Source organism: Diuraphis noxia, unplaced genomic scaffold (genome assembly GCF_037042655.1).
Source record: "Diuraphis noxia isolate RWA-SAM2 unplaced genomic scaffold, SU_Dnox_SAM2 contig0001, whole genome shotgun sequence".
Taxonomy (NCBI): domain Eukaryota; kingdom Metazoa; phylum Arthropoda; class Insecta; order Hemiptera; family Aphididae; genus Diuraphis; species Diuraphis noxia.
In genome coordinates, this window is record NW_028301711.1 from 67,024,333 (window position 1) to 67,096,421 (window position 72,089).

The 72,089-nt window shown below is 30.2% G+C and overlaps 5 protein-coding genes and 2 pseudogenes across 5 annotated transcripts; 4 read left to right on the plus strand and 3 right to left on the minus strand.

Annotated features, from left to right (window-relative positions):
• Positions 1–1,099: 1,099 nt before the first annotated feature.
• LOC149061391 (uncharacterized) lies at positions 1,100–6,277 on the minus strand. The gene has a single exon (XM_089214970.1). The coding sequence runs from the start codon at positions 6,275–6,277 to the stop codon at positions 1,100–1,102; it is 5,178 nt and encodes a 1,725-aa protein (XP_089071096.1).
• A 7,058-nt stretch (positions 6,278–13,335) lies between these two features.
• Positions 13,336–13,909, minus strand: LOC149061392 (uncharacterized). The gene is made up of 2 exons (XM_089214971.1): positions 13,444–13,909; positions 13,336–13,367 (listed from the first exon to the last, which is right to left on the minus strand). Exons 1-2 carry the CDS (start codon positions 13,907–13,909, stop codon positions 13,336–13,338), a joined length of 498 nt encoding a protein of 165 aa, XP_089071097.1.
• Positions 13,910–16,051: 2,142 nt separating this feature from the next.
• LOC149061393 (uncharacterized) lies at positions 16,052–16,721 on the minus strand (annotated as a pseudogene).
• A 25,860-nt stretch (positions 16,722–42,581) lies between these two features.
• On the plus strand, positions 42,582–57,988 carry mav (TGF-beta domain-containing family member maverick). Its single transcript, XM_015519557.2, has 3 exons — positions 42,582–43,491; positions 52,364–52,589; positions 56,101–57,988. The coding sequence occupies exons 1-3, from the start codon at positions 43,246–43,248 to the stop codon at positions 57,138–57,140; spliced, it is 1,512 nt and encodes a 503-aa protein (XP_015375043.2). The 5' UTR covers positions 42,582–43,245; the 3' UTR covers positions 57,141–57,988.
• Positions 57,989–63,965: 5,977 nt separating this feature from the next.
• LOC149061394 (uncharacterized) lies at positions 63,966–65,416 on the plus strand (annotated as a pseudogene).
• Positions 65,417–67,356: 1,940 nt separating this feature from the next.
• Positions 67,357–68,537, plus strand: LOC149061395 (general transcription factor II-I repeat domain-containing protein 2-like). The gene is made up of 2 exons (XM_089214972.1): positions 67,357–67,456; positions 67,735–68,537. Exons 1-2 carry the CDS (start codon positions 67,357–67,359, stop codon positions 68,535–68,537), a joined length of 903 nt encoding a protein of 300 aa, XP_089071098.1.
• Positions 68,538–68,654: 117 nt separating this feature from the next.
• Positions 68,655–69,248, plus strand: LOC149061396 (EPM2A-interacting protein 1-like). The gene has a single exon (XM_089214973.1). The coding sequence runs from the start codon at positions 68,655–68,657 to the stop codon at positions 69,246–69,248; it is 594 nt and encodes a 197-aa protein (XP_089071099.1).
• The last annotated feature ends 2,841 nt before the right edge of the window (positions 69,249–72,089 follow it).

The window sequence follows — 72,089 nt, forward strand, 5'->3', positions numbered from 1 at the left end:
GTCGGTCATACACATAAACATTTGGCCGACCAATACTCACATAACAGTTGAGACACACACCTGGTTTTACACCCACGCTACCGCACCAGGGCCTGTAAGTATGTCAAATAAGTTACAATAAAAACAAAAATTTGACCCTGCGTACGTGCGAATGTGTGCCGACAACTGTTCACGAAGAACTCACACCAATGAAACACTGAATGCAGCCGGGACAGGATCTTTAGCACACGCTACTGTCCCCACGAGCAACGAGGTACACCAAAACACGTTGAATCACGACACAAATCGCTGGTAATTTTGACCACCCTAAACTGGGGATAAACAAATGAATGAACGCAATAAAAATGCTGAGAACGATAATTACCAGACGACGAATTCACAAAATCACAACAACGTGGTTTGGGACGACTGCAAACAGAACATGAAGAACGAAAAACAATGCTGACTGGACAGCGACAAAATGCGAAGTAAATGGACTTCTACATGTAACGGATGAAAAACACACGAAGAAACTCAAAAGAACGGCCTTTCAGTGTCACCACACTAAACACTGAACAATGGAAAAATTAGAAACTTTGTGACACTGAAAGCATGACAAACCGAAACAACTTAAAAGTTTTGAACATAACCGAATAAACTAGAACACTGATAATGGTTCCACAGCTGGCCGGTCGCACACGAACGCCTGATAAGCGTCCGCCGACAAGGCTGCAACTGTGGAACGCACCGATACATGCACATGAATATGATAACATAAATGACACAATATAAATTTGTTTTGCGGCGCAAACATATTCCCCCCTTTGAAAGATTATAAAACTTTCAACCTTACATAGATACAACATTACCCCTACATAGATACCATGTGAGTTTTGCAACACCCACAATACATAAAATTTATAACTATAGACCCATACAATCTGTATAGTAACATAAATGTAGTGAATGACAAGATACTTCACTTAACACAAAAACAAAAAAAAAAAAAACACCTAAATAATAACAAGATGTTACTATATAAGAATACAATTTGAATAATAACAGAATACAATTTGAATAATAACAGAATACAATTTGAATAATAACAGAAGTACGATGACTAGATTGTTGACTCTTGAGATGTTGGTAATACAGCAATTTTAACCATTGGTCTTTTTAGTAAAGTTCCATTAGGATTTCTTACAGTTACCACACGAACTGTTCCATCTGGACCCGGATGAATCGCTTCCACTCTGACTAGCTTCCACTTCATTACAGCCATATTGTCCTCCTTCAACAATGCCAAGTCTCCTACAGCTACCTTTTTACCAGGATTGAACCACTTGTTCCGACGTTGCAATTGAGGTAAATACTCCAGAAGCCATCGTTTCCAAAAATTTTGATACATTCCCTTGACCAAAGACCAACGTTTGATATGATTGACATGGCTTGTCAATATTTCAGGTTCAGGTGGGAATACTAAAGATTCACCAACTAGAAAATGAGCAGGAGTTAAGGCGTTGAAATCCGATGGATCATTAGACAATGGCGTCAGTGGTCGAGAGTTAAGAATTGCCTCAATGCGGCATAAGAGTGTAACAGTCTCTTCAAACGTGAGCAATGCACTATGACATATTTTTGATAGATGCTTTTTCGCAGACTTTACTGCTGCCTCCCATAGTCCACCTAAATGTGGCGAGGACGGGGGGTTGAAATGCCATTCAATACCTTTGGTTGCTGCTCTTTCTTGAATGGTTAATTTATCTGTACTAGTCTTGAACCACATTTGCAATACTTTGTGTGCTCCCACAAAATTTGTTCCTTGATCGCTATAAATGTGACCACATATCCCTCTGCGAGCAATGAATCGCTCCAGTGCAGCTAAAAAGGCTTCGGTGCTGAGATTGCTAACCACTTCCAAGTGTATTGCTCTCGTTACAAAGCATACAAACACTGCTATATAGCCTTTTACTGCAGACACACGACGTATTCCCGACCGAATCGATATAGGACCACAAAAATCTACTCCAGTGTGTGTAAATGGTCGCGCTACCGTGACCCGCTCTCGTGGTAACGGAGCCATTATTGGTGCTGAGGTAACTGGTGAAGCTCGAAAACATATTATGCATTTGTGTACTGTGGACCTGGCAAGGATACGTCCTCGTAGAGGCCAGTATTGGATGTGAATATTTGCTAACAGTCCTTGAGGACCTATATGCAAAAGACGTTCGTGTTCAGACTTGAAGATTAACTTAGTAATTAAATGGTCTGACGGAAGTACAATAGGATACTTTCTTGAATTTGAATGAGTCGAATTTGACAACCGTCCACCAACACGAATCAGCCCATCGCTATCTAGGAATGGATGTAGAGATCTTAATTTGCTGCTGCCACTTAGCTGATTTCCCTGTGATAAAATGTCTATATCTCGCTGAAATGATTGACGTTGAGCTTGTCGAACCCAAATCATTCTTGCAGTTTTTAGCTCTAATACGGACAAATGGTGGGTGGATCTCAAGTCCTGTTGATGTTTGCGTATTTTGGCATTATTGCAAAATCTCATAATCCACCCGGTTACGCGAATCAACCGACTCCAATTGGAGTATCTACTCATGAGTTCATTAGCTGCTTGTTGTGTTGATAGGACCAATTTCACTGGTCTAGTTTCAGGGATTTCAGTTGGTAGAATTGGACAGTTGGGCCATGACGTCGGTTCTTGACTAAGCCAAGGTGGTCCATGCCACCATAGCGCAGATTCGGACAATACTTGTACCTCAACACCTCGGGATATCAAATCGGCAGGGTTAGCATTTGTGGGAACGTGATGCCATTGGTTTGTTTTCGTTAAATCTTGAATGCGGGCTATTCGATTTGCAACATAAACATGGAAAATGCATTGACTAGTAATCCATGCTAGCACTATGGTGGAATCACTCCATAAGAAAATATTGTCGGACGGAATTGTAATGCCTAGTTGTGACAATTCCATCTGAACTTCATTAATAAGATCTGCCAACAACACAGCTCCACATAGTTCAAGCCTTGGTATCGTAGTGGCCTTCATAGGCGCTACTCTAGATTTCGATGTGTATAAGTGAACACTAACACTACCATCGCGAGCAACTGTTCTCAAATACACACAAGTGCCGAACGCCAATTGCGAAGCATCACAAAACCCGTGTATTTGAATACCGACACTATCTGACCTGATCACCTTTCTGGGTACTGTTAACTTGTCAAGTTGTTGTAGGTTTAAGTAGAACCTTTTCCATTTTGAACATAGATCTTCTGATAACTTGTCATCCCAATTGACTTTCAGATACCATAACTGCTGAACAAAAATCTTTCCCTTTATCATTACCGGTGTCACAAGACCTAAGGGATCGTAGATACTGTTGATGTCTGACAATAGACTGCGCTTTGTCATCCACTTTGGTGGACTCCATGGCTTCACGGAGTAACAAAAACTATCTGAACTAGGTTGCCACATTAGACCTAGAGTGCTAACTGACTCAGATTCTGACAATGGTAGTAAATAATTTGCATCTGTGGTTGTAGGTAGCCAAGATAAGAGTATCGGTGAATTTGAACACCACTTTCTCAGCGGCAATTGGGCACTGGTTAATATATTGGTGAGTTTTTGATAGATGTTATGACACTCTTCAACAGTGTCTGCACCTGTTAACAAATCATCTACATAAAAGTCCCGCTGAATGATTTGAGATATTTCTGAATCGTTACACGTTTTTCCCAACTGTACTAGACACCTTGTAGCTAAGTACGGAGCGGTTTTTGTTCCGTAGGTCACTGTTTTTAGAATGAACTCTTGGAGTTTATCAGTTGGTTTTGAACGATAGACAATTTTTTGCAATTGACAGTCGTCGCTATGAACTAGTATTTGCCTGTACATTTTTTCTATATCCGCTGTCAGTGCTATTTGATGGATTCGAAAACGTAATAAGGTAGAGTATAACGTTGGTTGAACAACAGGTCCTTTCATAAGTATGTCATTTAAAGACTTGCCCGAAGACCCTGTCGCAGACGCATCAAACACCACTCTTGTCTTTGTAGTAATGCTATTGCTTTTGAATACTGCATGATGAGGTATGTAGTATCCTTTAGCCTGATCATCGTAATACTGTCCACCTTGTTCCATGTGACCCAATTTTAAATACTCCATCAAGAACTCATCATATTCATTTGCCAATGCACTATTTTTTACCAATTTATTCTCTAGGTTCAAAAACCGTTTCTTTGCTATGCCACTTGTATTGCCAATACACGAGGGATGGTCTTTAAGTGGTAGTCTGACAATAAATTGACCTTTATCATTGCGAGTGGTTGTCTGAGTGAAATGTTGTTCAACAATTTCTTCTTCCTCACATTGACGTGATAACACTGTTGACGTGACCAATGATAATGCAGATACTTGGCATGTAGTACCTGGATGCACACCTGAGCACATAGATGTTGGTGTATTGACTTTACCAATCAGAATCCACCCGAATGCAGTATCCTGGAAGGCTGTATGTGTTGATACCCTGTGTTTGTTTTGTTTTAAAATATCAAAAAATATCTCATCCCCTAGGAGTATATCTACAGTTCCAGACTTGTTGAAATTAGGATCGGCTAATGCTGTTTGTACATTATCTGGAATTTTAAATTGATTCGAATTAAACGTCTGTGTTGGAAGATCACCCGTTATTGTAGGTAACACATGAAATTGTAATTGGAATTTTGTCTGATTAATTCGGGAATGCACTGTACCAACACAACATTTGCTGGTTGCTGATTTTGACTGTCCGATGCCAGAAATGGGTACTGTGTTGTTGATGATATGTAACCCTAGGCGTCGTGCCATCTTGTTAGTAATAAAACATAGCTGTGATCCTGAATCAAGGACCGCCCTGCATTGCCTCATATTGCCTGCCGCGTCACACACATGAACCACTGCTGTGGCCAGTATGATCTGAACATTTGATTGAATCTGTAGTGTACGGTCAACAATACCGCAAGCAACTACATTGGGAGGTACACTATCTGAATCCTGAACTGACTGAGATTCATGGTTGCCAAGTGTGTCTCTAACCGATTCCTCATGATCCAAATGCAATAAAGTATTATGCCGTTTATTACATCGAGTACATGAAGATGACTTGCATTGCCGGGCTTGGTGATCAGCTTTCAAACAATTAAAACACAGTCGATTGTTGAATACAGTTTCTCTGCGCTCTTTGATGGACAAGTTTTTAAATTTCATGCATTGAAATAAAAAATGTTCAGTGTTACAGATGATACACTTTGCTTTATTTTCACTATGCTTAGTAAAAAATACTTTCTTTTCATTTACTCTTGGAGGTTTCACAGGAACTGGTTTAGATGCAGACTTACAGTCGTTCATGTCACCAGCTTCATATGCTGCAATCCTGTTGAATAAAAAAGATTCGATTGCAGTAAATGATGCCAATTCTTTACTGTTGTAATGAAGCTGCCATTCGCCGACAGTACTACTGTCCATTCGATTGCAAATTAGAGTTACGAGCCACGCATCCCATGAATGAACTGGTTGTTCTAAAGCCCTAAGAGCGTTGATGTTTGACATTATATGATGGTGTAACCTTTGTAAATCTGTGGCTGATGCGGTGTGTACCTTTGGAGTTTCCAACAGTGACCTTATGTGTGACTGGATAATGGCACCCTTGTTTTCATATCTATTAACAAGTGTGTTATAAGCTTGCAAATAATTTTCTCCAGTCGTGGGTATTGATCTTATGACATCACTCGCTTGACCTTCTAAGCAACTCTTTAGGTAATGCAAACGTTGAACCGGTGCCAAAGTTTTGTTATTATGGAACATGGCATTAAATGAGTCAATGAAAGATGTCCACATCTGCCAATCACCAGTAAATTTTGGAGCATTGATTGGAGGCAACCTCATAGCATTTTCCCCATTGTACTTAGTGACTTCACTATAAGATGGTGACGTTGAACGGTTTTCTTGATTGGCATTCACAAGTTTCATTAATGATGATTTGACACTGAAAAAGAGGTCTTTAAACGCCATCCTCTCAGCAATCCGTAGGTTATCAGGGACCTCATCCTCAAGATCCTCAAGCTCTGTTTGATGCGATTCAAATCTGTCAACTGTATCAAGCAGGCTTTCGAGCCGTACACGAACTTCGTTTATGTCATCAGTGGAAGCGTTAAAGTGAGAACTGAATGTTGACATTGCTGTAAGTTCAGTGGTGATGATCTTCAGTTTCCTTTTTACTAACTTCAACGACCTTTCTTCACCCATTGCTGCTATACAAAATAAATGTAGTGCACTAAGTGCTTATCTCACAATCAAAAAAAAACAAAATAAGAAAACAATGAAATACAATAAAAATCAAATAACACTACTTCTAATACAATAATTGCTACCACCACATATCACGTCGAGGTCACCAAAAATGATGCCGCGTTCAGCGCTTAATAATATAATAATAATAAGTGGTGCCTTCACGACTGTGAGGTAGGCAACATAATATGGCGCACTACCTCAGCGCATTCAAATAAAATAACACTAAATAACATAATAATAATAATGGGTGGTAACAATTGGTTTATTGAAAACAAAATAATATAATATCAATGAAATAACAATGGTAACTAATATAACATACCTAAGACCCGTCGGTCATACACATAAACATTTGGCCGACCAATACTCACATAACAGTTGAGACACACACCTGGTTTTACACCCACGCTACCGCACCAGGGCCTGTAAGTATGTCAAATAAGTTACAATAAAAACAAAAATTTGACCCTGCGTACGTGCGAATGTGTGCCGACAACTGTTCACGAAGAACTCACACCAATGAAACACTGAATGCAGCCGGGACAGGATCTTTAGCACACGCTACTGTCCCCACGAGCAACGAGGTACACCAAAACACGTTGAATCACGACACAAATCGCTGGTAATTTTGACCACCCTAAACTGGGGATAAACAAATGAATGAACGCAATAAAAATGCTGAGAACGATAATTACCAGACGACGAATTCACAAAATCACAACAACGTGGTTTGGGACGACTGCAAACAGAACATGAAGAACGAAAAACAATGCTGACTGGACAGCGACAAAATGCGAAGTAAATGGACTTCTACATGTAACGGATGAAAAACACACGAAGAAACTCAAAAGAACGGCCTTTCAGTGTCACCACACTAAACACTGAACAATGGAAAAATTAGAAACTTTGTGACACTGAAAGCATGACAAACCGAAACAACTTAAAAGTTTTGAACATAACCGAATAAACTAGAACACTGATAATGGTTCCACAGCTGGCCGGTCGCACACGAACGCCTGATAAGCGTCCGCCGACAAGGCTGCAACTGTGGAACGCACCGATACATGCACATGAATATGATAACATAAATGACACAATATAAATTTGTTTTGCGGCGCAAACAGACACAATGAATCTGCAATTGTATAGGTACATAATCAAATGATAGCGTACCGTACCAACCAATGGTTCATGTCTTGTGGGTGAGTTATATTTTTCATTGTTACTGGGTGTTATAGATCCCCAAGTGATAATATTGATGCTTTTTTATTCTCATTAAATAATTATTTGACACAAAATTCTAAACTTAAAAATCATATTATTTGTGGTGATTTTAACATTTATATATTAAAAAGTAATTATCTAAATATTATTAATTATTTAAATATTTCTGCTGATTTTGGTTTTTATTCATGCATTAATAATGTAACGAGACAATCAAATACTTCTGCTTCGTGCATAGATCATTTCTTCGTTGGGAAAATTTTACCAATTAATATTCATTCTTATGTTTTTCTTTCTTCAATAAATTACAGATCATTTTAGTATAATCTTCTCTATTAACTTAATTAATAATCCTTCTTTACAGTATGATAATTATAATATTACTAATACAATTTTACCAATTATTGATTATGATGAACTAAATTTATGTATTAATAATTTAAATTGGGATAGTATGTTAAATAGTAATGACATTAATAATGATGTCACCAATTTTATTAACAAAATTGATTTGTGTATAATTAGTTCTACCAAAAAAAATTCTAAAAGATTTAATTCTAAAAACTATAAATTAAAACCATGGATAACAAAAGGAATCATTGTTTCTATCAGACACGGAGAAAAAATGTATTGTCAAAAAAATAAAATTCCAAATAATATGACACTAATTTCTAAATATAACAAATTTAGGAATTTACTTAACATTTTGATTCAGAAAGCTAAAAGTATTTATTACTAAAATAAATAAATAATAATAAAGGTAATGTTAAAAAACTTTGGGAAACAATTAAATATGTAACTTATAACGCATCAAATAATCCCAAGAATACAGTACACTCATTAATAAACAATGATGGTACTAAGATATTTGATAGTAAAATTATTTCTAATATTTTAAATGATTTCTTTTCTGCAGTAGGTAAGAATATCTATGATAATATTTTACATAAAAATTATACTAAAGAAAATTTTAAGGATCTAAATAAGGGTTGTTATATCTCTGAAAGTATTTATTTTACTCCTATTACTTGTGATGAAATAGCTAAGTTTATACTTAAGATTAAAGACTATTTTATAATTTTAAAAGCTTAAAACTTGTACATTTTATTAAGTTTATTAATTATTGCACACTTACAGGTTTCATGACTTTATTGTTAATTACTATTATATTATATTATATTGTTAACTACATTGCTCGACACTGCATTTGATTCGAGTACTTTTTCTGTAAACACAAATAGGGTGCAAAACGTACAATAAGTTCTCAGCAATAATATCAGTAAACAAGTGGCACCTTGGAAAAAGGCCAGCAATAATTAGTAAAAATACCTCTTAAGGACTGTAAATTGACAACAATATAATTGAGTATTAGCACGAATACGTAGCAATAAACTTATAAAATAATAAGGTGGTAACACTGACTTTATAAGCGTACGATAATTAGTTAGCAATAAAGAGCATCAAGTTAGCAATAATCGTTGAGAACCACTGAAATTCTCTTATCACAAAAAGTCGATTATTACTAATGTAATTTCCATCTCTCGTTGTGTGTATCCTATATAGGTATCTTAATTCCTGCTTAAAGCTATATCTAGGGATGTGTCGTTCGTATTGAACGAATCGTTGTGAAGATCCGATTCGTTCCTGAACCGAGTAACGAAAATATTCTGTCAACTGTATTTTTTTTTCTACCGTCTACAGCAAAAAAGGTAACCGCGGGCCAGTTTACATTTGCCCATTTCAAACTACAAGGTTTACACAGTACGCAACGACTGCCAATAAAAAGTACAGGCACCACAGCGACCGGTCTGCACATTTATCAACCGCCACCACGGGCGACCACGACGCGACACGATTGACTCCTCGACCAAAGTCCAGGGCTAGGTAGGGCGGGAAGAGATGTCACACCGGACGAGTCCCGGCCATCTGCAAAAATGCACTTTTTGCCTGGACCGTCAACCGGACAACACACAATTTTGTTTTCCTTACTTCGTCTGCTCAATCGACGTCTACGCAACACACATCATTCTTATTCACATTGTATTTTTTTGTTAGGTATATATTCACGCTCCAGCGTTTCTTTTGTTTTCGGCGGTGCTTAAAATATTTATGTCGTAGCCACTTCGTAGAATCGATCTTTTCATGAAAAGATGACCATTTCGTGAAATGGAAACAGGTTTTTTACACTTTGTGAAATTCAAAAATATTTCACGAATGGTCATTCAAATTTAACATCGTGTAATTTTTTTCACAAAGTGATCGTTCACTTTGTGTACTGAAATACAATATTTAACAACTTATTCTACCTTTCTAACCTTATAGATTTAACTTAAATAATTATGTATTCTAATAAAGTTTATTTAAATCATATTATTTTATTAACCGTATGTGAACATTTTTTTTTATTAATTGGAGTAGGAAAATGAATTGTGACAATGACTGTTACATTTTAGACTATGCCTTTAAAACAAACACATCTTTTGGTTTGACAAACACTTTTACACGAACAACTTACAAATCCCTGACCTCCAGATAAAATTTGGACAGTTTCACGCAAGGTTAATTCTTTATGATTATCATTAAGATTATGACTTTTATTAAAACCAATAAATATCATTTACACATTTCAGATAGTCTGGTAATTGCAGTATAATAGTTGACACGGCCTTGACGGTATAGACGGCAGTGGTAACCCGCGGAAGGCCGGTCGCTGAGATGAAGTGATGGTGTAAAAAAAAAAAAAAAAACAGAAATATAGTCACGCAATTTTCGGTGGTACCGTCTTACAAGAGGTTTTTATTGACCTAAGTTTATTAAAACAATAACGATTCGCACATACAGTGTCGAGCGATTAGTTTTTGAGAATACTGAAACGCAATTCTTTTGGTATCGTTAGGTACGTGCCGGCATATACCGACACGACGGTCGGTAAACGAGAGAGATGTCGCCGGCGGCCGGTATTCGTCAAACCGACCCGCTCTGTGCCTTTCGGCAAGGTGGGGAGAGTCGGCTGAGTCGCGCTGTTATATCCCGTGGTGGCGAATGGCGATTGACTAAGTAGTGTTCATAGATTACATATAAAATAGATGACCGACTCGGACGAAAAAATCGTTCCGCATACGCAGCGATCCCAACGGCTGACTTCTGAACTAAACCAGAATGTAGATATTACATTAATATATCATTGTCATTGTTTTTAATAAGTATTTAATTTTTGAATCCACTTAACTAAAGTTTAATTATTATTATTAATTTATTGATTAATGAATTGTAATAATAAGAATACAATTAATGTATGTACACACACATGATATTGTAATAATAATTCTGAATTATATAATGGTAGAATAATGGATATACATAATCAGTAATAACATAACATTTACGCATTTACCCTAGTTAAGTAAGATACCTATTATATTTGATTTAAGGAACTAATAATGTTACAAATTAAAACATTACCATTTTTACTGTTATATTATGATTTCAAATCAATATAATAAAGATTTAATCAAAACAATTAATTGGTGCTTAGCAATTTTTCATTTACATTTATTAACAAAAAGAAAATTTAAAATATAAGTATTTATAAATTAAAAAATAATATAAAAAATAATACTTACCTATTAAATAGTTAAACTCATTTTTATTTAAATATATAAACCTTGAGAAATAATAATAATTAATAAGGAACTTATATAGGTAATACCTATTAAATTAACTTTATTGTGTTGATGTCATATTTCGTTTAAAAAAATATTGATTATTAAAGAATTAATTAAATATATTTTAGTTTGGAAGTATTGGGAATTTATGAAAATTACACGTGACTAATTTAGAACATTGTTTACATGAATTTTTTTTAAATTTATATTTTAAATAATACTGGCAAGCTGAAATTTTTAGTAAATTGTTTTAATAAATTCTAGAATCGAAACCATTTAAAATACGATTTAGATATATTTTTTGAAAGAGTAAAGAAATAAAAACTTTTAAACTTTTGAAATAAAATATTTTTCAAATTGTGTTCGGAACAACTATAATTCATAGGTTCTAAATATATTTCAAATATTTTTGTTCATTTATATCCTATTGAATGTTCCATTATCATTGGAATTATATATTTTGAAATGCTACACATTTCTTTTATAGTATTAAAAAAAGAAAAATTAGGATTAATCAATGATTTACCAGTGTAGTCTCTAGCAAGAATAAGGGCATATGTAGTCTTTGAAGTTACTAAGTAATTTTTACAACTTTTGCAATTATCTACAGTTTTTAAAATATTTCTAGCAAGATATCCTGCAACATATTCACAATGTTCATATCGGTCATTGTTGAAACATAATTAAAGACATCATGTATGATTGGGATATTCATTGAACTATATGATACCTGGAATGCTCACCAAGCAGTGTTGCCCGAAACGGAATGTTAGAACGAGATGGGACATACTAATGGTGTTACTATCTTTGTCTTACACATTGCGCTAATATCTTAAATTAATTTACCACGGTCCGCGATATTTTTTTAGACTTTAGTTTGGTTCTTAAAATTTGGTATCTTTATATTTTATTTTTTAACTTCCACAAAATATTTATGATTACATTGATAGAATATAAATAATTATAATTTATAATACCTATAACAAGTATTGAAAGAAGCATGCTTTTCTTGTGGACTTAGTGTCCATTTGTCATACAAATGTAAAGGAAGTTTTAGGGAATTGTATGTTAAATGTTGGGAATAAAATATTAAGTTTTAAATCTAAAGTTAGACGGTTTTAATTCATAACTATAAGCATATAAAATGACGAAAATCTGATTTTTATTAAAATAAAAACATAGTATTTATAATATTATACATAATTGAAAGAAAAGTTACTTACACTACTTATCTGAAGCTGTACCTACAACTTACCTCAATTATTTTTCTTACTATTTCCTAACTTAATTTAAAATTGTACATGTATAATCTAGCTACGATTACTACTGGAAAGATCCAGTAGGTAAACTAGAATCTTCAATAGATTTTTGTTATACATCTTGGCCAAAATTCCCTAAAATAAATAATTATTTAAAGATACTATAAGAAATTGTAGATACTTTAACTATAGTCATAACCTTGAAGTTATATAATGTGTAAGTTATTAACTTGGTAACTTATGTTGAGTTGACTACAGCTAGATATTTTTCCTGTAATGACAATAAAACTATATATTAATAAAAATATTTTACATAAAATAAACTAGCAAAATATTCAATTGTATAAGGAACCATAGCAAAATATTATAATTGATTTATTACATTTAAAAGCATTCATACAACCATTAAAGCATAATAAAAATAAAACCATACACCAAAAATTTACAATATTAGATTATGATAAATAAGTTTAAAAAAAAATAAGAGTATAAATAAGCAGTAATGTTGAAATAAAAGCATACAATAAAAATAATTATTAATTATAAAATAAATCAAGCTCAATTCAAATTTAAATGTATTGAACATGCACAAAAGTTTAAAACAAAGAACAAAACGTTAAACGAACGATATTATTATTATTAGGGTTCGGGACTTCTTGCACTTAAAATTATCGAAATATGCATGCAAATATGCAGTCAAAATCGTCAAAATATGCAGTCAAAATCGTCAAAATATGCAGCTAATTTTTTATAATTTTTTTTTAAAAATGCATAAAATATATTATTAATAAATTATTATTATAAAAAAAAATTTAAAAATTATAAAGGTACTTAATATAATAAAAATAATTTTTACACGGGTTACTCATGCCTCATCTGTATCGTCTTCATGCTCATCTGTAACATAAAAAAAAAAAAAAAAAAACATTAATAGAGGTATTATTATGTTTAATAAGTTTATTCATAATTTTACCGTTAAAATTATTGCACTGTATGGTAAGACATTTTCTTATGTTCTCAAATTTGAATGCACGGCGATTATCGGTCAGCATATTTTTGTACATAGAGAAAGAACGTTCAACGTCCACGGAAGTGATCGGTGCGTACTTAAAATATATTAAATCGTTAATGTTCATATCTTCAGGTAATCCGTCAAAAGTTTCTTCATTTCCCGACAAAATGTTTGAAATTTTTATTAATAATTGATAACCTTTATTTTTATTTAACAAATTTTCTATTTTTGTTTTTATCGACATTCCTTGTTCACCGTTTATTTGGGTTAATCTTAACCTTACATCCTCTACTAATGAAATAGAGCTAGCAAGTGATAGTCCTTGCTTTTTAAGACTCGTTATTGTGTTAGGCAAATATGCAAAATTTGATTTAATAAACACTAATTGATTTTTAATGTTTTTTTGTCCAATATACTTTTGTGCCATTTTAATAGAGACCGCATCATTTTCATCAAAAGAGTTTAAAATTGACTGTATTAATTCAAAATGTTTACAATAATAGAGACAAGCTTCAATCCATGTACCCAATCTCGTTAAAATTGGTTTAGGTGGGAGTATTAATGTTGGAGCCATATTTTTAAAAACTTGAACGCGAGACGGGGCTTTACGAAACACTTTCTTTATTTGCAATAATTTTATGAATTTTAGGGTTATTTATACGTACTGTTTCAGCCACTCTATGAAAGGCATGAGCCAAACATGTTACGTGAATAATTTTTGAGTATAGATTTTTTATTGCATCTCCGGACTTTATACCATATAGGGTGCAGCGTCGGACAAAAACAACAGCACATCATCGTTTCTTACTCCTTCCGGCCACAGAATATTCATCGATTTATCAAATAATTTGAAAATCGTCGTATGGTTAGCTTTTTCCAACTCTTCTACGTGTAACAGAAACTGTTTACCGTAATTATTTTCTTCTAACGTACCTACAATGACATTTGCTATATATCTACCGGTTACATCAGTCGTTTCGTCAATGCTAACCCATATTTTTTTGCCATCAACGTAATTACGAATTTTGTGTTTATTGTATTTTTATAGACTTCATCAACATAACATTTTTTACGCAGAGTGGACTCATGCGGTACTTCTTTTCCTGTATATTTTGTTAGAAAATTTCTGAAACTACAGTTGCTTAATTTATTTAATGGGATATTGGCGGACAACAATGTTTCACACAAGTCATACTTAAACGTGCTTTTTTGAATGCATTGAAGTAAATACTAACTGCTGTGACTGTTGTGAGGTACTATTAATCCGATCTTCTTGGCGCTTCACTGCTAATTTATGTTTTTCAGTTTTTAAATGTTGTACGACAATAAATCGCCTATCAACACCTACCTTCGTTTCACATACTTTACAAAATAAAATAATTCCATCCGTAGAAAAAATATTTTTTACGAATTCGGATATACCTATATTGATTAATTTTACCATTTATTTTGGGCATTTTTAAACAAGTTTTTAAACACAAATTAATAATAAAAAAAAATAGCACAGTTAATAAGAAAAAACGTAAACGTGATGATGTGACTAACGAACGAACACGTATTGATTTTCATTTCATCGTACAATTCATACCCGGCTAATAATTGATTATTTGGTAAAGTTTGAATTTATATTTGTTTCGTGATAATAAGATAAATCTGTAGGAGTATAGGATCCATTAGGTTTTACCACAACTATACTAATTGTCGATGTTGTCGATAAAAAGGTTGATTATTAAGCGATGAAGAGACTATCGTCGTAAACAGACATACGTGTTAGATACGACAGACTATGGCCATCCAATTATGATTTTTCTCGACAATTTTACGTTTATAAAAATATAAAATGTGAAATATGCCGAAATATGCTAAAAATTGCTCAAATATGCGTTTTTCATAAAACATGACGAAATATGCAAAAATATGCAAATTCAAACTTAATATTTAATTTTGTAATTTTATAAAACAAATTTATAACTCACTTAGAAAAGTCTACGACCACTACAAAAAAAACATGCAAATGCAAGAAGTCCCGAACCCTAATTATTATTTATTGGTAAACAGTTTCGTATTGATAGTGTGATAAAAAGAGATAGCAACACCATTCTTATCTGCTGTCTTTTTCTAACAGGCTATCTCGGTTATGTTTACATTGGTCTTATGACGGGTGAGCATTCCAGTTATCATATAGTTCAATGGGGATATTTAACACGTCTGCATTTTCTTCATAACTGGATAATGGTGAGTATGTCAGCAATTGTTTTAAATTATCCAGTAATTCTGAGTTATCTGATTCACAGTTTCTAGCGGACTTGATTGATGTTAAATTGTTTATTAACAGAGTTTTGAATGATAAAACAATCTGGATTTATATTTCTATGACCATGACTCCGAATATTGCCAAAGAAACATTCCAACGAATCTTGGTTGATATTTCTAGCAAGTAAAAACTTGAAAGAATATTGTTTTTTTAACTTGAACCATAGATATTTTAATGATTTCAGTGTAAATACCCAATTAGCTATACATGGTGGCTGTCTTTTCACTGGAATCTTAGTATTTTTATCAATAAATTTCATTGATTCAAATAATTCGATTGCCTTATTCCAGTGATTAATATGGACGGACTCAGATTCAACGTTAACTGATCCTGTTAATGGCTTACCTGGATCACTCATAAGTTTAGATGCATTCAATGAATCAAATGTTTTGTCCATAAAAAGAAGTAATTTAACCGTACCTTCAGAGTTTATCAACTTATAATTTTTGTACATAGGTCTAGACAACAGTTTCATAGTAGCAGCTACCATCTGACTAAAAACCTGTGTGGCATAACAAACTTTAATTTTGTTTTTATGCGGATATACATGGTTTTCTGTCAACTTGGGTCGAGCTCTAAGTTCATAATTGTCATTGTCTTTATCAATATTATACAATTCAATAATATGATCCCAAAAGGCATAATGCTCCTTACCATCCAGAGTAAATACTACATCTTTATCAAGCATATTATTCCGAATACCCTTTTTTAAATGAGGTACATCATAAACCGGAACTATTTCTAGATTTTTAATGTTGAAACCTATTGTTCGATTTTCTTTATTGTTGATTGAAGATTTCTGATTTGTCTTAATCAGTTGGTTTATTGCACTTATGTTTGTGGAACCTTGGTTACAAACTGTTGCCACTACTTTTAACCCAGTTCTCAAAACACTTTCTAAAACTTCGTTAATACATGATATCATCATTGGTGTTGTCCCTTGGCAAAAGAAATAAGCATGTGGCTACTTCCATTTTTTTCATATACCTTTGAGCATGAAAACTAAAACATGGTTGGCAAATTTATCAGTAACATAATTTCCAAAATTTTCAAATCCAAGCATCAAATCATTCTTTTTGTCATACTTCAATCATGGTTCAAGAGACATTTCATCAAACATTAAAATACATGTTCTATCAATAGGTTTTAATTTTGATACCTGGTGCCTAATATTATTCTCTATTAACAACTGGTTTGAACAGGATTTTTGATAATAAAGAATTTAATGTACTTTCGACTGGTAATGCAAACATATTGGATAAGAATGAATAAGCCTTAGAGGAAGTTTTATAAATTGAGAGTGCAAATATTTTATCATCCAATTTATATCTTCGACCATAGGCGATTTCTGCTGATTAATTATTTGACTTTCAATAAAATTTAAAGTTATTATTTCTTAAATGTGAGTAACTACTATTTTTCTGACTTTTAGTTATGAGTTGTAATTTTAACTGCTATAATAATATAATATAGGTACGTACATTTTATTATTTTCATGAGTTTTGCGCACTTTCCTTGAACTATTAATTTTCCTATTTGATCATTAATTTCTTTGATTGTTGTTTGAGAAGAATGAAAGCGTACAATAACTATGAGTTGATAATATTTAAATTAAAAAAAAAAAAAACATTTGAATTTTAAACCATTCATTTACTTACACATTATACCTTTTAAAAAGGATGGCAAAGTGTTTTTAAAACAATATTTTTTGCTGTTTTTCCGAGAAAAGCAGAACTGAACGGCCAAATTGTTATTCATTATTTTATTTAATAAATTGTTAATGATATACAAAAAATTACTCCCTCCAATCGATTTTAATAAAGAAACCTAAAATTAAAAATAAATTTCTATATTTAGTAGGTATATAATTGTACTATAGTAGAACATAGAATATTTATGTAATATACTATGACTTAATCTGAAGCACAATTTAATTAATGTAATTAATGTAAATTTAAATGTAGTTTTGAAATTTATAGATCACGAGTGTTTGAATGCAAGCTCGAATAGTAGAGGTACATTAAGATTATGGTTTAAAAATAAGAATAAAGATTGAGAAGGAAAAAGATAAAAAGAGTATGTTATTATAAATTTTTATCGATATTAATTTAAAAAAAACTAATAATGATCGAAAATTTCAAATACCTATGAAAAGTTCAACTTAAGTCGAAAATTTTTGAAAATTGCATGGTGGATAGAATATACTTATATAAACATTAGGTGAAAATTTCATGTATCTATGGTCATTTGTTTTAAAGTTACATCAAAAACCAAAATCGATTTTGTCGAAAAATGAGTGTGCGTAAAATTTCCCGCTTATCCTTTAATTTTTAGTTTGTTTTTCTCGATTATTTAGAAAAGTATTAAGAATTTTTCACTTTTTACCCCCCAAAGTACCAACTACATTCACTTTCTAATCGAACGAGGTACTGAAGTCAAAAATTGAAGCATTTTTACTGCCCCAAAACGTGATGACAGACACAAAAAAGTCGTCAGATATCAAAAGTTTGAAGTCTATAAGTAGTAAATATGAGTCATCAGTATGTATACTACGATGCAGCAACCATGCATTTACCACACACAAATCCAAAATATGAAAATATTTTTTCATACAATATTTTTTCGAATTCATATTTATTCTATTATATCTCCAAGCATTGAATCTAACAAGTCTACACCACCCATGTATTTGTTGTATGTATCAATTGCTTTAGGACATGGTACCATTTTATATATTTTTCACTTCTGAAAAACCGTTTTTTTTTTCACCAATTCGATGTGCTCCATAAGTTGATTCCATATTTACCACTTTATTGTCATACCATGATACTGCCGATATTTTAACATCACCAATAGTAATGAGTTGCTCGCAGAATGACCCTCTTCCCATTTTTAAAAATAAAATTCTTTTTCACTTGGCATTTGTAGTCCACTCAAGCGATTTAATCTTGCAGTTCCTAGAGGAAGAATGCCTTCCTTCTCTAAGTAAATTAATAAATCTAGACTTGTAAACCAACTATCGAAAAAGATTTTATAATTACAATTTCTCGGTATTGATGCAGTCATCTTAACAACCATGTTAATACTTGCTGAAAGTGAAGGCAAATCATCAGGCATTATGTTTGTTTTAGCCCCAGCAAATACTTCAATGTCGTAGCTAAATCCAGATATAACACTCAATACAAACACTTTAAACCCCCACTTGTGGGGTTTATTTGGGTTATACTGCTTGAGTGATGATCTGGACTTTAATAGGTATAATTTGCTCATCCACAGCAAGGTACTCTTCTATATAGGAATTGTGGCACATGTATTTCTAACTGCATCGAGAAGAGGACGTACTTTAAAAAATTTGTCATAATTTGTACTATTTGTGGGCGGATTTGCATTATTATTAAAATGAAGAAGCCTCTTAATATCTTCAAAACGATTATTAGGCATAGTATTAAATGTTGAAGGAATTCCAAGTTCGCCCCAATAATGCCTTGTATGGGAAAATGTATTATTGACATTTTTAAACAAATTCCTGTGAACTGTTCTATTTCCTTATTACTAACGTTGGCTGGTTTATCAGTTCTGATTTGTGAAGCATATATATTTGTTTGCTCAGTAATATATGAAATAACAGATTTAGGAAATATTTCAGTAAAAAACTCACATGTTGAAACCATATTTTTAATATGAATGGGCAAATTTGTATCTCCTGAAAATTGAATTTGGTTCTCAGGCCTCTCAAGATGGGTTTCCGTCCAAATAGGTTTAGTTTTATTTTTATTTCTATTATTATTTAAAATTGACTGATCTCTAATGTTAGATTTTTCTCTAATGTTTTGGTTATCTAATCCAGCAGCTAGTGGAGTATCATCTGCACATCATATTATTATTATTATACCGGCATAATAAGGGGTAAATCATCATTTTATTTACTTTCCTCAATTTCTTCGTCTGTATTATATGATGATATTTTATTTGGTTGATATTAATCATCATCATCAGATGCCGAATTGAAGTCACTTCCTTCAGGTATAATTGTTTGAATAATTTTCCGATTCCTATTACTTGTACGTAACATTTTTCATTCTGCCAGAATAAAAATGAAAATTAATAACACGATACATTTTGTGCATTGAGTGCCAAATATGGCACAAAGTTAATGTTTGTCAGAACTTACAAACTATTATCACTAAAAACATAAACTTATGTTTTTTGGAATCAAAAAGAAAAATCCTATCTGCTGGTATTTTTGTTTTTAATGATAAGTTATAAAGAAGTCCTGGTATCAAAATATAAACACACGCATAAACTGATAATTAGGCACCAAAAATTTGGTCAGGATTTTAAAAGCTATAGTACGCAATTTTAACGCTAGATAGAAGCACCTTAGATACAGTTTGTTTAGTTTTTCGTGCCGAATAAGGCCATGAATGAAGTAATGGAATCGGTTAATTTTTAAGTGAATTAAACGAGAAAAACTAATTTGTGCCATTTTTGGTACATTATGCAGAAAAGGGTTAACTATGAACATTACTGCATACAATAGTATTTTATAATTTTATAAATTATCATTAAACTTGTGACAATGCACCACATGGATAATATAATAAAATATTAAGGACATGATAATTTTAAAGAGAAAAAAATATTATTAATCATTAACAAATTATGTTATTATGAAAACAAATTAAACATCTACAGCTTACTTTATGTAAAAAAAATATTCATTTTATGATATCTGTGCTGACGATTGCCACTTTTCAAATGTTAAATGTTTAAACAAGTATTAGACAGGAATCTGAATGGTACGCAAAATAGAATGTGAAATTTTTATCAGTAAAATTTTCAAGAAGATCGTCTTTTCTTAATTGTATAATTATATTATATATATTGTATAAAAGTATAATTTCCACTTCAAACTTTAATTAATATAAACGATCAAACATAATCCCTTTATATAACCAACGAACTTCAGTATTGGATAATAAAAAAATGTTCAGCGGATAGCTTGGAACAAAAAATTTAAAAAATTAATTAATTAAAAAACTGTTTTTGATGATCATCACAACTTTAATTCATATTTCTAGTAAATGTTTAAGTTCAGATGGCAGCGTTTTTGGAATATAAAGCCTGGGAAAACATAATCTTTTCTGTAATGGTATTTTCATTTATAAAACGGTAGTAAGCTAATAGCAGACAACAATTGGCCACATCAGTTGATTCATCACACTAAATTGCAGAGAATACGGAGTTTTTTCAAATTTATGAATTTTATCTGTCCAAATCTAATTCATCTGTACATCGTCGTATTGTGTTATCAGAGAGACATTTGAGAAATTTTCCTTTTACTTTTTTCGCCAAGTACTATTTCAACAGCTTTAAGTATGCTATGCTTAATTAATGTTTGGGGGCCTGGAAAAAACCTTCACGTGGTGCCCCTGTTAATGCTATATCCTCATAGCTAACTAATTCTGCCAACACCGGTGCTAAAATGGCCATATAGCTCCTAGAAACGGGTCTTTTCAAGACCGACCTCTGTTAATACATTGACATTTACTGTGCTAACACAAAATATTGAGGGTTTCTCAGCGTGTAAAAACTAACTATTTGCTACCTTATGCAAGGAAACCCAATGTGATGTTTTGTGTTTACAAGAGACGCACCGGGAAGAAACTAGTATCTGTTCCGAGAATGAACTTAATAATCGAAATACCTAACGCACTCTACTGAAGTGCAATATTTGCTAGGCCGGGCCTAGTCATTGACAGCGCTGCATTCAGCCACACAAATAACATTGAAATTCTAACCATTGAATCTAAAAAATGTACAATTACATCGATATACAAACCACCGAACGCTGATTTCAACTTTGAAAAACCATCTAATTTTGAAAATAGCTCCACAAAAATAGTAGCTGGAGATTTCAATAGTCACAGCTCCGCCTGGGGTACTCAGTAACTGATCATAACGGTGAAATGGTGTAAGAATGTGCTGAAACTGAGGTACTTGACTTAATTCATGACCCAAAGCTTCCTTATTCATTTAATAGTGGGCGTTGGAAAAGAGGATACAACCCTGACCTAATCTTTGTAAGTAGTAACATAAGCCAGCAATGTCTCAAGGATAGGATTGGTACTCCTATACCAAAAACGCAACACAGAGAATTAAAACTACAAATAAACAAAGTAATTTAATTTAATTACAAAAAAAGCTAACTGGGAAAAATACAGAGAGGCTTGATAAAGAAATTCAGAACTAAGAACAAACACCAGAAAACTACGAAATATTTGCGAATAAAGAAAGAAAAATATCTAGACAACACATACCACGTGGCTGCAGAAAACAGTATATACCTGGTCTTAGTAAAGAGACTGAATAGATAATAGAAATATACCAAGATAGATCAGGCAAGGTCTGAACAGGTAAAATACTCAACATATGTCAACATATAGAGGACGGTTTTGAAAAGAAAAAGATAACGGGAGTGGTATTCGATGACCTCACAGCAGCGAACGATACGGTTAACCATAAAAAATTGCTACAAAAAGTGTATCACTATACCAGGGACTGGCAATTCGTTCAAATAGTTGCCTCATTACTACAAAACCGTCGATTTACGGTAAAGCTGAACGATAAGGGCAGTAGACGGAGAACCCAAAAATACGTATTACCACAAGGTAGTGTGCTGGCGCCAACACTTTTTAACCTATACACAAATGACCAGCCAACTCCGAGAGACGAAAAACTTTTTAGATGCAGACGATCTAGCAATCATAGCTCAAGATACAACCTTCGATGATGTAGAAAAGAAATTAACAAACGCACTTAAAGGCATGACCAACTACTATGACAATAACCAATTAAAGCCAAACTCAAATAAAACATAGGTATGCTGCTTCCACCTAAGAAACCGTGATGCCAAGAAACGCCTTAATATAGAATGGCTGGGAAAAACACTGCACAACATTGACTACCCCGTGTATCTTGGCGTCACCTTAGACAGGACATTGGCATTTAAGGAGCACTGTTTGAAAACTAAAATTAAAGTGCAAGCAAGGAACAACCTACTTAAAAAAACTCGCTGGAAGTCAATGGAGAGCACGACCTCACACCATCTAAACAACCGGAATAGACCTATGCGTGTCCGGCGTGGAGCAAATCCGTACACGTCAAAAATGTTTCTGTAGCTCTGAACGATACCTGCAGAATCATAACGGGATGTCTTAGACCAACGCTAACATAGCATCAAAGAACAAGAGGAGCGAAAGAGGCAGTCCACACAAGTATAAATAACGAATTTAAGATAATGTATGCAAAACTCTGGGCGGTTAGATGCTCCCTTTCTTTTTCGGTTGTACAAAACTCTAGATTAAGAGTAAATAACTGTGTAAAATTGTGTTTATTTGCCTTACAATAAATGATGGTGCATGGGGATGAAATGTTCGGAAGGTTCAGTACCAACCCATGCACCGATACCATGTAAAACAAAATCTGAATGATGAAGAGAAGATTGTGTGTGCCAGCGACGTCAGTACCTAGTGAACGGATATTTTCTAAAGCTGGTAAAGTGTTGACGCAACGTCAAAGTAGACTAACAACTTCAAAAGTTAAAAAGCTTTTGTGCAAGCTAATTTCTAATAATGTTATTTATTTTAAAATTATTGAATTAAAAAATGTAAACTCTTACAAGTACTAAGACTTAGAAATAGTAAAATAATGTTCTCAAATAATAATAAAGTACCTATAGTATATTATATCAATTTATTATGGCTATTTAGAATAATTACTTAAGTATTCCTTCTAAAACTTACTCATTAGTAATTTATTATTATAAATTATCAAAGTAAAATGAATTAGAGCTATGCACGCGATAACTGTTTGTGTATTGTGTTCAGTGTTGATCATACTTCAGACTTCTTATTTCTTACACTATGTAAATTATTGTTATTTGTTAATATTGTTATACTTTGGTGGCAACTTGCGTCTAGCTGCAGTAATTTCTTGAACGGTTGCTTGGTTGTGCACAGGTGCAGTGACTTATCAACATCGGTGGCCTGTCCGATTGTTATCATTCAATTGTTATCAAATAATAATAATAATAATAATAATAATAATCTATTAATAGATAGTTATTATTAATCAATTATAAATCAAATATTAAAAACGTATTTCTATTTAGTCAAGAAATATAAAAAATTCACATAATATAAAAAAAACTTATGCGCGCAACAATTTAAAAAAATTAATTAAGAGAAATTATGGTCAAAAGTGTTGTGGATATGCGGGATATTCTTCGTGAAATCACTTGATAAAATTTGCTTTATTTCAGCAATTTGATTTCCAGTTGGTTTACTTATTGATGCTTTGCTAGCATCAAATGGTCTCTTCTTTTTTGTTGAATGAAATATGGAGTTAAATTTTGGCTGATGTTCCCTTTTTTATTGTTAGCAATTTTTATTTTCTTGATCGGTTGATCGCTTTGTTCTTTATTGATTATGTTTAGCATTTTATTTGACAGCTCTAACATAGAAGTATATTCTTCATTAGAAAAATTATTTGTCTGGATTTTTTCTTGCAGTTCCTTTAGCTGTGATAGTAATACATTTTTAGAAAAAGAATTTTTGCAGGTCTTATTTAAAAGAGATGGCTGGGAAAGATTAATTATACTACAAGCATCATTTTCAGAATCAAGGTGGTAATTATTTTTATTTTCCAAGGCAAAGATACACACAGCATGTATATGTTTGCAAAACAGGCTAGAAATAGTATAGTCTGTGCAACTGCAAGAGTATTTGTGTAGACAAACATTGCAGCTTGGACAAATCAATTTGCAATTACAAGGATCTTTTTTGTAAATTGTCACTGAATACTTTAATGTTGAGTTAGATTCTGAATTTACAGTAAATGACCCATCAAGTAAAGAGCACACATTCTCTGCATTTGCCAGAGATTTTCCTTTTGAATGTCTTTCCCTGATAGATCTGAGAGTATGAGTGTCTTTTTCCATCATTAGCAGGGTAATTCTTTTGAATAAACTTCTTTGATACATCTTCAGAATTATTGCAATCAGGGTATCTAAGCGTTTACCTTTCAAGCCTTTCATGTAAATGTCTTTTAACACTCGATGCATTGCTTCTAACTTCATGTTAGTGTTGATTCCACAACCAGTTCGAAAAGCATAAGACCACATCGCATGCCTAGAAGCATATTCTTTTATAAAATACTGACCAAATCTTTTTGTATTTTCATTATTTAACAGTAAGTTGTTCTATAGCTTTTGGTAATAATTCGTAGAAAACTTCTTGACTAGTCTCCTGCAATAAAGTTCTTATGCATTTGTAAACTTGACTCTTTAACTCCACCGTTCCATTCACTAAAGTTAGATTTTTTCTAAAGTTTTTGTCCACGTGTCAAGTACATAATAAAGTGTGTTGTACTTCACCCATCACCTATAAAGTATTAACAATTAAATAATTTATACATGTAACTAGATTTCAATTACAAGGATCAAAAACCTATATAACAAAAAACTACCTTAGTCCATTCTTTATTGTAGGCTGGAAAATCATCTGACATGAATACTTTGGCATTAATTTTACCACATTCCTGTTTTATAGCATTAAAAAAAAAATTGAAAACACACCAGCACGCTCCCTGTTGCTTATGCAAAAGGCTACTGGTATGCCCATAGCATAAACGTCAACAACCATTAATGTTGTTAAAGTAAAATCATACCCATTGATACCATGAGTCCCATCAATTGAAATTATATTGGATCCAAATTTTTTTAACATCTGCAGAAAATTTTTCTTGCAATTAGATACATAGGTAATTTTAATAATTAACACCATATTTTTTATAATAAAGCCAAAAAGGTAAACAAATTTATGAGGAATTTTATATTAAATTTTCAAATCTTTATTTATTTATAAAAATAAAAAAGGTGGGCAAGTGGGTGTTACTCTGCTGTACAGTAGGTTACAAGTGGGTCACTGTAACCGATTGTGTTAAATTTGAATTCAATGATATAATATCATTGTATAAGAAAAACGATTCTGAGCGAAGACAGCCAGTCAGCCTATGAATACCTATATGATAATATATTATATTGATATAACTAAGTATATTTAATGATATTATCGTGAATAAATAAAAATGAAAACAATTTTAAATGTACTTATATTTCAAAGGGTATCATGATGATTAAAAACATGTCATCTTTTTCGGTGCCAACTGGTCCTGGAGATTCCTGAGATTTATAAAATTTGAAAGGACTGGTTTTTCCAAACTTATCCTCGTGCTCGTCAATTATGATTTGCACACTTTCTCTGTCATTTTGACTGCGTCTTTCCGTAAATGACAGACTGTATTCTTGCATTAAATTGTGCAAGTCTTTTTTTGTTGTTAGGTGAAATCTTGTAACTTTATCTGGGTTCCATACAGATTCTTGGATACCATCTAATATTGTATCGAAAGGAACCTTAACTTCTAATTGAGCTGAAAAAAAGTTTATTATTCAAGTAAATAATATGAATATGTAGGTAATTAAAAGCGGATAAATCATAATTTAAAAAAAGTTAATAATTACTCAATATAATAGCTTTTTCGTCGTCTTTTAATTGTGAATGCTTCATTTCTACAGCATGATTGATATGCATTGAGTCATATTCAACTTATACTGAACCATCGGCCAATGTTTTTGCCACCATGTGTGCAGTACACTTAGTGCCTATAAAAATTAAGAAATGTAATGAACAATAAAATGTGTCTTAAATATTCATCATATAATTTTTAATAGGTAGGTATTCAACTTCTACTGAACCATCGGCCTATGTTTTTGCCACCATGTGTGCAGTACACTTAGTGCCTATAAAAATTAAAAAATGTAATGAACGATAAAATTTGTCTTAAATATTAATCATATAATTTTTAATAGGTAGGTACTAACCAATTTTACAGGATCCTTTTAATTTTAAAAATAATTTTCTGTCTTCTTCACTCAGTAGCCGAGGATTGCCAGATCTATGACACTCATACTTTGCTTGAGTACCATTTTTGACTTGCCATGAACGAGTATTTTTAATATATTTTGATAAGCTCTCTTTTTCAACTGATTTTTTCCAAATTTCGAACTCTGAAAAATTGAATAGTTATGAAACATCAAAATATATCTGTAAGGTATGTACTAAAGTATAACTTTGAGTATTTAATAACACGGTTTGTGAATTTGTTTTATTTTTATTTCACAGATCTTGGCACTTACTTGTTAATTTTCATAAAGAAACATAATTGGCTTCAGTATTTTAAATTTTAAATTTCAAACAAAAAATAATTTTCAAAACAATCAAGCTTCAATTTCAATAAGTATATTATTTTAGTAATAATTAATTATATATTAGTTAGGTACTAGACTAATTAACTAACTAAATACATACCAGATGCATCTTTAAAAGTTTTTTTAATATTGTGTTCCATTACTTTTTTCTCATGGACCTTTTTTACATGAACCTGAAGATTGCTTTTAGTCGAGAGGATCTATCACATAAACAACACTTGAATTCAATCTTTTTTTTTAATTGAACCTTGCAATTTTCTTTTTTAAGGTGCTTTATAATTGTTTATCTATACTTAAATACTTTATAGCAATTTAGCACAAGTAAAGGTTTTAAAGTTGGAAGATATGATAAATTAGTTAAATATAAATAATATAATTTAAGCAATACAATTATTTTATGACAATAACTATGAAAAATTTAAATAATAACTATCTATTTATAGATTATTATTATTATTATTATTATTTGATAACAATTGAATGATAACAATCGGACAGGCCACCGATGTTGATAAGTCACCGCGCCTGCGCACAACCAAGCAACCGTTCAAGAAATTACTGCAACTAGACGCAAGTTGGTGGGCCACATATTACCACAGATTATGCACTTAGATGTAAACAAAAAATGGCCTGATTAGGTCTCCGCCAGAATCAATGTGACCATTTCAACAGGTTAAAATTATTTGGAATATATCGTATGCTGGTGGCTTACCTACTCGTAATACCCGGGCCGCGAATATCCGGGACCCGGCAAACCAAACTTTTTGTTACCTATCAACACTGATGTGTTGTTTTCACTTTTCAAGTGTTTGGCCTTAGGTGTTTTTTGTTCCGTAAAAAATAGTTTTTTTTTATAGCACTTAATATTTACTGTCAAGTTTTTTAAATACAATTTAAAAAATGACTTGTGCAGTGAAAATTTGCAAAAATAAAATGTCACTAACGAAAAACATGAGCTACTTCAAATTTCCAAGCGACCCATTGAGGCGAATGATTAGGTTTGTTTTATAACTTTCATATGTAAGCATTAAAAATTTTTTAATTTTCTTCTCATTTTTAGAAAAATATTAAGATGTTTAACCTCAACATAACACAATATTACAATGATAGCATTAATGGTGTCGTGAAGAATATTATTGGTGACAACAGATTACAAAAAAAAAATTAATACTATGGAAGAAGCAGTGATCAACATAATTAAAAATAATTTTCAGACAGATTATAAAAATATATATAACTATTATCATTGCATGATGAATGAGTTACAAAAAGAATTAAGTAGGTAATGCATTACGTTTATTGAAAAGCGAAAAAAAAAGATTTCCTATAATGCAAATAGGAAATGAAATTACAAAAGATTCAAAACCACCAAATAAAATCCAGATAGCACTTCGATTGGACACAACATCCTTCCTTTTATGGTCTGTAAGTAAACAATTAATATTACATAATCAGTTATTTTTAATCTTTAAAATATTTCTTAATTATTAATATAGCACTACATTGGATGTTTTTGAGAAACAGCCAGAAGAATTGCATGAAATATTAATTTAACCTAAATATTATCATACTTTTAAAATGTTTCCAATTTTTAATTAATTCGAATTCAAATTTATATTTCATTTTTAATAATTTAACTTAAATATTATAATATATTTTATTTTTATAACTTGATCAATAATGATTTTTTCTATATTAAAATGATTCAATGTATAAGATAATTTTTATTACTGTTTTACATGTCTAGAAATATACAACTTATTTCAGGATTACTGAGGTAATCCTAAGGAAAAGGAAAGGTAAATAAATCATAATCAACTGGAATTTTGAACTATGATGTTGTAAATAAATTTGTATGCATACCTGGATCTGTTACACAATTTATTTCATTTTTATCTTCTAACGTGGTCATGTCAGACGTTGAATCTCAGGATTTGTTTAACTCTATTTGGTGGTCCGTATCAGGTTCATTTACAACTAAAATAAATAATAATTGATTTAATTAATTATACACAGTTAAATATATATGTCATAGATGTAGACCATTTATATATTATCAAAGAAGCTTCATGAAGAAAACGGTTTAATGCTACAGGAAAATGAACCCATGTTGAAGTTTGTAAACGGTGGACAGTGTCAACAATTACAGGCGTGTCACACTAGATTAAGGGGGCTGCAGCACTACAATTTCTAAGGAGTTGTGTATAGGCAATTATCTACATTATTAGACTAGTGGCGTTATGTGTGTGTAAAGTAAATGAACGTTAGTGTGCGTGAGCCGTGAATTTCCACGAAACTTCAAACAATAGAAGTGATAACGACGCCCAATATTTTAATAACTGCATAAAACCGGATTATATGACGCAAGTCCCCGCGGCCGTAACTTACATCTTCAAGTAAATACTAAAATACGTAAACAATTTTCCCATTGTTATTTAATATTTATTAGTATTATACATAGGTTATAAACCAAAAAATGATTTGATTTAAACTGATGAATGATTTGATCACAAGCTAGTTTAAGTAAACTAACATTTTGCATTTATATATATTTTAAACTTTTGATATTAACTTATGAAAAATAACATTTTTAATTCGCAAACAAAAATTGTACTGCACAATGTGTTGCATATTCAGCATTTAGGTATATTATATGATATTACACGTATACTGTTAATACTAACAATAATTATAAGTATTATATTACGGTCGGTGGGGATTGTCCATTGGTTATTAGCGAGTAGAACTATAATGTACGTCATTACGATTTATACTGTTAACAATAAATGTCTATATAATACGTTTATGTTATTATTTATATTAATAATACATAAAAAATTGGCGACGAAAAAAATAGTAATTTAATCGTAATCTCTAGCTAGTGAATAAGAAGTTTCAAGTGTTGTATATTCATACTAATACAAAATGACAACTCCTAAGACAAAATCCATAACAAACTTCAATCGAGTTATTGGGTCACCTGGAAACATTGAAACAGGTATGGATATAACAATATAATAATTAAGAATGGTATTAAATATTATTTAAATTATATTTAAAGTAAACTTTAAGTACCAATTTCTAAAATCATATTTATATATAGTTAGACATTGAAGAAATCTTAAAAACATCTGGAAAAGGAAGCATTGTATTGTCGTTTTATACCAAGAACAATAAGCTAAATGAGTCTTGTCACAAAACTGTTGCTGAAATTGTAATGGAGTACCTATTTAATTCATAATAAGATCCATGCTAGTCCCCGATTTCTTAAACAGGTTACAAATACTATTGTTACATTGTTTAAATCAGAAATTTAAGTTCTTGAACGATTAAAACATTTAATAGCATGTTTTATGTTGACCAGGAAACTTATTTCATGAAAGTACCCTCAAGTAGGCCAAAAGGTGTTCTCTACCAGAAGTACCATATCACCATTGCAAAACTGAGACGTCATGAACTATGGAGTCCTAAAAAATTGGTTGTCAATAAATTTGAAGATACCTCAAATAAACCTCTAGACAATGATGGTATATTTAATTATTAACTGTCATTAATTGTTTGTTTTCAGACAAATACAAATGTACATAATACATATATTATAGTTACCTACAATTTATCATAAGATATAAGTTCAAATACGATTTTGAGCTCTAAAAGATGGGTTCAATTTAATGTGGAACCATTAGATGACATTTTAATTAAGTGGAAAGAAACTTCCAAATATCGTAAGCAATTTGTTAATTTGAACACTATTAATATTGCTGACATCATTGAAAATTGGCCAATGTACAAACAAGCATTTGGAAATCAGTTTGTAAATGAGTTATATTAAATTAAATAATTTTATAATAATTTGTGATATTCCCCAATGACATAAAATATAACATTTTACATTTCAAGAACATGTTACACAAATTGTTTTAATGTTCTTATTTCAGATTGATATTGATTTTGATGTTTTACATTCTGGAAAAGGTGGATTGCTCTTTGATAGATGGGATAGTTTTATTGAAAAAATTGTTTCATTGATGAAGAGTACAATTAAGGCGGCCAACAGCAGAAATTTGTTAATCCAAGTTGAAAATTGTTGTGATACTAATCTAGGTAAATAAATATTTGAGATTAAAAAGTTAATATTATTTTTAATTATTACAATTAATTCTTACAGATAATAGGAATCTATTAATATTAGATTTAATGAATAAATATTAAATAAATAAATATTTAAACATACATCCATAGGCCTATTTTCAGAAGTAATTTATAAAAATAGCTTATCAAATAATGCTGACACATATTTGCCTAAAAATGTAAAAAATCAGATTACTGACGTACCTAATATATTATCTACTAAACCAGCTATTCAAAATGACAATGTAGATTTAAATGCATTAAAAAAGGATGTCTTAAAATGTTCCGTTCAATTTTATGGTAAATTAAATTTATCTAGAAAAGATGCAACACAGAACTTCAACAGAATATAACTAAACTGATAACATCTTCAATTTCTAAAGAAATTAACAAAATAGTAATTCATAATAATACATTAGATGAAAGAACAAAAAATGCATTTAAATCAATAATACATTTCTTTAATGATCCATTGGTAGGACTTGATACAGAATACAATTTTTTAAATACTGTACAACTAGTGATTTCTACAAAAAATCTAATATTATAACCTTAGATAATACTATACAAAATTTCGTTTTACATAATGTAAATACTGTTGATGAAAAAAACTAAGGGTGTAATCCTTCCTCTTAAATTTCAGTTTAGGAAATATTTTGAAGCACCTGATGTGTGTTTGATTCATTTATGGAACACCACAATTCTTTAAATACAGATTCTGAATTGACCAATTTTTATTAATACATGACTTTGGAAAGACAACATTTTATTAATTAATAAAGGAGATTCAATTTTAATACCGTATTTCCTAAACTTTGACGATTTTGAGATCAATAACCCTCTTTCATCACATTCTTCATAATAATGTTGAAAATATTGGTATACATATAAATTTGTCAGGAAAAACCATTAACATTAAATTAGTATTGGGATTAGTTTATGGTGATAATCTTGGTATAAATTCAGTTTTATGGTTTCGAGTTCATTTTCATCCATATATTTTTGTCGATTTTGTGTTAATAGTTAATGATAAAAAAAAACTTAAATATTTTTAACCCTTGTTACTAAATACTATAAACAATTACAGGTTGTTTTAATAATATATTATTAGTATCATAAGAGTGTATAATATTATCGTCTATCGTTATAAATACATTTGCTATGGATAATATAACAAATAAACTTTTAAATTTTATATTTAAAATCAGTTTTTGTTCGGATAATCTCAAAATTCTTTATTTACTTCAACAGTTAACTATGCGTTTATCATTAGCCCAAATATCACTCGTGAAAAGTAGACACATATCATCTGGGTATGAAACAACTGTACCGTCTATAAAGAATAAGAAGGTCCTAGGACTCTATCTTAAGGAACCCCATAAGTTATATCATATTCATAACTGAAAATACCATTGATTGATAGGTACTGTCTGTTTCCTGATTTTTAAATAACTTTTGAACCACTCAAATTTTGACTATTTATTCCTAGCCTTGGTAGGATATTAACTAGTTTTTAATGGTCAACTATATCAAAAACTTTTGCTAAATCCAAAAAAATAGACCTTTTGATTGTTATCTAGATTATTGTATATACAGTTGCGACTCTCGATAATTCAAACCTTTGGTAATTCGAAGTAAATACTCGGTTCCTTGAACATCATGCGGTAATTCCAACAAAAACAATGCATTTAAGTACACTCGGTAATTCGAAATTTTCCGCCCCAGTCAAAAGTCACTGTTGAGGTTTTTGATGCTTTATTTACAATATAAAATACTATTGAAAAAATGAAACTAAATTCAATGAAGCAGAAAACCATTGCAGATTTCTTCAAAAAATAATAATCTTTTATAATAATAATAAATAAATAAAAATGTTAAAATTAATAATAAATAACTCTATCATGTATCCTAATTTACTGAAATAATTAATATGTATGTATGTACAATAAAAAAAAACAAAATTTTTTTCTCAACTCTATAATTCGAACTTTTTTTCCCCTCTCGTTATTTCGAACTACTCGACAATTCTCGGTAATTCGAAATTTTTCAACAGTCCCGTCAATTTCGAATTATCGAGAGTCAACTGTACATTTAGTTGCCTCATAGAATGCTCCTGTAGTACTCATATCGGCTATGGAAACAAATTGATTTTTAGCTATCAAATTATTTATTTATTTAGAAATCTATAGATATCTATAGTTACAAAAAAGCTAGTTTTTAACTATTTTTGAAAAATTACGGAGTAATGAAATTGGCCTATAAGTTGATATATATATATAATATATATATATATATTCTCTTTTTCTCCAGATTTAAACAGTGGTTTTACAATCACTAATTTGAATTTATCGGCAAAAATCTCTTGTTTTAAACATACGTTAAAAATAAAATTAATAGGATCAATAATATGTTTTATAATCACGACTAAAATATTATCAAAGGCTGCAGAGGTTTCATCTATTAAACTACTTATAGTTGATAATATGTCTGAATTTTCTATTTGTTTAGTAAAAAAGTTCATTAAAAATTAATTACAGACCTTATTACTAGACAATTACCGAATTTTTTAGTGTATTAACCATGGTTAATTTTGTATTGCAGGTTTTCAGCCTAACAGAATAGGTATATAAATAAAATAACATCGCCCCAGAATTAGTATTCTTATTGTCCACCAAAGCGAGATGTTTCCCGGCGTCTTTACACAGTACACTGCAGACTACACATCGCATTTGTATTACGAAAGGGATTACCTATGGGTAATATGCGTCCATCAATTAGTTGTTTGGCACATGAGTCACCAGTTTTCGACACTAGATCAGTATAGGAAATAATATGTAAACTTTTTTTTTCCGTTCATAAAACCAGGAACGGGTACCTAGGAAATGTTTAACACAATACTGCCACCCCATAATATGTAAACTATACACAAAAGTAGGTACATATTAACTATTATCATGGGTATTATATCACAAGCACTACGCGTACGTATATATATAATTAAACACATACTGTCATATTCGGTAAACCTACCTATGAAATGTGTGAATGAGATCTTGACATCTTGTCGAAGTTTTTCTAGGCATCATAAAATAGAAACGATGGTTACTAAAACCATTTATATATATTACATACCTAACTATAACACTATTAAAAACGCACGGTATTTACCACACATATATTCCCGTTCATCTAATGACGTAAACCAAAGAAATAAAAATGAAAAATATGGCGGCCGAAAATAAATAGTAATAAAAAAGACTTAAGGAAAAAATAATTTCGAGCGGCGTTGCACAAAAATACATCTACATGCATAATATAATGTACCTATTCGTATTTACATAGGAGCGCCCGCCGCCAATGTTCGGAGAAGTAACTGGGAAATATCGTTATTTAAACGATTTAGGTACCAGGTTTTTATTTTTTTATTTTGTAAAGCGTTCTCGGCTGATGTGTATATCACCATACTATATATCGAAATAAATATTATATAGATCCGACATTGCAGCAATAATAATAATAATAATCTATCAACTTTATTTTTGTACATAAAAACGAGGGGTACCCTCGTAAAAAGTAAAATCCGATACGCGTACGTAATAATAGGTATAATGTTTCTATTTATTATTTTAACATAGAATCGTAACGTCGTCACCATCGTTGATCCGTGAAGTGCGTGCATGTTACCTATTATTACCTATTAGTTTATTACTATTACCTACTTTTACAACCATGCAGGACAACTGAACTCGCGAGAGAAACTTTGCTGAACCGTATTATTATCGTGTGTATGTGTTCCGTGTATCCACACAATTACTGTATCGGTATTATAAATAATTCGAATAAATGTATTCAAGTATGAATATCTTGTTAGTTGTTATATCTAATTAATCTATTTGAATACAATTTAAAATACATTTGAAATGATCATTATTCAAAATACGTATTCTGAGTATATATTTTTTCGTATTTATGAATCATGTGAAAAGCTATAGGTAGTCTGTTTCATTCAAATAAACTGTAGGTAAACCAAAATGTTTGTAATTAATATTTTTCGGCCACATTCAATCAAGTTCAGAATTTATTCGGCATTTAAAAAATATTCAATTGTTTTCAAATTATATAATAAAATACTAAATATATATATTGTGTTCTTAAATTGTTTATGACTTCCAATATAGGTAAATTTAAATAAGTAATAAGTAAGCAGTGCATAGTTGTATATACCTATATACATTTAATTTGCTTAAAATATATTTGATAAATGAGAATGAAAACATGAGACCACGAGAAAGACATGATAGAAATACAAGGCGTAATAAATATAGAATAACTTTTGAAATAACTTTTGTTCAAACTAATATTTTTTATTTTTATTTATTTTTGTTCATTAAGTGACCCTAGCGCTACATGTATAATAATTTTGTTTAAATTCAAAATTTTTATTTAAATTAATTTGTATTGTAATAACTTTTAAAAATACGATTTTTGAGAATTTACTGACATGAATATATTTCTTAAATGATTTACTTATCATCAAATAATATTACCAATTTTTGTCATACGTTTAATTAGTATAATTTTTTTTAAGGTCTTTCTCTTACATCCTGTATATTATACGCGAATAGTCCCGCCGTGATGGTGATGTTCAAGGACAAAGAGGTGTAGCGTTAGTTATATGAAGAAAAATGGGTAGAGAATATTGTTTAAAAAAAAAGTCCAGCCGTAGTTCTATAAATGCACAATATAAGATCATCGGATCTGTGATATCACGCTCATCAAATTTACGGGGAGGGTAGCTGAGAGTACTTGTAACCAGTGTTGTGCTTCAATAGTTAGCATCATGCAGTGACAGTAGGGTATTATTATTAACTTTTATTATATTACAATTGGTAATTGTATAGATATAAACTACTACATATTATATTAATTTTATAATGAAATTGTAAATTTGTGAAATGGTTAGAAACCTGTATCGTCTTGCAAGCGGCTTATAAAGCATGTTTTTTTAAAAGGGCCTAAATGAAATTTCAGCCCCGGGGCCCAAAATGTACTTAATCCGGTCTTGCCGATATTACGAGTTTACATTATATATTTTTGCAAAGCCATTTGTAAGGACTATTATCCCTAATATAACCAATAACTACTTGTATGCATTTTGAATTAGTTAGGTAAGTACATTATCAATTTCAAGAATATTACGATTACCTATTGAATAATAATTTACAGTAATTTATTATTCATCGAAAAAAGGAGGGTGTGCATTCTTTGTGAATCTACTTGTATAATAAAATTTAAAATTTGACATTTTAAGCCTATTGCTTATATGTAGGACTAAGTACCAATAGAAACTTGACATTTTTTTATTATTATAATTTTGTGTTCTATCAATATCAATTAAAAAATTGTCTAATTGTCACAAACTTGAAAAATTAAATGTTAAGTTAATCAAAAATAATATTCATATTGGAATCAAAAAATCTAAAAAAAATACAATTTAAACACATTAAAAAAAAGATATTTAAAAATTGGGTAAAACTAATTATTTAAACACAGAATAATGGTTTTAATTATTTTGTGCTATTGCCTATTCATTCCACGATCCTACTCTCGCCATTTCAGGGTAAGTTTGTATTGACTAAAAAGTTTATAGAATGATAGCAATAATATATAATATATTAGACTCCTGTAATAATTAAATATTATTCAATAAATTATGCTAGGTATATGTTTTCAGAAAAATGAATTAAATCTACCGTTTTACAAATAAATAAAAATTAATTAACAATAGAAATAGGAATATATTATAAATACACTTATTCATACATTGACAGATCTTTGCTTAAGTATAGAATCGTTTTTTCAACGATGGAATAATTTATTGTTGGACTTTAAATCAAATTTTACTCTTATACATTACAGTGACAAGGAATACTCGACACAAATAATTGTACAGAAAAACGGTCCCACTTAGGTACCAACTCTCCTTTTTTTTTATTATGGCTACTCGTATAAATTATAATTATATAATAGAATGAATAAACTTTATAATAATTATATAAGTATATAATATACCAATAATATAGGGACCTAGTGATTTCAACCCGAATACAATTGAAATATGACCTATTTTGAACTCGAGCGTATATTTGACCTATGAATCAATGCAATTTTGCCGGTTTCGATGTGATTTCAGTTCGGTGATCTCATCACTAAGCCGGTCATTGTTTAGATGTGTTAAATTTAAATTTCCCGATAGATCATTGGGTATGAAATACGGTGAATCAGCCTTTAATTGTAATGATATTTAATAATTGAATTGCCTATATAAATAACTATAACATCAATAATTAATTATTCAGTATTCTATGAGTATGGTCTTAATATTCCATAATCTACCAATAGACAATTATGATAATATACATACCTACAGTGTTGGGTATAGATAACTAATAATTCATCTAGATAAAGATAAAAATTATTACATTTTTGTCTAGATAAATATCAGATCATTTTGCAAATATTCAGTGATATAGGAATTAATATTAATCATATTAAGAATTGACATAATAAACGTAGTTTATTTTTTAAGTACATATGAAAAGTCATTTTCTGACTTAATTTAATAATGATACAAAGAGGCTATTAGCTAACATTTGAAAAAAAAAAATAACTGTTTTTAAAATAATAATAATTCAAACCATGTTTGATCTACAACATAAAATCATTTAAAAAGTTCTATCATTTAACCTATTACGCCTAGGTGTTAAAACTTGTATTGCCTTGCTAAATGACCTCTTAACTGGTGCTGAGGATGGAATCGTAGTATTATATTTTAGGAATACCTCTTTAATAATAGGCATACTCGTCATACAGCGGCGGGTAATAGGAATAATAATTATTGTTATCGCTTTTGCTATTATTATAGTTGTTCTTACTAGTTGCCTACTACATAATATTACTATACTAATTAGTTATTTTCATTATTTACGATGTTAAACTCGATACTATAAATGAACATTCAATATTGAAATATACCAACATACATTTTACCAAACTTTTGTTTTCCGTTTCATAGGTTTGCGGTATACCTACAGAAAATGACATAAATATTAATATTTAAAATTTTAAAATTTAATATTTTTTTCAAGTAAATTAAAATAAATTATCTAGATATTTTACTTATAGATAACTAGAATTTTATCTAGATAAGATAAAAGATGAATATTTTTTATCTAGATAAATTTATCTAGATATTTCCCAACACTGATTAACTATAAGTTTTAAGTCACTATAAGAATAATATTTTATTAATACAACATAATCACTAAAATTGTTAGAGAAATAATTGTTATTTTTAGTTTTAATATCCGAAATTAGAACATTAAATTTAAATATCTATCAAAACAATTGTGCTTATATAATATTATTTTAGAAATCTTTAAACAATGGTAAGAATAACACCAAATCCTGTATAACATTTTTAAGCCATACTTCGGTAAATTAAAAAATGCACGTAATAATATCACAAAATAATTTGAAAAATAAAATTACACTCATTAAATAAATTGCAGCTATAACTCATATTAAAATATATTATCACATTAAGAACAATTATTTATAAGGAATCCTTTATTGATTTTTCAAGATTTTTGACTAAGTAAAAACAATTGGATCGAAAAATCTATCGAAAAAAATTTAAGCAAGTAAAAAATATTAAATGTCTACAGATAGCGCAACAAGAGCCTATAAATGTCTTGAAAATTAAATATTTCTAGAAAATGCTATTTAATATTTGACGTTTACTTCAAACGTAGGTCATCTATACGATTATTTATTTTTATATTAATTTGAATTACATAGTACCACAATAAATAAATAGATTTCGTCAAAATTTGGCATTGCGTGATATCAGTTTTCAGTATTTTTTTTTTAGTTTTTCGATAATTATTTTGAATACTACTTGGATTTTTACTTTCAACCTCTTAGTATTCCAATTAAATCCAGAATACTACCAGAAACTACCTTCGTGTTTTTCAAATCTCTTTTTTTTACTGCTATTATTAAAATGACGTCACCATACAAAAAAAAAAAAAACAGGTAATTGTAAAGCCAATACATATCGCTCCGCTCAGAAGAATATTCAATTACTAAGTATTACTTATTCGTTTAATTCTGATTATTTTTTTGCGCTGTCTTTTCAAGTATAAGAATTGCAATATTTACAAGTACAAAAAAAAATATATATATCTTCTTTATAAAACCAAGTTAGATACTAGAGTTGTATGGCGTTTAGCGGCCCAACGATATAATCATATTATATTAAACGCGGTGTGACTCAATCCGGTTTCCGCAGAAATTACAATGAGTTGCACGAGGAGAAGAAAAAGTAAGAAGTAAAAATACGCGTATGATACATCCGTTTTTCGTCACTGCCGCCGCCGCTGTTCGCCAATTAGACGCACGTATGGTCGTTATTATATATTATTTTAATACGTCAAGGTAGACGCGAGCGCGCAACAGGTCGCGAGTGTATGGCTGGGTATAATATAATGTATTGTACAGCCGCCATCTCCTACTTTGTCCACGACACGATAAAATGTTGTTATTATTATTATTACGCTGACCGTCTGCAACCTACAACTTACAAGAAGTGTGTAATAATAATATGAAGGTACGTGTGCACAATATATACGTATAGGTAACAATATAATAACGTGATACAATTTATTAATAATAATAATATATATATTAATTATTTATTACGTAAATAACGTACTTGGATCTACCGTGTGTTATTGCTGTATCCACCTGTACTTACTACCTATTTGTGTTCTCGCAGACGTATATAATATAATTATTGTTCATTATATTATGCATAGACCGGCGCAGACTCCTCAGCACGTATTTCTGAGAACTTATCATTCGTAACAATTTTTAATATAATAATATACAGTCAGATTGGGAATTTTTTCATCATGATACTTCGTAGTGCCTACTTACTATATAAATAATATATGTGTACACATACCCATATTATCCTCCTTACATGTTTATATACCTATAGTTCAATAGTTCGGAGTTCTCTATATAAATTAATAATAATTTTATATATTGTATTACACGAAATTACAACAGTAGGTAGGTATATAGTATATTATACGTATTATAGTGTATTATATAGTATAATATTATAATATTTAGTGCGCGGCACCACGATGATTTATTCTCGTCGCGGCGACATATATGGCAATGATTGAGGCGAAATCGCAGCCTCAGATTTAGGTAGTAGGTATAATAACTACAATATCTATTCGTTCGAACTTTTTTTTCCAAAGTAATTTTCATTAACCCTGTCTAGTTGTCTAAAAAAAAAACATTGACACTCAATAAATTAATCCAGTATGTTTGCACTGCAATACAAGCGATAAACAAAATATTCGTTTTTATATTTCGAGTATTTTACGAGAGACTGACAGAATGTAATATAAGGTGATGGATACAATATAGTAAACATATTATATTTGGTTAAAATCCGTCTTAATACAATGTTATCAAAATGTATATAGATATAACTTGACAATTTGGTATTTTTAAAGTGTACCTTATTTTCTCACTACACAACTCATCAAGAGCTTTTGCGGCCGTTACAAAACCCCTTTAAAATTCTATATCTTGAGTGTTTTCTTATCAATTTATTGCACCTAAAGGCTAGTTATACGACTTAGTTTATATAATAATGCGTAACAGTCGGCAGTCTAATATGTTTCTACTTTTAGATATTTTCAATTGTATATTAATTCGTACTTATAAAAACAAGTACTTACTTAATTAGTTAATTGCTCCATGGTATATATATAATATATATATACCATACAGCTTCTGATATAAAAATCACATATTTTATACTTTTGGGCTAGAAAATATAAATTATAATTAATGAAATTAACAAAATGTATTCATTTTTTAGTTCACATTATCAACGTATTTACGTATAACGTATATCAATATAGTATATAGTACAATTTTTATTAACTTGAATAATCGACTCAGTGCTAATTTGCAGAATTTAAACGAATTTTTTAATCTAAAATTAACTTGACCTAATTTTGAGTTAATTGTAAGTTAAGAATAGTGATGGAAACTTTTATTGTGCCGACATCCTGAAAAAATGTATCACAAGGAAGTTACAAAACTGCAATTCACTATATTGAAGGTACTTCAAAAATGTGATAAACCTTTATTATTGTATTAATTTTCTTTTATAAAATTATTTATTGATTTGACAGGCTTACAAATTTAGGTAGGTACTTGTTTTCATTCTACGTCAGAACCCATTCTCATTTATAAATGTTCATTAACACTATAATATAATATGGTTATGTTTAGATATAACCATGTACCTACGTAAAATAATTTCAGTATAAATGCATATTTGTGGGTGTATGTGTAGACTGTGTAGTACATGGTTAAATATAGGTACGACGGTCACGGCGGTCAATCGTCGATGGTATCAACAGCAGTAATTGATGACCTGTAAACGCATTTACACACGCATTTATAATGTACAGTGAGGGTTGGTGGCGGAGGAGTAGCTCTGTAGTGGGCCGCTCACACAATCTTGCTCCTGTTCTGCAGAAAAACATAAATTTAAATTACCAATATTATAATAATGTCGGTGAAGAAATTCTCGAACAACCCGCAGAAGAGATAAAAATAATATCGTAAATATATTATTGAATATAGTTGGTTAAAGAAGTCACTGAGACACAGAACGGAGCTGCAGTAACGATGCAACAACTGCACTCCCGCTGCAGTGCTTGAAACGTAAGTATTTAACGAATGATATACGTACTCTAAATAATAATAAACCATAGCGAGGTACTCAGAATTTAATTTGTGTAAAAGTGCGATCATTTAGTTTTAACAGTAGCCGTACTTACCCATATAATTACACACTCGTATGATATTATACTATCATGATATAGTAATAAGTAATATCATACTACGGGGAAGCACACGCGTCTGTTTCTTTAGCGATACGATCGGAATAATTACATCGATTGATGGTGGCGATCGATACCTTCACAAATCGACAATGTCGTAATGCGAGCGTTTCGTTGAAACCGAAACGGATAAAAAATTATAAGTACCAATAGGACATACAAGTATAATAAAACAACTTCAAGCAGACGCATCGTTCTTGAATTTAGGCGGTGGGTGGGGGTAATAGAGATTTTCTGGAGTGTCCCACCTGACCACCTGGGAACACCACACACGCACACGCACTCGAGTTGCATTCTCCATTGATAAGTACTGCCGTTAACGAAACGATATAATTAGACGATCCGCGCGCCAGTGACGACGACGATACGTCATCGTCGTCACACCGAATCGTCACGAAACCTCATCGCGGTGGCGGCGGCTGGTGAACGAGCAACGATCGAGTGCGTGCATGTCAGCGCGTGCGGACGCGTGTGCCTCGTGTCTAATAATATTTATAATATATTTTACTTTTCTCCTTTGCGGGCGCCGGTAGTGTAAAACGACTGTGTAAGCCGCCGCCACCGCCGCCACAACAACAACAACAATAGCAATAATAATAATAATAATAATAGTGTAATCCTACTTTGACGACGCGGCGTATAAAACGTGCGGTCCGTCGGTCGCACGCGTTCAGTCCGCATTAACGACCGTGCACGGCGGTCGCGAGCAGCCGACCACGCACACCGGATCCTCTGCGTACGAATAACGCACTCTCGCCACCCGCGCACGCAGCTATAGACGGCGTACAGCCCCGGACCGCGGTCGCGTTCATCATCATCGTTTCCCGAACCGTGGTCGTATACGACACTACGACCTCTTACGCGCGAAACTCAAACACCGTCCGCGTCGATTATTATTGTTGTACATTTTAAGCTGGTCGTATCCGCGGACGGACATCTCGGCGACGTGCTCATACCGCGATCACCTCGTAACATAAAATAATATTATGATAGGCAGTGCCGACGTCTGGTGGTCGCACGTGCCGGTCGTCGGCCGCGCGGTCCGATTCGCAGTGCTTTTGATCGTTCTTCGGCTTGCCGATTTCATGACAGCGGTGACGTGTGACGCGGCCGCCGACGACGACAGACACCAGCAACACCTTCAGCAGCAGCAGCAGCACATCCACCTCACTGAATTGGGACGGAACATAATCAAAGGGTTGAAACTGGAAAAGTTACCGGACATGACCAAGGTATAATATAATATTACCTGTATATAATCGCGCGAACGTTTATCTAGAAATTTCTAGCGTGAAGAGCGGAAACAGCTATAAAACTAAATACTGGTAGCTAATAAATAAAATATGTATAATGCAACCCAATTTACTTTTGATTCGCATAATTATAAGTTATAATTGTACCTATTGCGTATCTAAGGTCAATAGGAAAAGGAGTTTGGATATAAATAATATGTCTAAAAGTATCTACAACAAAGTGAATGAGGGTAGTAAATATACTGCACGAGTTATGTACATAGCCACGTATAAATAAATATAAATTCGGCACTGGGTACACTAGACGTGCATGATCATCACATCATAATAACACATTGTTACAAAACGTATATGCCACACGTGGGTATTACGCGGATGCGTACCTGCATGGGTGAGCATTTACGGCGACAGTACCCTCGGGGTATATAATTAGGTATTTTAAGAATGAAAAAAATAAATGCTTGTGCGTGAGGTTGCACAAGTTCTAGAGTATCATGACTGTATTTGTCATTGTCGTGAATAACAAAATAATAGTAATTGGCGCTTTCAATTTTAATTTATAAATTATAACCCTACGATCGTAATGGGCAGTGGCGCTGAAGTCCTAAAAATCTAGTAGGGCGAAAAATATTTCAAGAGGCCCAACATCTTAATATCGGAAAAAATGGCATACCGTGGAGAGGAAAATGGTCAATATGAAGCGGCCCTATCTTAAATGTTCAAAATATGTCGGGCCATGGCCCGACCTTAACATAGGGTTCGGCGCCACTGGTAATGGGGATGAATATAATTTGTAATGGTTTTTATTTTTTGACACGGATCTGTGTACATTACCTCATACTTATAGATTGTGATCCTTTCAAATGACCACTATGAACATAACGTTTGATGTATCTGTAATCTGCATGTCGATGCCTAACCTTTGATTTTTTTTAGAATACATAAATTTTATATCTGTATTTAAATTCTCGCAAAAAGGTAGAAGATTAAATTTTTGGATTATACGTACTATGATAATATATTATGTATGTATAGATTAATAATTTAATGGTTGTACGGAACCCCAAAGTGCTGTTACCACTGGTAGCTAGAATTATTATATTTTTATAATTATATAATTTATATATCTTATGAATATGATCTAATGATTTCTATGAAGGGATTTTTTCTCTTTGGTGTGATAAAACAATATTTTTAACTACGCTGAATGATTATAAATTATATATTTACAAAGATTTTACTGAATACACTAAGAGGGTCTCTGGACAAGTCGTTTTATTGGATTATCAGACAATTTTCTTTTACGTAAGCTGTGTGGTAAAGAATGATTGATCTAGTTGTCTTAAATGGTCTTGTAAAATTTATGCTATAGAACACGGTAGCAGTTTGGTCTATAATTTAGTTTACTTTTACTTATTAACAATCAACATTTGTATGAATTACATTTCATTTTTTTACATTTGTTAGTTATTATGTCTATTTATTACTTAGTTATTATTAATTGTGCTTAAATTAATATAAATATGTCAATAAATTATAGCGAGGAAAAATGTTCAACTCTGCAATAATTAATAAATATTATATACCTAAATTAGTAAATATAAATTAATTCATGAAAAAACGATCGTTGTGTAAATAATAAAAATTAATATATTAACACTTGCTTGAATTTCTCAACTCGTTAATAAGTATATGGCCAACATTGTACGCTGGTTAGGTTATTATACGTATATATAACATACGATTTGAAATCTAAAACGTAGCAACTCACATCCGTTTTTTGTTTATTAGTATAGCTGTATAGGTATGAGTATTATAATATATATTATATATATTATATAGGTATAGATATTAATGTATTATTACTATATATACACACGCTTCTATTTAATGATTTTCAGTTTCAATAACTTTTAAGCGGCGGCGTCGTTCGGTCATAAATTTTACGGGCCCAAATATACTAATAAACTAATATAGGATTAGGAATTTCAAATCGCCGCAAAGCATAGATGACGCCGCATATACTCTACGATAATCGTTTGGTAGGCAGATTCTAGATATAACATGATATACTATTAAATTAGTACATTATTATTTTATTAAATACCGTTGCCGATATAATATAGTTGATGTTAATCAGTAATCACGTATTTCTCGTTTGACTGTATTATAAAATATTACATTTTAAATACGCGTTCACCTGCATTTATGTTTGACACACGTGAGTGTAGGGGACACCTAATATAATATATATATTTCCTATTTTATAAAATAGGTAATCTCGCAAACGTTCCTCTTTGGCTCTCTGAATATTAGTAGGTATATTATATTATACAGGTGTCTCTTACATTTACATTGTAGGTACAGATTAAAATATGGTGAACAGTAATATGAAACGATAATTGCACACGACGATCGGACGGACGATTGGAAAGTATAAACATACTTAATAATAATATGCTGTTTCGCAATCAATTGTTATATGTGGGTGTTTAAATTGTATAATATTTAACGTTTTAAATGAAACTTGGTACACACAGGGGCCATTATATGATTTTTTTGGCTTAGATTAAGTTATTAAAAAAAAAAATTTTTGTATCGTTTTATCTGTTCCGGTTCTTAAAACTACAAAACAATGGTTTTGGTTCCGGTAAATATTGATATTTAGGGGTATATTTTTCTTACAAAATATAAATAAAGGTTGAATTAATAAGCAAAATTGTAATATCTCAAATGATAAGATTCAATAATAGTTATCAAAATTCAGAAGGGTTGAAGAAACTATAAGGTTTAATATTTTGGTTTTAAAAAAACTGAAAACTATATATTTTTTTTTTATTGAACATTATAGTTTCGAAAACATAGGCTATTAGCTTTTGAGGTTTATACAATATTTTTTTTTACTATATTAGTGGCTTAATTCTATTTAATTATCATATGCTTTTTTCTAATTTTAATACCTTGAGGAATGCTATGATGTTTTCTGGTTAGCAGTTAGGACCGATAATCTCGTACAGGTTTGATGATATGTTATGCTTTTTTCTTTCTTCCTCATTGGATCTGCACTCAGTTATATAAATACTTACATGTTGTACTATTATTATTAAATTTATTTTTACTTGACAAATGATCATTGTTGTCATTGCATAAGTAATTTCTATCATTTCTATCATATTATGTAAAAATGTAAAATATTTAAAAATTGATAATAATTAGGTTAAATGATTCATTGCTCAGTGAATACATTAAACAGTCATAACTCACAACCCTGGCAGAAAAGTTGCCAACAGTTATTTGTATTACAGTATTATTAGTGATAAGTGAAATATACGTATAATATCTATAATTTATCATATAATATTATGTAATATGTGTATTAAAATAAATATAATATGCATAATATTTATATATTATATTTATTAGCATTAATACATATATCAGTTTGATAAAAATGTATACGGGGCACGTAGGTATTTAATATTTATTGAAATTTTAATTATCATTTTACTAGTCATCGACGTCACCATACGTCCAACACTATAATGATGTTATCAATTATCATAATACGACTGGTTATAACTTAAATTATATAGTTTATTACTAAAGGATGGGTAGATAACAATTTTCCAAAAATCATTATTTATTTTTATTTTTTAGGGAGGGGGAGTTAAATACTCATATTTTATTGTTTTCTGAAACTGTAACTTTATTATGTTATAAAATTGAGAATTATAAATCCATGTATACATTTGCAAATTCATTGAACCAATTATTATCACCTACATAAAAAAATGAAATCGACAAAAAACCGGGATTCCCTATCATTAGATATGTATATAGGTTAATACCTATATACATATATTAGTATGCATTTATACCTTATTAACGCATTGAAAAGCGCTAAAATAATTATATATACCTAAGATAATACCTCAATCTTTTTAAATTTTGAGTGGTGGGATTTGAAATACCGACTCTGCTCAAAGCGAATTTCGTAGGTATACAATATTTTATTAAAATTCAATACATCCGTTACAGTGGTTAGGGACTTCGAAAAACTCGACAGTTAACACTCATGTCCTATATTATGTACTTACAGCAGAAAAACCCAGTTTTTTTAATCACTTATTAAGCACAACTATATAGGTACCTGATTGAGAAGAGGTTTCTATAATAAATATATAGGAATGCAAAATAAATATCCAACTGATTTTAAAAAACGAAAATGTTTAGGTACTGTATCTTTTGATCACAAGACCATAACTATCAGCAGCTAGGTGGGTGTGATATTCGCAGTCCCAAGATAAAGTAAGGTGATTTACTGCAATTAGTCAAGCTTATTTCCTAAATAAATTTTTTAAATCCATATAATAATTTACTGTAATTTATGTATTTACTTTAATGTATAGGTACGATTAATAAATACCTAGCTTAAAATTATTTTGTGTGTAATAGACTTTTCTTGTCTTATTGATTGTGTATATTTGACTACTTATATATATATATATATTATAAAAAATAACTGTTTTATAAATCTTTAGTTCAAATTTTAAAATACCACATTACGACAAATACTATGTGTAATGAGTTTTTTAAGTTTTGGTTTTAGTTAGTAGACACCTAGAAAGTGAATTAGTATAATTTATATAATTTTAGTTCCCAGAACTAAGGTTTATAGTACTGTACTTATTTTTTTTATATATATACATACATATTTATAGTGTAAAAGCGAGGATGTATATTTGTTGATTTATACTGTAGACACTAGAGTGTGATCGTTAAAGTGTTAATAGGAAAAAAACAATCATAACATTAATAAATAGTTTCTGAAATATTAAAATATGTAACATAATATAGTATTATAGGTACTCATGTAAATCTGAAAATGTGGGATACGTAAACTGAAAGAATTATGTGATTTTAATTGTTAAAAAAATTAAAAAATTTTGCTTCTTGACAAATACCATAAATACGTTTGGTGCATAATACATAATAATAGTATAATGATCGATACATTAACTTTGTCGTCGGAATTCTCCTATTTCTTTTTCCAGTTATAAAATTACATAATAATGTATTTTACTATACTATATACCTACTCAAATTGTGACTGTGTCCATTAAGAAGGAATTCATGTATACAAATATAATCGAAATGTTTAGGCTTGTATACAAGTTCCTCTTTATCTATTAAACAGTATATAATGTTACATATATAAATACCATATAAGACCAATGCTACGCGTTGTACCTACTTTGTGACTCGCGTCGAAAAAACCAATTAGGTAGGTAATAAATTACGTATTCTGGAATAGTTATGTAAATATAAAATACAACTATAATACATATTTTTTATACTTATAGACATTACTTTTTTTTTGAAAGAAAAATCGTTTCCTGTGTATAAATATGTTGTATTTTTGTGACACGTGTAAATGTGTTATATATATATAATCTTATGTATGAGACAATTTAAAATCTTGCCATCAATAGTCAATACACTATTACATAATATTTATTATCTATTTATAAGTTAAATAAGTGGCGAATGCATCCCTTTTGCATTTTTCAAAACAAATAATAATAATTGGAATTTAGAATTTTAATTTCAACTTTCCCGTCACGTTATCGACATATTCGATATTTTTCGAAAAATCTTTAATCGTTTGTATTCGTTGAGTAATAAATAACGATAAAGTTACACATTATGTCGTAATTCTATTCTAAAGTTTAAAAATCTAGTCTCGATTTATATATTAATTAAATATTTTTTTATTATTATTCTATTTACTAAATCAGTAATAATACATTTAAAACAGATCAACTTGTTTTTATTCACAAGACACTTGATACATGCATTTAATTGATTTAAAAAAAAAAAAATTAATTACCTACTTATTTATGAACTTACTAATTGTTAATATAAAACACGTGTAATTTTAAAACTAAATATGTACAAATAGCATTACAATACTGAAATTTAAAATAAATCATATTATTATTATAAAGTTATAATATGAAATACATAAAATAAGTTCATAAAAAACTCGGTGATAATTTTAGTATTAGGTAACGGAATCTTAATTTGTTTTTTTCTCATAAACAAATTACAAAGTAATGTAATATTTTTGGAGAGATGAGTGCGTCGTACGATAAATTATTATTATGCATATACTAAACTATTTATTACGATGGTGGTTATTTATATGACAGGACAACAGTAAAACAGATAAAGCATATAAAACAATATTATTATGAAATTAAAAAAAAAACATATACATATTAAACGGAGTATAATTTTATTATGTTTCGTAACAACTATAATTAGTGCAACACGTCATGGCATGGCATGCCTAAATCGTTAAAATAGATTAATTCCGTTATTTCATTCATAATCGCAATTCGTCTGGTATATCACCGTATAATATATTATACTATTTAAACGAAGTGTCTATCCAATGGAATCGAAATTGTTTCAAATGAATATAGTATTATTATATATAGTAAACACTCTACGTACTCAACTACTTAAAAAATCCATACCTATATCAGCTATCAGTCTACATGTAAACATAAGAAATCGTTTAACGATTTAACCAATAAATAATAATTCATTAGAATTTGACACAATCGATTTTCAGAAGAATAAAACGTCTTAGACACGATATGACACGACAGTCTTTGTTGACAAAAAACAAATATCATTGTGTCATCATCGATATAATTACAATTTGATGATGATTTTGAAATGTAAATAATTTTCATCTAACTTTTGTTGTCTTATACACATTATATAATTACTTTTAGTAATGTATTATTAAATTAACTTATTTTTGACATTATATTATAATTGAATGAATAACGAGCTATTTTTTAACTAAATGTTGAATAATAATTTAGTAGGTACATTTTCATAGTGGATAAAAATATATTTTATTATCATAGGTATAGCTATAAAAGTGTATTCTATCGAAAATCTTATTTTATTAAATTGTAAATACCTATCATTTTAGATTCTTAGTGGAGCGAGGAATGCATTGGTTTTATTATGATGTTTATTTCTATTTCTTTTTTATTCTGTTAACACTTTTTCTCCCTCTAAACTTGCTCAAAAGTATCAAGTATAACATATTTTATGAAAGGTAATATTCTTGAGCTGGTACTTTAAAAGGTCATTTTTGATTTTCTAAACGGTATTCGAAATAAAAGTGGTTAAAGGAAAATAACATACGGTTTCACGATTTTATAACATTAAATAATTACGAACGACGTTTTCTTTCATAAATATTGCTTAAAATGAAAATGACAAGCGATCTTTTTTGTTGTATGTTGTCCCCTATGGCTTAAAGTTCGGAAAATTTTAGCCATTTTGAGCTATTTATAGACATTTTAATTTCGAGAGTTTTTTTGTTGTAAGTCGGTTAAAAACATTCGTAAAAACTTGAAATTTGGGTTGTTTACTCATATTAGCCTTACCTAGACATGGTAAAATTTTCAAAACATTTGAGTGATTTTTTTATAAACATTCAAAGTTTGAATTTTGACGACATACGTAAAAATCACAAAATTTCTCAAATTTTAAGCTTAATTTTAAGCTAGAAATTCATAAAAAAATTTCTTTTTAAATCTATGATTTGAAAATTTTTAATAAACTATAATATATCCTAGGCAGATAACCGTCTCCGCTCAGAATCGTTTTTCGTATACCTACAATGATATAATATCATTGGATTCAAATTTAATTCCATCCATTATAGTAACCTACTGTACAGCAGAGCGACATCTACGACTTACCGGCTTTTTTTATTTTTATTTACCTATTGGTTTTTATGATATTTTATGTAATTATAGTAAAACTATTTGGCTCTGTGGCTCTATACTATTGATAACCTTAAAGATACCTTCTATTTGTCTATATTAGCATGATTACTAGCTATATTAAAATAGGTAGGTAGTTTCTCGCGCGATTAAAAATCAAATTATTTAAAAAAATATCGTACAACCACAAATAGTGTTTTTACCTTTGAGTTCGATAATAGATCAATTGAATCGAATATTACCTACACCTAACATGATGTAATTGGTTCTGCTAAATGCAAACTTGGTAAAGTGTAACTTCGTTGATCTGAGTCAACACACGTTAGTATAATTAGCTTTTTTATATTATTTGAGACACTGATTAAATAGGTAAATACATAAAATATGTATATGTAATATATGTTAAAACTTGAAAAAATAAAAAACGGTAATTTGACCAGCCTCAAACACATACCCTGCGGACCACATGTGGCCCTCTAATCCTTTCGATGTGGTCCTCGAAAGACCAAAATAAACAATAATTTTTTTTAAATATACATTTAAATTTTTATTTAAACATTAACATTGTTAATTATAAAGATATAAAAAAAAAATGTCTACGAAAACGTTTAGCCCGCAAACCTTTGATGTATATATATATATGACCAGTTGGTAATTTAAGTTTGAGATCACTGAACTAGGTGGTATGGCGTAGTAGTAATGTGACATGTATTATATTTTTATTTAACTTATATATTTTACATTACTTGCACCGATAAGAATCTTAGAAAAACATCGGTATGGCATACGTTCTTGTATGCGTACTGCATAAATATCAATAGATAGCATTAGATGGCAGATTATGCGTGCCGCACTGCCGCGTATAATATTACTATATAATAATGTGGAAGAAATAGAAAACAGTCACACGTCAGCGACAGGGGAAAACACAAAAAGCCGCCTGGACGAGTGTCTAAGAAATATAATACATAATAATACACGATATGTAAATAGGATGATAATTCTTTTTCTTTTTTTTTTTGACTTTAACGCAGGTGGACATCAGCAACGATGAATTCCACTGCAAGTATTTGGAATATTTCCGGCGATTGTATGAGGATGAATCAGAATTTTATGATCCCGACGACAGCGATGATGTAATAATGGCAGTGGGTTATAATAATGACGATGACCACGACGTATCCGCGATACAAGTACGGGGCCGAGTGAAACACTTCAGCAGCAAAAACAGTGACGACGAGTCTCCGTGGTTACCGACAGGTAATACGTCATAAATAATGTATGCAGTCTACTTATTCATCATGTACCAATAATCAATCATCATTGATGGTATCTATGTAGATAGTATCCATGTATAAGAATAATATATAACCAAATAACAATGATCTTACCTATCTCTGCCTACGTCCAGTTGGTATCGATCAACGAACAACTATTAACAATTTTGGGAACTGAGATGAATGAGATGATCATTGAATGATTTTTAACCCATTTCCTTAATTTAAACAGTTTAAAAACGATTTTATGAAATGAATTAAATGTTGTAATAGCCGATTTAAAATTGTTTAAAGTTTAAGTAAAATTCCGTTAAAAATATTTTTTAGAATAAAATAAAATAATTATACATTTTTTAAATTAGATTTTTCACTAGTGGTTTTTAAGACATATATTATTGTATTTCCAAGTCACATATTTTTTGACATACCTGTATTTAAATGAGTATAAGGTAACTTAAAAACATGGTTTTAATTTAAAAATAATAATATTCATGTTTATTTACTTGACACTATTTAATAAAAATTCAATATAACTCTGTAACTTAACTTTGACTTATTATAACTTTATAATGCCCAATAAAGTGCCCTACAAATTTGTCCTTGATGTGCTTTTGCTGTTAACCAATTTAATTATATTATATCATTCGTTGTATATTTAAGATTTAACCACCATCATTGTATGTACTTATCTGCATAGATACTCAATGATGATTTGTCGATTTACCTTATTTAAGTACGAGTAGATCCTGAATGAATCTACGAGTATATATAACGTACTTTCGAGTTTCAACACTCGTATTTAGATAGGAGCGTATTTAGGTTTTTTTTTTTTTGGGGGGGGGGGCTGTGGTATTTTCTCCAACTGAAATTCCCAATTCAGCCTATATGAGTTAGATATTTACATCTGATAGGACATACCTAATAAGCAGACTTCATAAACAATTCCTGGATTTCGGGGGAGGGTGGCTGAAGCCCCCTGCTTCACTTTATTGTGAATTTCATAAACGTGAAGTTGGTTTTTCCAAATTATACGAATAAGCGTGTTTTGAAATAAAAATTATAGAGTGAATAAATTCGGAAATATTTATTTGAGATATGACCCACATTTGTTAATATGCAGAGGGGACGAGTAAGAAATCGGTCAACGTGATTAAAATGTTCGGACCATGTGTTCAATAACCAATAAACATTTGCCAAATATAAAAAAACATAGATAATTTATATGCATGATGATGTTTGGTGATTATATACAATTTCAACACGCCTCGTCAAAGAACAAATTAAACATAAAACTATACATTTTTATTTTTATTGTCTTATTGACTTTCATTCATTTAGACTAAATTTTTGATGAGGTATTTACTATTTTTAATTGTCTTCTAAATAATTGAATAGGTAGTTAATTAAACTAAAATCAATTGATCAAATTAATTACGAATCGTATCTCGTATCTGATACTTAAAAGTTTAAGCCTGCAAGTACAAAATCCATTAAGATCATTATAAATTATGTAAATTTAATATTTAAATTACCCATATTATTATATTTTGAGAGTTTCTTCCAAATATATTCACGTATAATTGTAATGTATAATGTATATCTTACACAATATGGATACACATAATATATTAAAATCAAGCGATTACCTATACCTATAATATTTAAAACTCGACGTAATTTACTATTAAGTATTAATACTACCATAAATAAGTAGGTAATTGGAAATCCAGATGTCATCGGTCATCATAATGATAAAAACTGCAGTTTATAAGTTATGTCGACAAGTCGTTTGGATAAACTAGTTCAAGAGAATAAGATACCTAATTTACTAAATTGCATATAGGTACATAATTATAATACATATACACCTATGATTAAATCGATTGTGATTTGTGAGCAAATATTATTGTAGTTATTTTTTTTTGCGTTAACACTATTTCTGCACGTATAGCACGTGCGACATTTTTCTCATTTTAATTGTTATCATTATCTATCAAACATAATATGACCAGACTTAACCTTATTTATTTAAAGGTATACGATACAGATTTCGGATCGTTAACATTTAAACGATATCTATATAACTGTAAAATTATTTTTAAACAAAATTGAAATGAACACGGTGCCGTAAAACATAAATAAATAGTATGTATAAATGTATTATTATTAAAAATTATGTTTCTATAGAATAAAATTTATATTTTGGGAATACTACACTGACATATCATCAGAATGATGATGCCATGTAAAATATATTTCAAATACTCGATTGAGCCGAAATTTCAGCAGGTATTAACGGGACTTTTCTTATTAATTGTACCTATACATTATATATATATATATAGGTATGTACTTTGCCGATGGGCATGTTATACCTTCGACGTAATTTGTACGTAGTACGATATTTGATTTTATTATTTAAAACTTATTGAAATATTAAATTATATTGTCTTTGTATATAAAAAATTTTAATTTAAATTCTGGTATATTGGAAAAAATTTATGCAAACGTATCATGCATGTATGTCACATTTACTTTTTTCAAATTGTTGATTGATGACTGTATTATGAGCCATGGGTAAAGAGTTTTTTTTAATGTGGGTGTGTATAACAAAATATTCTTTAGGTCAAGTATAATTTACCTATGTATTCCTAAGTAGGTTACCTATAATAATTATAGTGACAAGGGTAAAGGGAGATGGAAAGGAGCAGCTGCTCCAGGAGGAAAGAGCAGATAAAAATAAGTAGATAATTTAATTGTTACATAAGTTTGTGTTAGAAAATATTTTATTTGAAAAATAAAAAATATTTTTATTTAGAAAAAATACGAAATGAAATATGTATATATAATAATCCTTATGTGTGTGTTGTTGTTATGTGTATTTGAATTCTTGGGTATAACTATAAAGTGTTCGGGGGTATAGGTAATTAAAGTGCTTTGGTGAAATGACAAAATCGGAAACTAACGAGTTATTCCTTAAAAACATTTTTTCCAAATACGCGATAGTAATTTTAGATATCTTATTAATATTTATCAATAAAACACGACTTCTGTGATTTTAGTTCAACTCTACAGAGTTAAGATTTCAGTGCTCGTAAACATTACAGTCATTACTCATTACTTTAGGAACTCTTATACTAATATAATAATATGATTAAAATTATATATGTTCTATAGATTTTCTTCACTGACCAAAGTCGTATGTCATTGTTTTATACTATGTGATAGGCAAAAAAGAGTACATACTGTAGAGAAAACTTTTAACATCATCAAGTATTTTCTTTATAAAATCCTAATTGAGATAGGAAATAAATATAAATAAAATGATACAATATAAAAATAGAGGCGTGTAAAATATTACAGTATATAATTTTTAACGATATATTCCTATAAAAATAATATAGTATACGATTTTCAACTTTTAACTACTTTGAAGTGCAATGATACGCACAAGTCACAAAGCACACATTTTTAATGACGTGTTTGTGTTTCAGATGATAACGGCTATGTGTTGCAGCGCACTGCGACGATCACGTTCCCGATTGATGAGACGATGGTGCGCGACAGCGGCGGCCGCGTGTCGGTCATCAAGTCGGTGGCACGAATCTATGCAAACGCCCCTCAAGTACGGGTCCACGTATACGGTCGTCTGCTGAAGTCAGCTGATGCTGTTTCACGAGAAAATCCGTCTCATGTCGCCGATCTCACGTGGCCGAGCGGTGGCGATGGTCGATGGATGGACGTGGACGTCACGCGCTTGTTGCGGCCGCGGAAACGTTACCATCGTGATGATGCTACCGGTACGTCTCTGGAACTCTCGCTGCAGTATTCGGCAGCCAGAACGATCTATTTTGGAAACGAAACGGACACGGATCACGGCCGACATCCTGTTCTTCACTCTTTCGTGGACGGAGCGGTGGACGTCGGCTCGCGTTTGGCGACAGTGGCCGTCCGATGTCCAGGTGAAACGAAACGGAAAAAACGAGACGGCCGCGTTAGTCACGGCCGCGGTAAAAAACGTCGTCGGCCTTCTCCGTCCGGTCGCGTTCGTCGGACCGACTGCAAGGCCGAAATTTCGGTGGCTGTGGGGAACGACAGCGTGACCGAGCACAGCGGCGGAGGTGGCGGGAACAAATGTTGCCGGGAACAGATGCGTGTTGTTTTCGCCGACATTCCAGGTTTCGATTTTATAGTCGAGCCAAAGTGGTTCGATGCGGGCCTTTGCCGGGGACGGTGCCCTGCAAAGTACAATCCGGCCACCCGGCACGCTTTCATCCAGAGTCTGTTGTGGAAGCAGCACAACAACAATCGCCGCGGCAGTAACGGGGAGAAGCGGTCTCGTAGAAAGGTCCGTCACGGCGGTGCTAGCGCGGTGGCTACCACGACAAGGGCGCCTCAGCCTCCGCCCAAACCGTGTTGCGCGCCAAGCAAACTTGACCGGTTGCAGATCATTCACGTCGACGAGACGGACCCGAGCTCGCTGAAGGTGACCACATGGAAAGAAATGGCCGTTGTGGAATGTGCGTGTTCGTGATCGACGAACTTCGGGTTAAGTTTGACCCACCTCATCCGACACCAAATGCTTCACCGATTTACAGTATTATTTCATTTTTTTTATAATCGAGTACATTGATTATTTTTGTATGCGATGTATGAAGTCTCGCTCGGAATGTTTTTCTTGCCTCCATAGTTTAATATGTTGTTAACGTGTTTCATTCAAAACGTGTGTCTTATATAATATTTGATCATTTGAATATTTAATTATCGCTGTAAAAATTCAAAATTGTTTTTATATCATGCTTTCCAAAGATAATAATATCTTGGATAACGATTAAGTAGATGGAAAAAACAGGAAACATTTATTACTTAGTGCTTCTTAATTCTTATACAGGGCATTTTTATTTATTTATTTTTTATACACTGAATAATGAATATACGGGTTGTCAAGTGTTGAAAAATTTCGTATCGATGTTAAGAAAGGTCACATGTACATAATTACTAGGGGACGGACTTGAGTGTTTAACACTTACTATAGCCCTATAATAGTTAATAAGGAAAGATTTGTTGATCTCGGCGTTATGGTCGCATACTGTTTAAGCAATATAACAAATATTTCGTAGGTATTATGCATGCGATATAATATGTGTGTTCGATGACGAATCGCCAAGATGTACGGGCCAAAATTATATTATACTATTATTATTTATTGTATAATATCCTCAAAATGATCTAACGAATTTTATATTGTTTACGAGTCTAATAATATTAGGTGTATTATATTGTTTATTACGCATTAGTCATATTTTCTATTATACAACTATATAGCTATAAATTCCAATGTTTAGACTTTAGATGAGTGTTCATAATATATGATAAAAATGATTTGATGGTTTTGTACAAATTGGTAACGTAAGAAACTAAGAAACCCGCTAAAGCCCAACTTGTGTTCATATATTTTTTTATAATATTATAGTCTCGGAAAATAAATACTTAACATTATAACTGTTATTATAGTAAGTATTTATATAAACGAATCACGGTCAAATTTAATGTCGCTTAATTGAAAACAATAACGCAGTCGTCTGCACTTAGTAACACCTGTTCGTTTATTTATGAATTATTGTTTGTAATTTTATCTTTGCAGTTACGATTTTAAAAAGTTTAAGCGCTCTCTTAGTTTAAAGAGTTATTGGATATATTCTCAACTAAAATGTTATTTTAGCCCTTATATAGGTGTGGATTATTAATTGTGGATTTATTTGTTAATTTATTAATTTATTATTTTATAAATGATATATTTTAATACTTCGATATAGATATACCGTTGTCACTGTGCATAACTGTACCATACAATTATTAGTTTTGAACTCCAATAACAAAATATGACTAGATACCTATATGGCATTTAAATGTGGTGTGATGTGTTTTTATTACTCGCGTGAGCATAGAGTTATGTAGCGTTGTAATATTCTTAAGCACAAGTTTATTATTAGCATTAGCTCATTATTTTTAATATTTTTTATACAAAACCATGATCGGACGAAACGGCATATTATATTAGGTATATTATAGTATTATCATGATTAATGCGCTATGTCCTCAAGGTGAATCCCATCCTATTTTAATCATATTATAATATTTTAATTTGTATTATAATATGTAATATCATAGAGATATTAGAGTAAGCATTTTTTGTTTTTTTTTTCCATAATAAGTAATGCGTTTTTCTGCACTACATTGTTGTTTTGTATTTTATATTTCATATTTATTTTATGTATATATAGATATATATTTTTTTTTACTGTACATACCTACTCAATCCATCGACTAAATTATATCGCATTATAATATTAACGCAATCGGAAAGTACCAATACTTAAAACAATTGTTAGCTATAAGTCTATAATACTAATTTATTTTTTATTTATAAATGTATAAACAATAAATCTTGAGATAATTTTCCAACCGATCACATCCAACATACATTACAAGCTAATACATAATAACCTTTAAGGAGGTATAAAAAATACAATATTAGAATACGTGAAATAGTTTTGCTACCGATTTTGTAGTTGTTCGTTCATTTTTCTGTTAACCACGATTATAGTTCTATGGTATCTAAAGAAACAATAAATCATTCAACCACATGTTATTAATTTATATAGACAAATGATAGGTAACGCTATAAGGAATAAGTGATTTAAATACTATTACATTTTAAGCAATACCTATATTTTGACTGTGATATTTTTTACCTATCATCAATGTTATTAGTAGTTAAAAGTATATGTACTTTAATAGTTAAATGTAGTTGATTTCAATTTTTCTGTTTTTATAAAATAAATGAATAATAATTAATGTCATAATAACAAGTGACGCCTGTTGCCTGTATAATATGTTTAATAATATTATAATGATTGTGAAAAAAATAAATGTCTTTGCGTTACGTTTGTTTTTATTTTTTATTTTCATTATTATTATTTCTCTAGTGCCCTAGAAAATATCAAGGAAATAAAAACAAAATTAAAATGTCGACGAGTTCTGGAAGATGTGTGTAATAATATTTACAAATGACAGAACTCATTCAGAAAGTATGCGGCGTTTACGAATGACGAACTCTAATTATAACTTGTATTGCAGTTATTTTCAGTACGGATTGTAACTATTATATAATGAATAATGATAATACGTATATATTATATATATAAATATTATGTACTCCGCCTCGTTGTTTATATTTGATTTTACAAGGAAATACTTAATAATTATATTGTATAATAATATGTAAATTTAGATCAACTAGTCAACACTGACAGAGGTGGGCGACGATTAAACTCGGTTTAACGATCAAAACAACATTTTTTCGGTGGTAAATTATGGGCCATTGGAATGTCTAAAAATACTTAAAGGCACAAGCGTAGGTGGACCAATTTGGTGGCATTATTATCCATTTGTAAACGGCGTTGTTTTATGAATACTTAATATATATATATATATATATTACAATAATATAGTAGTTATCGCGCGCTGACATTTGTACACAGGTAACCCGTAGTACAGCTTTCAGCAGTACAATATATATATATATAAATACTTCTTTCTTTCACGCATTTTTTTTTTTTACATTTTACGTGATCGATAATCTTAATTTATGAGTACGTCTCTCATGTAACTACATAAAAATTGCGATAATACAATTTAATCGAAATCTCGTCCAAAGTGAAAGTGTTTTTTCCATAGTCACATTATTAACACCTATGTAAAAATTATTTTTTTTTCCAATATGAAATACGACCTTCTTACAGCACCGTTCGATTCACAATTTACTTACGTGCACTGTGCAAGATCAGATACTTGTAACAGGAAAAATAACCTTGCCGGAAATTAAGGATAGTTTAGAAAATTCACAACCGTATACCTACGTATCATACATAATATTACGATGTATTGTAATCATCTAGCCAAAGTCAGTTAGTCCACAGGTGTCTTTTGCCAACGGTTTTCTATTACTGATCATATTTAAATATTTCTGAATTAATTATGAGCTAATTATTGAGTATTAATTATATAACTACCGCAATGAAAATAATAGAATTGTAATTCATAAAATTAATTTAGTTTGCCTGAGAGGGAACGTTAATAGTTACGTGACACATTATAAAATTAATTTAACTCTGTAAGTTTTAAGTTAGCATGGGAAAATAATATTAACTTAACTGAGTTTAAAACAAACCACCTTATCTACATCTTTAATTAGTATGTGGATCCAAGGGCGCCGCGAGAGGGATGAAAGGGGGTGCAATTGCACCAACCTGGCTTAAAAAAAAATGTTATGGTATTGAAAAGATTTTTTTTGCATAATTATCTATTAAAAACTTACCGACGAAAAAACAAAAATAACTTTGTATCGTCATATAATTTTTAAAAAATGTTAACTAAAATTAACTAAAATCATTTAAACATTATTTAGAAATCATAGTATACTATGCACGATGCACCCCCCTGACAGAATTCTTGGCGACGCCTATGTGAAGATCACATAAATAATATTTTGTGCCTATCTACCTATAACAGGTATAATATTATTTCAACAAAATAAATAACCGACATTAATATTATTAATTATTATAGCATGCGATTATTTTTATTAAAACCTCGTAAAATTGCTGACGTACAGTATATAACTATTAAAACCAATAATTTCAATAACATTTTTAAATTTAATTGGAAAGATTATTTTTAAATCATCTGTAAAAGCTAAGTTTAACTAGTGAGTTCAAAAATTTAAAAAAAAAAACAAATTTTTAACTAGTTAATATCTTATTATGGTAATTTGCTATATTGTTCAACATTAGTCGCTCGCAAAAAAGGTACTGTTGGATCATCCAACTAATAGCATATAATTATTAATTACGTAATTCGTTACTATTCAACCGATTTCGAGAAGTTTTAACTATTAGTCGTAAAAATACTTAACATTTTACCGGCGTAATGTATAATATAAACTATAATAAAATACATAATATATTAATATAATTTATTAATGTATATAGAAAAAATTTTTAAGTGCGTATGAATTTTTAATTTTTACGAAAAAGTGTATCAATAACGATTTAACCTCAAATGATTTTAAATATTTGTTATTATTCAAAAAGTATAAGTCGTAGGTACTTGAAAATTTTACCAGTTATTTAGATTGGCATTTTATTTACTTGGTTTAATTTTCAAAATATTTTGGCTTTTTTGAGATATTTATAGACAACTGAAATTTTTCTGAAAATTTTTTTTCGAAGTGTCGATAAATTTTTTTGGCCCTATCAAAATACTTGAAAATTTAATACAAAGTTCCTCATAAATTATTCGTATAGTGATTAAAAAATTATAAGAATACATTGGCACAATTTTTTTGTATTAGCATTTGAAGTTAATGGGTAGAAATCAATCATAATATTATACATATACAACAAAATTGAAAATCAATTACAAACATTGGCCATAGTAGGTATGTGCTTTTGAAATTATAATAATTTGTATATGAAACTTACTATATTTTAAGATAACAAAAATTAGTTATTTAATCAATTTGAATTTATATATATATATGCATGTGTGACATCAGTTAGAAATTCACAATGAATAATAATAAAGTATTAAGTGTGTTCGGACTTCGACATCCTGCGTTCGCGCTGCCCAGTCCCACTGCCCTAGGTTGGCAACACTGGTCAAGAGACGCTCCTCTTCATCCCGGTCGTCGGCATGAAGCGCGCAACGGTCACGACAGTGTGTTCGTAGTATACGTATGTGTGTGTTGTTGTTGTCGCTGATTATTATTATATTGCCGTTCGCAACAGTCTTTTTACGACAACGTTTTTTTTTTGTTGTATATAACGCGTTGGTTTTACTGTACAACCGTCCGTTATTGTGGAAGATCCTCCAGATTCTGTCTTCCGTTATATTGGCGATAGAAAACAGGCTCCAGTAGCTCGCTGTCCATTGTTCTGCAGTTCGCAGCAATATCAGTGAGATTATATTCACTCACACCGTCCAGTTCGGACCCAAAACCTCGTGGTTACAAGCTCCAGCTCAAGTCGGATACATCAGCTCGTTTGCAGTTCAGCATCCAGGTCCCTCTTACGTATTGTGCATTGAGCAGCTGTCTTATTCACCTTTGTTGTATAATTGTAATATAATATAATATCTATCTGTATATATTATAACACTCATTGTATTAGAGGTACTCTGGTATGGGACAGAGTATCTAGCAGTCTTATTTGGTCTGACTGTCTTATTAATTGTATTTATTAGTCTGAGACTGATCATCTCAGCTAATGTATTGTTTCTTTTATGTATTAACTATAATAAATTATTTTGTATTTTTATGGTTATAATTAGCTTGTATATATATATTTATATCAGCTCCTAGTATCTGGTCCAGGATGTGCGAGTTCTAGGTGCCAACCGCGGTGACAGGAGCATCTAGTGCGATCAAAGTGAATTAAGAAATTAATGAATATCACAAATAAAATGGTGTGCATGCCGTGTAGAATTTCTTATGATTGACAGAGAATGGTTTAGTCACAAATTAATAATAAGTATTAATACAATGATGATTTTTTTTATTATGTTTCTGTTACATTTGCATTGATGAAATGAGTAATATAAAAGATATTCCTTTTATATATGTGTTTTTCTTCAAGGGTGTTCCTAGCAAATTATTTTTATATACCTGTATAACCGAACCTAACTAATATTATAATTATATACATATAACACATGTCATCATAAGTTCGAACAAATTACTGCTGGTAGTTGTGTAGCCTATAGGTTATTGAATAATACTGAAGACAACATATTGTATGTTTTAATGAATTGGAATTTATTTAGTGTAACCAATGGCTTATTTTAGGTAAGGGTAGCCTAAAGGTATTGCAATAAAATAAGTAAGAACACACATGTGATTTGCCAATTTTACTTATTAATTAAACGTAGGTATCAATTTTATTATATTTTAAATTTTGATATAACATTAAACACAATAAAATTTAAAAACGTTATAAAGTACCTAGTAAAATGATACCTATTTATAATATAGGTATATATCATTTATAAATTATAATACATGTTTGCATGCCAACTACATAAAAATGATGATAAATCATACAATATTTTAAGCATAGTTAAGGTACGGTCTCCAAGGCGCGACACGTCGCGGCGACATGTCGTCAATATCTGTTTTTATAGAAATCGTATTATCTGGTCAGCAAGACGCGACAGGTCGCGACGTGTCAACTTTTGGTCGCCGCGACCGACGACAATACTACTCATGGAGCAGTAGGCAGCGACACATCAAGACGACGCAATGTCGAAATTAGTTTTTTTGCCATCTGAAGACGAAATTTTAGTTGATGAAGTACAAAATAACCCAATTTTATATGATATGAAACTCACAGAATACAGAAATATTATCACGAAAGATAAAATATGGAAAGATATAGCCACAAAAATTGGAAAATCTAGTAAATAAAATTATACATTATATATTATAATTAATAAATACAATACTTAAATAACTTTTTTATTGAACCAAATATAAATATAATGTTTCTTAAATCAAATTTATCTATTTTATAGCAGATGATACTAAAAAACGTTGGAAAAACATTAGAGATTCGTACTCGCGTAATAAACGAAATAACCTGGGACTGGATCGGCAGCATCAAGCAAAAAAAAATGGTCACTGGCTACACATCTTACTTTTTTGGACGAAGTTGAATGTGAAAGAGAGTATGTATTAAAATTAAAATTACCTTTATTTTTGTTATAAAAAAGGGCAACAAGTACCGCTCTGCTGTATAATAGGTTATTAGTCAGTGTAATTTATTTTCTATAAATATTTTTAACGGATAGAAAATCGTAATATAAATATTTGGTGAAAATTTTTTTTAGAGCTACACCAAAAACCAAAATTGATTTTATGGAAAACCAATTTTGCGTAAAATTTGTATTTTACTGTAGTACCTACATACAAAATAATTATAATAGAAGCATTTTAATCTTTACGTGATTTTAATATTATTTGAATAGTAGTAACTAAGTATTATAATAAAATATATTGAATATTGATAGTAGGTATCAATAAAAAATATAATGTATTATTTATTTTTTTATTTTTTATTGAATAACCATAATTAATTTTCATTATATTTAAAAATTTTAGAAATTAATAAATTTCTTACATTTTTAGTTCAATTTGTAACGTGAAGTCTGGAACAAAATACAGATGTTTCTCTCGATGAAGAAAGAGATGATACACTATGTGAAGCAACTAATGACTTACCGGCTGAAGGTTTTACTAAGAAGCGTGGATTTTCTAAGTCAAAAAGTGTTGCTGATTTGTTGACAAGTAATTCAAAAGAACGATATTCTATTATTCAGAAAATTATGGATCAAAATAAAGAAATTTTGGATAAAAAGGAAGACAATGTGGATGAATTGGATTTATTTTTTAAAAGTATGGCTGCAACAGCTAAAAAATTACCTACCAAAGGAAAACTCGAAGCTAAAAGAAAAATATTTTCATTGATGACAGAACTAGAAGAAAAGTATTTACTATACGAACAACCTGTAAATCCAAATACTGTTCACCAAATGTCTAATGTTCATGTTCCACATATTGCTCAACAACATTTTCAAACATTAGATTCTATTCAACCTTCCCCATCAGGTAGTATGTACTCTACATCTTCTGATTCACAGTTTTCTATGTTTAATTATGATGACCCGCTTGCATTACATTCGTCTAACCTTTAGTAATATATTTTATTTTGTTTTGTTTTCAATTATTTTACATTAACTTGTTGAGTATTTTGTAATTTGTATATTAAAAGGTTGATTTTTATTATGTTATAATAATATATTGGATATGTAACTCCTGAATTTATTTTTTGTTTTTTCAACTTTAAATTTACTTGTTGAGTATCCTATTATTTTTTATTAAAATGTTGATTTGTATCATGTTATAACAATAGTAATTAATATGTCTTTATTAAAAGTATTAAAAAGTATATGAAAAAAGTTATTTTTTATTTTAGTTATTGTCATTTGTGTCAATTATTTTATAGTTTATAATTTAATATTTTTAATATTAAATATTGACATGAAATGTCACTTAATAATATAAATAATATATTATAAAATATAATATATAGGTAAACCTAAATATCTTTATTAATTATTCATACTAATATTACAATATAATCCTGCAATGTGTTATTTAACTAATACAAACAACTTTTTAATTAATTAAATATATTTCATAAAAAATAAAATTAAGAGTTTGTTTGCCAAGAAACAGCCCCTTCGTTATTAAAAAATTCTTTGAACACATTTCTAACTTCAAATCCTTCAATATTTGAAAATCCTCCTCGTCGAGAAAGTGGCATCAAATTTTCAGTTGGTGGTGGTTGTTCGGTATCGTAATCGAAGAATGGTCGTTTATTTTTCTCTAAGTACCCATCACGTAACATATTGTGTAGACAGCAGGTTACCCAAATTAGATCGTCGATTGTGGTCGTTTCTAAGTTGATTGGCTGATAAAAAATTCTGAAAATTTGGCTTAGCAATCCGAAAGCATTTTCGGTAACTCTTCGAGCACGACTTAGTCTGTAATTAAACACAGCTTCCGAAGGATTTTCTCTGGCAGATTTTCTCGTATATGGTTTCAAAATATGTTTATGTAAGCGAAAAGCCTCATCACCTACAATTACATGCGGTGCTACCTTATCTGATCCCGGAAGTTGACATTGTTCTGGAAATCCAAATGTCCCATTTAAAATTTTCTGTCCCATATTTGACTTTAAGAAAATACCACTATCGCCTTCTTTTCCGAAGGAACCAATGTCAACAACAATAAATTTATAATTCGCGTCCACCATCGCCAGAAGTACAATCGAATAAAAATCTTTATAATTATGAAATAAAGACCCAGAATTACTAGGACTTCGTATGCGGACATGCTTCCCATCAATTGCCAAAATGCAATTTGGGAAATTCCACTTGTACGAAAATTCTGCTGATTTTTTTTTTTAAATCTATATATTTTGAATCAGGCAAAAAAATTGGTACCAATTTAATTCTCAATTCAGCTAGTGTGCTTTTTATTATTGTGCTTAAATAGTTGTGACTGATACGAAAAGCAAATGATAATGATCTCAGTGACTCACCAGTGGCAAGATATCTATTGAAAAAAATTCAAAATTATTACTTCGATAGTTCGATATATCGATACAAAAAATAAAAAAAAATTATAAATACCTTAATGTCACTGCTAATTTTTCTGCCGGCAATATTGGATTTTTAACTCGATTGGTAGGTTCTACATATAGTTTTTCTTCCACCAGAGATAATAAAAAATTGAATTGTTCATAATTCGGAAATACTCACGAAACTTAACTTGATTGCTCATCAAATATCGATTGATTAAAATTTCAAAACATCCTTCAGTTTTACGGGTTTTAAAGATATCATCAGTTGTTTTTCTTTTTTTCGACGTCAAATAAGAAAATGAACTAACCTCATCGTCGTCCTCATCCATCAATAGCAGAGTTAAAATATTATTATTATTAACAATTAATTTATCCATAGTTTGTAATTTTTGAATTTAAATTATACTTGCGCACTTGAACAGATTTGAAACTGAACTGAAAATATGACTGTTGACTAGCCAAAAACAATAATTTTACTGTCGCGACATGTCGCGGTCGCGTTTAGTAGACCACATTCGACGCGGCGACCGACTACGAACATTAGTCGCCGCGACCGGTCGCCGCGACGTGTCGCGCCTTGGAGACTGTACCTTTACACCACTTGAGGAATTTAAATTCAATTTATTATAATATAGGTATATCACATTATATCTTTTCTTGTTTTGAAAGTTGTTTAAAATATTGGAAAAAATAATATTAATATATGTAAGCCAATGGAAAGGTTAGTAAAGAAAATTAACAAACAATAGTAGAATTATAATATGAATTGAAGTAATTAAACTTGGTAATACAATATATTAGTAGGTATAATATTACATGTATGTTTTAAAAAACAAAATTCAACTAAAACAAATGTTGTACAAGCGAGCTATAAAGTAGCGAATTTGATAGCTAGTGAAACTAAACCTCTAAGTGAGGGAGATTTTATAAAAAAATGTATTTTAACTGTGTTTGAAGAAATAATTCCTGAAAAATTAGAACTTTTTAAGGAAATAAGTTTATCACGGAACACAATTACCAGACGTGTTGAAAATATAGGGAATAACATACTTACACAGCTACAGAACAAAGCACGAGATTTCAAATATTTTTCGCTAGCACTGGATGAGAGTACAGATATCACCGATACTGCCCACCTGCTAATAATTATTCGTGGCATTGATATTAATTTTAATATAACAGAGGAGTTGGCTTCTTTACAAAGTATGCATAATCGAATAACAGGGGCTGATATATTTGATAAAGTAGATCTTTGTCTTCAAGATCTTAAGCTCGATTGGAGAAATCTAAGTTGCATAACAACAGATGGCGCTCCAAATATGAGAGGAGAGAATATTGGTTTTGTTGGTAGAGTAAATAAACTTTTAAAATTGAAAAATACTGAACCTCCTATTAATATTCACTGTATTATTCATCAGCAGGCTCTCTGTGGAAAAGTTATAGGTCTCGAACATGTTATGTCTGTTGTAACAAAAGCGGTTAATTTTATTAGGTCTCATGGCCTTACTCATAGACAGTTTCAAAGTTTTCTTCTCGAAATAGAAGCTGAGTACAATGACGTGGTGTATCATAATCACGTTCGATGGCTAAGCAGAGGAAAGGTTTTGAAACGATTTTTTGATCTACGAAAAGAAATTGAAATGTTCATGATCGACAAGGGAAAATAAATTTTAGAACTTAAAGATGATAATTGGTTGTGGGATTTAGCTTTTCTTACAGACGTAACAACACATTTAAATATTTTGAATCTTAAATTACAAGGACCTGGAAAATTCATATTTGACATGTATAATTCTATTAAAGCATTTGATGCAAAATTAAAATTATTTATTAATCAAATTGAGCGCAGTGATTTCAGTCATTTTGAGAACTGCCAAATATTTAAGAATAACACAAAATCATTATGTTCAACAAATCGATTTGTATGTATGTTAAACAAATTGCAAACCGATATTTCATCTCGATTTTCAGATGTTAAATTACACGAAAAATCGTTGCGTTTATTTGAAAATCCATTCAATATTGATGAAATTGATGTCGATACTTCTTTTCAACTTGAACTTATCGAGTTAAAAACAAATTCATTTTACTATGATGAATTTCAAACAATGAAAAAAAATGATATTTTAAAATTTTATTCAACGCTTTCACACGAAGATTTCCCTGCTTTGAGAGACATTATGATGAAAATGGCAACTGTATTTGGCTCGACGTATATATGTGAACAAATATTTTCACGGATGAAACAAACAAAATCAGTTCATAGATCGCGACTTACGGATGAACACCTTCATTCAATTTTGAGGATTGGAACAACTAAATTCCAACCAGATTTTTCATTATTAGTCAAAGAAACACAAGTTCAAATTTCACATTAAAAACATTTTTATATACTTTTTATTTTTATTTTTATTATTGTATTTTTTATTTATAAATTAATTAAAATCGTATTTTGTAATAATTGGAATATTTTTTGGAATATTTTGTTTTATTTTAATAATTTGTAACGGGCCACATGGAATACCTTGGCGGGCCACATGTGGCCCGCGGGCCGCGGGTTGGGCATGACTGTTATATAATAAATATAATATTTGCTTAGGTACGTTAATTTAGTAGCAATAACAGTATATATAATTAATATATGATTGTAATGTAAATAATTTCATTTCATCATTGTTGAGAGCAAAGGATATGGATAACATTTATAATTTATTAAAGTAAGCAAATATTGAAGAAAAAACAGTTTGCCTGTTTAGGCCTGTTAGGCATGGTCCAAATTCCATCGGAGCGGGATTCGATCTTGCTATACGATACCTATCTAAACTACTTGTTGGACTAATAAGTTAAGAAAATTAACAAACAATAGTAGTATTATAATATGAATTGAAGTTATTAAACTTGGTAATATATTAGTATAATATAGATATTACATCTATGTTTTAAGAGATTTAAATTGAGTTTATTGTAGTGTTGTTATGTTTACTTACATGTATGTAACAACATCAGTCCCTAAAATATCCAAATGTTCGTGCTACACACATAGTCCCAAATCAGTCCAATCTAAATTATACATAGTACCTATCAATTAATAATAATATGTATTTACAATAAATAATTTTATTTAAATAAAATAGAACCTCTATTTAACAAATTTAAATTTGTTATATAAAACTCATTTTTTTTAAGTGTACAAAATGCATGAAAATAATAATAGATAATATCAGTAAATAAATAAAAATAAATTTAAATTACCTATATTAAGTATGTAAATCATAGTTTTTTTTTTTTTTTATTCTTTGTGGTCGAAGAACTTACTGATATCCTGTATTAATATTGTTGTTTTAAATTTTTATAGAATATTATTATAAATGTTTAATGTGAATAACAAACTTTTGTGTGCAATAACACAAGTGTCTATGAATTATATTTAAAAGAAATTTTTTAAAAATATTGATTAGAACAAAAGTTATTTCATTTGTCAGAATGTCAGATCTCTGTGGGACACCCTGTATATAAAATATTATCTATGTGTGACCTAGCCACCTAGGTGGTAATTAAAATTTAATTAATTAACTACTTTATAATGAAGTTAAATTTATATTTTTTACCAAATGGGTTTTAAATTTTTAGAGTTGAATAATAGATTATTTTATTAAAGCTCTCCTTCGATATAAATTACAAATTACCTATACCAGACATAATTAAATTAAGAATTTGAAAAATTTGTTAGTTTTGTTTCAAAGGTTACTTTGTCAGGTTTGTTTGGAGTTATCATCATTTATCACATTGTTATTATTATATTTTGAAATGTTTAATCAATTAATTTGCTAATTTATTTAAATTATAATTCAACATTAAAATACTTTGATTTCTTTGATGTAAATTAAATTTGTAACCTATTTTTCATAAATTTTCTAAACCATATCTATTTAGTTAATTATAAATCAACAAACCTCTAATTCGTTTGGAAATATTTCAACAATTAATTTTGTTATCTTCCAAAAAAACAAATCAGTGCCCCTAGAACAAAATATAATTTATTATTTGGTATTTGCAAGTACATATTTTAATATTTGTAAAATGTTTATTTATAAGATTGATTTTAATTTATAAATCATTATATACTTTAAAATATTTTTGAAACTTATTTGTAAATGGCTGGTCCATCATTGTTTGTATTTAACAGTTCTAATACAGTTCATTCCATAGGTTTGAAATTTCCATATTTAGAATGCATTGTTGTTAAAGAATTAGATGAAGGCTCGAATGAATTTACACTTTTGTAGTTTATGTTTTTCAGCAGATGGAGATTTTGGGATTACAGTCTTTTTGATTAAGCTTTCAACTAATGCAGATCGGAAATATGTAATACTCATGGTACTTTTAGTAGTCATGGTAAACAAACATGCAGCAGTAACTACACCAACATTTAATAATAAGTCAATAAGAACTTTCCTATACCACTTCATAGTTCTTCGTAGTGGATTAGAAAAAGAAGCCTTTTGGTCTGACAAATCAATACAGCCTTTTCCTTTGTTGTACATAATTACTGATTCTGGTTTTTGAGATGTCTTCTTATGTTTAATTATGTTTATCATTTTATTTATTGATTTGGTACTGCACATATAAATGTCTCTCTTGTCCATCCATTACATTACTATCATTTCTCAATGAAAACTGTTGAACTTTTTTTAATTTAGAATTAATAACTCCCTTAGAGTTTGATTTTCTATTTGACCTTAATGTCCCAATACAATATGTTTTTCGTTGTCCAAGTTGTTCTGCTAATTCTATACTAGTATACCAATTGTCGATAATAAGGGTCCTTCCAAAATCTAAATATGGATCTATCAATTTCATTACAACTTTAGATGATACACTTATTTCCGGAGTAACTTCTTTTCCAGCATACACTTTCCGATTAATTGTGTAGTTAGGGGGCATACAAAGTTTAAATAACTTAATCCCATATTTGTGTCTTTTGTTTTTTAAATATTGCTTAAAGAATAGTCTACCTATGAATGGTATCATAGATTCATCAATACATAAAGTATCATGCGGAGACATACAATTATTGGAATTAACCATAATGTCTTCAACTATGGTTCCTAATTTATATAACCGATTTGTTTGATCACTGGTTTCATTATTAGAATAATGGATCATAGTTGATAATATTTGGAATATATTTCTAACATTTCCAAAGTTTGTAGAAAATA

What these genes read in the sequence shown, in the direction of transcription:
- LOC149061396 (XM_089214973.1), top strand. Translation starts at nt 68,655, where the DNA reads ATGTATAATTCTATTAAAGCATTTGATGCAAAATTAAAATTATTTATT.
- LOC149061392 (XM_089214971.1), bottom strand. Translation starts at nt 13,909, where the DNA reads ATGGCACAAAAGTATATTGGACAAAAAAACATTAAAAATCAATTAGTG. An exon ending in ACAGTGCAATAATTTTAACG is followed by an intron (nt 13,368 to 13,443) that starts GTAAAATTATGA and finishes TTTATGTTACAG; the next exon opens with ATGAGCATGAAGACGATACA.
- LOC149061395 (XM_089214972.1), top strand. Translation starts at nt 67,357, where the DNA reads ATGTCGCGGTCGCGTTTAGTAGACCACATTCGACGCGGCGACCGACTA. An exon ending in CGTGTCGCGCCTTGGAGACT is followed by an intron (nt 67,457 to 67,734) that starts GTACCTTTACAC and finishes ATGTTGTACAAG; the next exon opens with CGAGCTATAAAGTAGCGAAT.
- mav (XM_015519557.2), top strand. Translation starts at nt 43,246, where the DNA reads ATGATAGGCAGTGCCGACGTCTGGTGGTCGCACGTGCCGGTCGTCGGC. An exon ending in AGTTACCGGACATGACCAAG is followed by an intron (nt 43,492 to 52,363) that starts GTATAATATAAT and finishes ACTTTAACGCAG; the next exon opens with GTGGACATCAGCAACGATGA. An exon ending in GTCTCCGTGGTTACCGACAG is followed by an intron (nt 52,590 to 56,100) that starts GTAATACGTCAT and finishes TTTGTGTTTCAG; the next exon opens with ATGATAACGGCTATGTGTTG.
- LOC149061391 (XM_089214970.1), bottom strand. Translation starts at nt 6,277, where the DNA reads ATGGGTGAAGAAAGGTCGTTGAAGTTAGTAAAAAGGAAACTGAAGATC.